Raw genomic sequence first — 72,089 nt, 5'->3', positions numbered from 1 at the left:
GGTCTTTAAGGTCAACTTAATATTTTATTGGTTGAGCGTGATGACTTAAAAACTATGGTTCTTACAAATTTGGTGTGCATTGTCAACATATAGAAAGAACTATATAAGAATTTAAAATATGTTGCATTTGATCTCTGAACTCCCCTTTAAGGTCAATAGATTCCTCTGAAGGTCAAAGTGTTGCACGAATGAGTCTGAAAGGTAGAATGACAGAGAACACAGATTTAAACTATGCAAAGTGGAGGCCGATTGGACTAGAGTAATGATGACAGTACTGAGATTGTAGGGAAAGTGTGAGAAACTGTAATGGATGTAGAGAACAGAAAAGCAGCCTAATACACAGGAAACAGGCAGATGACTGATTGCAAATCTTATTGAACCTATGCATAAGCTTCACTTCATTCTGCTATGTTGGGCCAAATTCCATAACTGAATTCTCTTCAATTCCTTCTCATGATCTGTCCTTATTTAAATGATATACAAAGCTGGCTTGGAAAGGAAGCATCTGGACTTCTTCAAGTTTCTTGAAGATGTTTCACCTCTCATCAGAGAGGCTTCTCGGAAAAATGGATGATGCCAGGACGTACAGTATAGACAAAAGTGCTGGAAAATCCCATACCTTGCACCGAGAACAGCAGCTAAGCCATGAAAACCCATGCCATGAAGCTACCGTGCACAGATTTTTTGCTGATGTTAATGCCAGAGAAAGTTTGGAACTGTGCAGTCATTAAGTCGGCAACACTGTGTGTCTCAGCAGTTTGCAATCCTGCTCTCTGTCATTTTGTGGCTGAGTTTCTATGGTTCCCTAAATGCTTCCACCTATTCAATAATGCCACTTACACTTGATTGTGGACTATCTTGGAGAGAGGAAATTTCAACAACCGACTCATTGCAAAGGTGGCATCTTATTACAGTACCACACTCAAACTTAATGAACCGTTCTTTCACAAATGTTCGTCAAGGCAGACTACAGCACCCATGATTTCCAAAAACAATTTTAAATTTACACTTTTTAAACAACAGGACAGTTTTCTATTTCACCTGTTAAATGGACAATATGAGAGAAAGAGTTTTCTTCTTTACATAGGGTTTCGGTTGGCATGGTCACATTTTAACTTGCATTTGTGTTCATTAACAGTGGTTTTTAAAAGTATTCCCCAGCTCATTCAATGGTTTCCACATCACTGCATGAGCTGAGGAGTTTATAGATCACGGCCACGTAGTAATGATTTTCACCCTGGTCCCTTGAGAATAGAGATTTCTCATTATTCTCTAAATCTTTTAATGATATTATGCGCTGTAATGATGAAATCCTGAAATCCTTTGCAGTTTTGATGTTGAAAAACAGTCCTAAATTGACAACTATTTGCTAAGTATTTGCTCTTTCACAGTGACAAATCCTTCTACATCCTTTTACTTCTGAAAGAATAAGCCATTCCTAGGATGATTTGTTTATCTCTAATCACATTATCAATGAACCTGATTTGTTGCGACATCTTATTTTTCAGCATTTTGTGATTTTTTAGCAACTTTTTAGTGTTTCTTTGCTTTTACTAATTACTACATTCTCAGCAATCTTCTTGGATCGTCAACTTGGGGTTGGTGGGAGCTACAACTTTCCAAGTTGGAAATCCCAAGAGCGGTGTTGATGAAAAAGAAAATTCCCACTGGGAACTCAATAAATTCCAACTTAACTGACTTAATCTGGAATGCACTGTAACATTAGCTGGTATAACGTTAGTTTACAACCAGCTGGTGCTGTTGAGTTGGCTCGTTATCATCAGTCTTAAGGTGGGAGAGTCACATCTTCAATCTGCTGAAAATCAGTAATTTGGGGAATAAATAAGCATGAGTATGCATGTTTCTGTGGGTTAGAGCCCTAACGTCAGTTCAGGAGATGAGGTTTGAGGTTGGGAGGAAGAGGATGAAGTGGAAATAAGGGAGGAGAGAGGGCAGTGATGGAGGAGGAGAAAGACATAATGCGAAAGAGATGATGAAAATACACATGTTCAAATGCTGAATGGTCATATATATAGCTTGAAATATCTATTTGTGATCTTTAAATAAAAAATAACTTATAAGGTGTACTACGAATGTGACGCAAAACCCTTGTTGAACTCCAGGAAAAACCAAGACATGTGCAGAGCAGGGCAAGAGCAGATCAAACTGAAAACACAAAAACACAGAGTCAAGAGAGAAGACTCAACAAACAAACATGACAGAGAGACAAGAGCAAGAGGAACTTAAAGGACCAAAAAGAGCGACCTAACAAACTTATCAACAAAACTAAAGCGAGGGAATGAAGGCATGAACTAACAAAAACTCATAACCACAATCAAACCACTAACAGAAGACTATAAAGCCTGAACATTAATCCCTTCTCAATAACAAACTGCGAATCAACCAAAGCTCAAAACCATGGACCAAAAACCCAGAGAGCATGACGTTATGAAACCTACATAAACCGTGAAGTTTATAATAGGTTTATTGTTTAATGAGTCCAGATATATTCTAAGCAGTGTTAATTTCATTGGCCAGTAGCTTTACTCATAGTTTTCATCAGAAACCTTTTTTGTTCTTACGAAAACAAGATGATTTTTAGACTTGGGCATTTCATATACCCAAGTCATGAGTGTACATAAAGTGCCCTGTACCTCTGATAGTCTTATCTGGAGAAACAGCTTAAGTTCCAGCTGTTCAACTGATAGACTTTGTGTTTTGCATGTTAAAAGTTAAGCTCTATTTTACTCTTTTGCAGCAAACCTCTTTCTCACTTTTTATCCCATTAAAATCTTTGTTCTTTTGTCAGCTTGAACTGTTTCAACAAAGCTTTTGTCCAACCCACTACCCAGCACCCTTTGACTTTAGAGGCTTAACAATTACAAATCATGTTGAAAGTGCCACAAAGAGAAAATTACTGAAGATGAATAAGAGCCTGCTTTAGGATTTTCCTTTAAACTTCACTAAGGCAAGGATAGAGGGATTAATAACAAGGGATGCTAATGTGGCACAGCAGGGAAGCCCCTGCATTGTGGTATGTGACCTCTACTGTGTTTGATTATGGGCCTTTTTTTTTTCTTCAAATCTTTCTCTATAGAATAACCACTGCATTTAAAATAAAAATGAGTTCATGTCACATTCTCACGGCATGTATTTTGATAAAAGTAGGAATGCCAACCATGCAGTAGCGCTGTCCGCTGTGATTGACGGGTGCCGTGAATGTACGCTCGTAAACGTGCACGCTGAGATGCACATCTTTAACCTCTGACATTGTCACGTTCATTTCTCTTTAGATACAACTCCATCCCTGCGCATAAAAAATAAACAAATGTTTGAACAAAATAAATACCATTTGTGACTTTGCTGTCTCCTGAATATAAAGTGAAGTGATTAGCTCTACTTGGGCAAAGCCCCCCAGCCCACCATGCTGTCATTAACATACAGGCCATGTCTCACTGGCTGCCAACCTTTAGGCAGTGATTCCATCTTGTCGTGATACGCAGCAAGGGACTGCAGTAAAACTGCCATACTGCCAGGCTCTGACGGCTACAAAATTGCAGGAAGGCTGTGAAAGGGGAAAAGGAGAACAAAAAAAACCAAAAAAAAAATTACTACCTGCCTGGCACAACGTCAAGAAAAAAGGGTACTGAACTCACAGAGGAGCTACTTCACCTTATTTTCTTCTCTTGGTATTGTTGTTGGGAGTTATTGATGTAACTGACCAGCCTATAAGGACAAGAGAAAAATCTATAGCGAGGAAGAAGATTTTCTTTCCCTTCAAAATGGAGGCATCAGTGAAGGCAGCCAAGTTCCACTCATATGTTGTAGGTCATCCTATTGATTGTAAGTTAACTGTAATTGAACGTGACTGCGATCTGTTGTCAGGAAGAGACATGGCTCTTAGGTGTGCAGCTCACACGTCCCACAAGTAGTAATGCTCCACCGGTTTATGGCCGTCAGGGTTACAAAAATCAGAACCTGCTTCTCGTCAGCCTTTATCATCTCATCTCAGTGGATTTGTCTTTTAACCCCAGTGTCCTTGTTTTCTTTTTTGAGAAGGAAACAATATTTAGCACAAAATGATCACCGGCAACCGCTATCTGAAGTCTGTAAGTCTGCCTGAGGCCAGTCTGTGTTACCTTCATGGAAGCTTTCTTTAGTTTTTTTTAGTTTCAAGATAAGCCTTGATCATCAAGAACACTTTCAACCTGCATTTCTTAAGTACACTAATTATGTGGACACATGTTGCGAGGAAAAATGCCTGGTTCCAAGAAGAAGGGGGCAGGCCTTAGACTTACCACAAAAACGTCTTATCGCAGATAATTTGCATACTTTCGTATTTGTAACATATCATAACCTTCAAAGGACACAGAGCAAATGCAAAACAGAAAAAAATCCGCAATCTTCCATCTTCTGAACCACTTACCCTACTTACGCTTACAGCAAAATTAATGCTGCAGAAAGCAATCATCTTATGTTTGCGTTATGGTCTTTTTAACTTTCATATATGTGGGAAAAAATAATCTTATTATTCTGACTGTACATTTTGCTGCGATCTCTATGCTCAGATGCTAAATCATGCACATGTAGGTAATGTTGTATTTGAGAGTATTTGTCATATGCCATAAATAGAGGGAACCAAGGGGAGCTGAGTGAGTTTTCTCTTGCATTGTCAATGTATAACACTGCAGGCAATTTTACACTTAGTATACTTACTTACTTATATACTTACTGACCTTTCCCATATGGAAAAGAAATAGGAAGAACTTATAAAAGACTTGCATCAGCTTTAGCTTGCTTCATACAGTGAATCATATAAGGCTTATATGATTTACTCAAGAAAGTGGCCACTTTCTCATTACTTTCATATATTGTTTTTGTCATGGTCCTGGGTCGGTGACCCAGTGTTTTCGTTTTTGTATCTTTACTTTTGATTTACGAAGTATGACTGTTTGTTTTGGTTTCTGTCCTAGAATTTCAGCTTCCTAGTTTTGGTAGTACATCCTGAGTTCTTGTTTTTAGGTTTTGTTATTTGGTTTTCCAGTGTTTATTCTGTGCTCCCTCTTCTCTGTGTTCCTTCTGTCTGTCCATGGTGTTATTTTGACTGCTCATGAGTCTGCTTCTGTTTAGTTCCGTGTCTCATCTGGATCGCTCTGTCTGTCGTGTACTTCCTGTTTTACTTTGTAGGTCTGTGCCTTATGTCTGCGCGTTCAGCTTTGTGCTCTCCCTGTCTCGGCAGTGTAATTAGCGTCAGCCGTGTCTCCCAGCTGTTTCCTCTTAGCTCTGTTCACCTCTTGTATTTAGTGTCTGCGTCTTCCCCTGCTCGTTGTCGCGTCGTACCATCAGATTTTGCCTGTGTGTTCTAGTTTGTGTTTTTCCCCGGTTTGATTTCTGTTTTCTGCAGTCAGTGTTCAGTTCATGTTTTGTTTATCGCCAGCAATAAAGCTGTGGTTTTCAGTTGCAATTTGGTCTCCGCGAGTCCTGCTTTTGGATCCTCACCTCCGCCTACCCGCACACAGAGCCCTGACAGTTTTAGGAAGCATCCAAAACATACAAGTTTAATTTATATAATTTTTCAAGGGATCTTATATCTGTTTTCACTCTTGAATGCTTTTCATACAAGTTTCACACAAGACAAATACAAACTTTATAAGATTTATATATATCTTTTCCATATGGGTTTTGTCTTCCTGAGAGAGGGAAACTTATATTAATTATAATTATATTATATTATAATATTTCACATATCTTATATTTATGATTCTGAAATGTTGATTGCTATTTCACAATTATCTCCACTGGCTGAAATGGCAAAGCCAATTTTGACATTTAATATAATCTTGATATATTAGTAATTTGAACTTCCAGTTGCCTCATGTTCAAAATATTGATCTTGACTTTTCCCTCCTGCAAGCTCCACCGTTGACAGTGATGATCAAAATGTTCTCTGAATTGTGCCAAACTTTGATCAAACTCGACTGCCACTGTGCCAAATTACCAGCTGTAGGATAATAGGCCTTGGCCCCATTAAAGGAACTGATAAAAAGGCGGCTTCATTCGGATCCGAATCCCTCTGTCAAAAGTAATTCCTGCTCTCGCGCCATCCCTGAATTTAGAAATAGGATGACTCACAGCCTTCTTTCTGCCAACTAAAATCTGTTCACGTCTGTACAAACACATACGCGCATACAAGGACAGTTTCTTTCCGTCGACTGTCTCCTTGTATGCTTTCTGGAAGACCATAAGAATGAGCCTTGAAGTGGGCAAATAACAGGTTATCTTGTTTTTCTGATTTACCCTCTTTAAAGCAGCCTTTGTCAATCATTTCGAAGTTCACTCACAATTGCAACGTTTGCTGTCATTATCACGAATGATAAAATCACAAATGCAGACTCTGTGCCGTAAGTCAGAGAGAGAAAAAAATAAAAAACGTACAAACACAATCCATGGAAACTGGAGAGCTGGGCAACGCTATAGTGCTGCCTTCTAAAACCAAAACCGATCGTCATGACAAAGTATTTACACAGATTAACAGCTGTTGGAATAACACTTAACGAATTGTCAGTTTGAGTTGCAGTATCTTCATTTCACCTGACTCGCCCATGTCTGTTTCATTGAGGCACACAGAGAGGAGCTGAGGTAAAGCAGAGGAGACACATGCACGTAAACAGAACACAGATGAGAGCACCAAAACAGAAAAAGAACGACTCTCACAGTGAGTAAAAGAAAAAAAACAGGATAAAGTTTGCTCCGGTGACAACGTTGGTTCTTGAGGATTGTTACCAGTGGAACGCTGGCTGTGTTATTGAGACTGTAATTGGTACACTGCAGTTACAATGCAAAAACAAAGCTCAGCACCCTGGTGTTGACTACTTGTTTCACTCATGAGCGCTTAGAGACATGGTCTGCTGTTGAACTGTGCCCTGCGCGGAGAAAACGGGAAGATAATGTTACTCTTATTGCATTTTCTTCATTCTCTTTGGAGTTTGTTTCTCTTTACCATTTCTCCATATTTCCCTAGCTGTACTCTAACGTAATATAAAATTGTGGAGGAGGTTGGAGGCATTTAGTGCATTTATTTCTATGTTCCTTTATTGCAAGTATGCCATAAAGGACTTAACAGAGACTGGAGGGAAAAAAAGCTCACAAAATATAATTCAGCACATCACCAACATTTGTTCATATTAGGTTGGTTTTGTTGCTATGGTAGCTCAAGTCTTCACAATAACACCACGAACATGGATGACATTATTTCAAAATGGGAAAAGTGGCTGTTAGAGAAACACAATCACTCTTCTGTGACATAACAAAATTATTATTTAATATAATTAAGGTAATCTCTTTTGAAATGATAGCTAATTGTGTATAATGTTCATCAAAATGTCCCAGAGCTAAGCTTTGAATGCCTGGTTTAGTCTCCCCAAAAATGTTGAAATATTCAATATGACAAAGAAGCCAAGTAAATGATTTTCTTCAACCCTGGACCCAGAAGAATAATGAATAATGTTGGTTGACATTTGATACACAGAAGACATATTTTAGACAGGGAGCTCAATTTGAAGAGAGATATATTTATGCAAATCTGTTACTCTAAGATAGCCACAAGAAGGAAGAATGAATCAAGATTTTTTTTTTCCAGTGCATTTTATTTTTCTCACTTCCTACAATGGAGCAAAACAGGCTGACTCCATTGCCTGTTCTCTGCCAATGGCCCCGCAAAACATGCAGAGAATGCTGCTGGCAGTAATAACAATCCAAAAAACTCATGGCCATTATATTTAGCATTCATTAAACTATCAAGTGTAGCTTATGTATTGTCACAAACAAATACAACTACAATGCAGTCATTTGTATACGTTAAATATCTCGGTTTAATAAAATGGAATGATGGAGCTAAATGTGGAAACCATGACAGAGTCTGTTGTTTGAAGTTCATTTCTTTAGCACTTTGGCATTCACTTGTTCCCAGGGACACGAAGACAAGTTTTTCATGGCCCATTGGCCTGATCTAATTTGGTGGAAGAGAACGCTCTATGTCTAAATTTGTCACTGCGGCCACAAGGTTGGCACCAGTGGATGGATCACTGAGCAGCGCCCCTGTCTCCCATATCAATTTCAAACCAATCCCTAAAAATACACCCAATTATATAGAGGAGAAGAGAGTGGCTTTTGTTGGTTTCCATATGTTCTGACCTGAAGATGTCCCGTGAATGAGGCTGAAACACACAGGGAAGCACTTGGTTATACTCGAGTTGCTGTGGCATAGTACGTCTCACATTTTGGGTAAGTCACACAAGGATCAAGTATGGGAGTCGTATCGCCCGGGCTTAAACAAGCAGTCAATTATCCTTTAGCCTTTTTTTCCTTCAGGTCCACCACTATTAAAACAAGTAGGAGCCTTGGGCTTCATACAAGAATTCTGTCACATTTCGCTCGCCATGAGACTGCACAAGCTGTGTACTTCAAAAATAAGGACCAATTATGCCAGTACCTCCAAGCACCAATGGATGCCCCATCCTCTCTTCTGTCAACTGACAGCCTTTCAGGGCTGTCAAATCTACCCGCTAATCAGCTAATAACACCAACAATTGGTAATTAGGCTTCCCCAGAGTAAGCAATTAATTATCGGTTCACAACGTGCCTTCCCCCCACTAATAGTTTGGTAAAAAGACAGCCCGCTTGATGTTATGTTTAATAGTCATAAACTTTTATTGCCTCTCAAACACGAAGAGTCAATTACGTAGGCGAGTGAAGATGTTACAGGCCCTGCTGGGGAGAGAGGTTGATTAAGGGTGTTAAAGGCCCTGCAGCTTTAAAGGGACGGATGGAGAGTAAATAAACAGAGACAGATAATTACGGATTGGCAGAAAACAACAAGCTTCATTCTCTCTCTCTCCTTTCTTTCTCTCTCTCTCTATCTCTTTGTCTTTCCTTCTAACGTTTCCCCTTGACTTCACTCTCTGTCGTGTAATCTCTCTTTCTAATGACTGCTTTTTTTCTTTTTTCTTTTTTTTTTTTTAGAAAGGCTCTCTGCTATTATCTTGATTATAGTCTTTTTGTTTCTTCCGTGTGATTGAGAGCTGAAAATCTTGATCTGTTTGGGGCTTACTGGATGATGCTAATGGTCTGGTTAGATCAGATTACAGCAGAATTTCTCTCCTTTACATTTTCATTGACTTCTCATGCACAGAAACTTCATATCGATTCCCAGGATTACATTCAGTCGGAGAAAGTGGCTGTTCAAAATAGATTGCAGGCTATGTACTGATTTGCCTCATCAGGGCACGAACACTCGTGTCAGAATTAATAATGAAACAATCTGATTAATTAGTTACTCAATCAGCAGAAAATTAACTGGCAATTTTCTTGAAATAATAAATTAACCTAACAGTAGGCAGCGCTCTAGAAATGGCAAACAAACACAAGAACTTGAAAACAGGCAGGCCCCCCACTGAACCTCTCCCTTCTTTGTTCTGAGCTCCTCCCTCCAGATGGGCATGTTTTATTAAACGTGATACAAATTAAGACGCATTCAGATGTGGCTTTTTTTCTGAATAAGAGCTTTTCTGGAAAAGTCACACAATCAGTCTCACGAGGCTGGACCTAGCACAGATCGCTCGCTCAACATGGTGCAAGTCTGGCCTGCATACAGTCGCATTAACAGTTTATTGTGCGTACAATTATGACTGAGCATGCTTCTTGTGTTTAATCAGCTCCATTTAAAGTGTGATTAAAACTGTTGTCTGATGCAATTTTCTTATCCCCAGCAGAAACATATCTCTCTTCAAACTTGTATATAAGTGTGTGCACGTGCACACACACACACACACACACACACACACACACACACACACACACACACACACACACACACACACACAGAGAGAGAATCTGCTCTTGACAATGCAAAGGACTAAACATTTAAAAGTGTGCTTACACTTCAGTAAAGTTGATGCTGACAGTGCAAGTCTTTTGCACATATGGCAAAAATTGCATGCATATACGTTGCTGTCTCCAGTTCTGAATAAATGAATAATGATTATATTAATGGATGAATGATTCAATGAGGAACTTTAACATAAACGTGACAAACATCTAGATGACATCACAGATGGATGAGGTCAATAATATTTCATAACCGAGGTCTGAGAAGGGCTTTAGTCTTTGAAAGAGATTCAAACCCAACTCTCCCAGGTAAAAGTGCCCTGTATAATCGATTACACGACCAGGGCTTTTACTAATATATTTCACTCAACCAATATGGTCCCAAATAAGTTTTTTGAGTTTCCAAAGTCTCAAAACCGAGCCTAGATTAAGCGAAAGGTGTTTTTCTCTCTCAGTCCACAAAATGCACAGCATGCTGTAAGGTTGTTTTTTTTGGTTCAGTAATGAATGTTGATTTTCCTTTCTTGTTGTGTCATTTTCATGAGGTGTCAGCATCATAAAACTGGAGAACTGCAGCTTTTCTTTATCACATCAAATGTAATGCCTTTGGTGTTGGACTAGTGTTTGAAAAAGATTGTAAGCCATGACTTTTCAAGAATTTATGAACGTATACACTCCAAACGTTTTGATTATCCTTTAAAAAAGCTGACCACATTTTATTTTGATTTTTTCTTTCTTTTAGTTCATTTGTCCAGCCTAAAACCGAACCGAATACACAATGAGCACTTTTTCATATCCTGAGTTGCTTTTGACAAAACACAAAACACAGACAAAAAAACGCATTGCATATATTATCACATTAAAACACATATTGACGTCATGTTGCTTGTGCTATTTTCAATACTTTCTAAAATTTCTGTGATTTTTCTCTACAACTTTGTGCTGTAGCGTCTCACAGACCAACACATATTTGCAGACGAGCACAGATGGGAAGAAATCTCATCGCCAGATTTTTAGCTAAACCTCTGAACTTCCTCTATTTTCACCATAGGAGAGTACACATTTGTGAGATCATCTGGCTTTCCAAATTGGAAATTTAGCCTTGAAAACCTCTTGTGTATTTATGGGAGCAGTCTTTAGTCTTTAGAGTGTTCTCTGCACAGCAAATTGTACACCTTGACCATTCTCCTTTATCTTTCTCATATTTTAAAGTATTTGATTCATGAAAAGCACCTTTTAAAGTCCCCAGTTTCACTGCAAGCACTGGTCTGAACACTTGAAGCAACTTTATGTTACTGTTGGGGATATATATATATATATATGTTATTGGGTGGTCAAGAAAATTAAAATGAAAATGATTTCTATTGTTCCCATAGAATTTCAGCTGATGTTATTCACAATACTGCCATCGCAGACAATTGCCTGGTTTTAATGTCAAATAATTGCACCCTTTCAAAACAGTGGAGCTGATCTTGGCAGAGGGAAGGCAGTTACAATTTGGGCTTTCAGTGATTATGAAAACAAATTAATTGAGATAAAACATTTTTTTGTGCTGGTTTGAGTTTTACAATGATGTTTTGTGTTATAATTCCAGAGCACCTCTTTCCCTCTTCCACTTCCAACACTCAAAATACATGCCCTACTCGGTTGTCGTATGCTTGGTTCAACTAAATGCAGGGAAAGAATATGTTTGTGTGGAGCATTGTACAGTGCCTAACAAATTTATGTCATGTAGGTTTATGAAACAGCTGCAATAAATTAACAGTATTGGTAATTGCTAAAATTCTCTTGTTATGTTTAAGTAATGGTTAATCCACCAGTATACACAAACTCTTTCATCAAAATGATGTTTTAATGTAATAATAAAATTATTATTACTATCCTTGAATTTTCCAAAAAAAAAAAAAAAAGCAGAAAAAATAGCAAAAGCACAATATTATTTTTTGTTTAGGATCCCAAATTACAGGTATTTGCTTACATTCCGGAAGAGAAAAATTTGGTGGTTGAATGTTGTCCTTGATTAATTTCTGACGTCTAGAGAGTGTGCCAGCTCAAATCTGGGTATAAAAGCATGAACTCATTTTGAGAGTATTTGTGTTTTCTTGTGTTTTATGAAAGATGGTCTTACAAATTTTAATCATGTAGGTACAAAAAAAATTATTGAATAGTAGCTGACAATGACAAGTGATGGTGGAAGCGTTCAAGCCATTCCTTTAGGAAAAGAAGCAACAAAACACCTCAGTAAACATATTCTTTATTATGTCTAGCATCATATTCTATAAATCATATGTTTGCAGTGGCTGTCCTGTGAGCACCATGTATCTCTGTAAAAATAAAGTTTTCATAAACTCAGAAATGCAGGCCTATGTCTTGAGCTTTTTTTAAGTATATCAAAATACATTAGCAAAGAAAAGTCTGCTAAATAATAAGATTTGAGCAGTGTGTGACATGGTCAATATCTACAAAGGTCATACAAAAGAAAGACATATTAAGGTAGAGTGTTGATAAAACAGTAATAATTTCTATATTTTTAGATGCTAATCTGAAAGTGCTGGCTGAATCTAATAATTTTTATTACATTCTTCGCCACATGTTGGCTAAGTTGGTTAACAAGAGGAAACTTACCCGTTATGGTGACAAAGCACTGAAACTCGTTAACTTTTTTAATGCTAGGTGTGTTTCCACGCACAGTAAAAATCATACTTGTTTTAAGAGCAGTGAAATCAGAGCCAGCTGCATCTTGCCTCACACGCTGGTCCCTTGTCAGTTCACCATCAGAGACCAGATGTTTATCCACAATGCACAACAGAAAAAACTGCTGACCTGTCAGCTCGCCCAGCTCAACAGGAGAAGGACACCCACATGAAATTAAGACAGCTGCAGTTTCCCATGAACAACAAACAAGTAGAGCTTTCTGAGACAATAGCTGACTGCAGCCACTAGATGCCAGTAATGTAAAGGATGGATGCAAAGAGGCAAAGAACTTTATGCTTTATGACAGCACTGTCTGCGATGAAAGGATAGATAATGCTTTGCTTTGGCATGTTTTCATTTATGTCTATTTTTTATTTTTAGATATACCCTAATGGAACACCACTGGTTTCTGTGGTCCTTTGTGATAGCTTTTGCACACTCATGTATCTCATTTTACGATTGCATTAAGCAGCAGTTGACAGTTTTCAAACAGATTCTGTGCAGACCACATAAAGAGGAACACCCTGTCACTCCAAAGTGATTGTCTGCTCTTCTACTGGTGTCTGTGTTTAGGCGTAACATCACGACCACCCTGTAACCATGGAGTTAAATTTACATCATTTTCATCCATCATACTGATACAAAAGATTCCTTAAAATAACACAGTACTACTAACTATGAGCTCTTTTCTCTGTACAAACAGGAGAAAGATAACACTAATGTCCTTTCAGGGCAGACGGTGTAGCAAAAACAATAAACAGAACAGAAGACTGAATATAAGAAACATGACACGCATCACAAATCATCATCAATGCAGCAAAAAAGTTGACACGACTTATTAAAAGCCACGGGGACGTTTTACTTCTGTTTGTTTATGTTGATTGCACACAGTACAAAGGATCACTTTTATCTTTTTTTGCTTACCAGGGGTGCTGCGTATTGTGCCGTTAACACAAATTCAGTTTGTCGGTATCACTAAGAAAAAGCTTTTCTGTGCGTGGCAGCAGAATTCAAATCACCTCTATTGCTATTAACAAAATTCAAACAGGCAAGCACTTTTACATTTATCAAAAAGCTGATAATAGATATTATGCCTTTGCAACATATTGACTAATCATTGCAACAACTACACAAAAAGAGATTCCTAAAAGGTAGCGAATGAATAATCAAATATTAGTCTCAAATATAGATGGGTGCAGTTGCAGCTGAGTGACTCCTTTTCCTAAAAACAAAACTGCCATTGGTAGAGATGATTTCATTTGCTTCAAGTTATTACAAAAAAGTCATATAGCAAATGCTCTCAGTCATAAAAGTTTTTGCATTTCATTTCAGCAATTTAGACTGTTGAGATGCTAAGATTAAACTAAGATCCTTTTAACAGTTTGCTGCAGTCAGAGAACAAATTGGCATTAACATGACACACAGTTGTTTAATTAGTTAGGATGTCAGTGCAAGTTCTATATTAAGAAACTGTACCATTGTGTAAGAGGGCCAAATTAGAATTCAGCACCAAACCTGTAAATTACTGGCTATGTTGCTGTGCAGCTGCATTTGTTTGCACTACAGCAAACACGAACAAACAGAAACACCTGAAATTTCTGCGTTTTTCTCACCAGTTCCTCTCGCCACCTGCTCGGGCCTGATGTAGATGAAAGCGTTGGAAAGAGGGATTTGTGGATTGTTGCTACGCTCTTCAGCAACACTTGTCCAAGGCCTTTTTGTGGCTCTCAGCTGTTGTCGGTGAGCTCCTCGTCTTTCCCCCCGTATGAGTAGCAAATTGCTTGTGGTGGCACACCTTTGGCCTCGTCAGCCATCAATACCAAAACTATGGTGATTAGAGTTGGCCTACAACGTAAAAGAAAAAAGTACTTTTAAAAATGTTTGTATGTAACAGAGTACTTGAAAAATTTTAGCTTGAAACTCAACAGGCCAGTTGTGTGCACATACAGACACATGTGCATGTCTGCTTCTGTCTGGGGATAGTTTGTATTTTCTTTCTGTGTACTTTCAGAGCACTTTCCCTCCTGGCAGTCCGCAGGCTTTAAAAACTCTCCTAGAGATTAGTCCTGTGAGTTTCACAAAGCTTTTGTTGCCTTTAGCCTTTTTTTAAGCAATCGCAGAAGGTGTTGTTTGAGCCTTTCTTACATTTTTATAGGGTATTACTTTCAACGTTGCATCGCAGTTTTTCTAATTTGTCATCCCAGTTTCCCATCAGCTGTCGGTCATTCATTTGGGAGAACCGTTTCAGAAGAGCTATGTACATGAGGGAGGAAATGAGCTGAGACGGATGCACCAAAAACACACCCTAGGAGATGGAAGCGAACAAAGCAAAGGCGGGAATCCGAATGAAAGGATGGAGAGGAGAGAGCAAAGGAAAAAAGCGAGAGACTGAGAGAAAGATGGGAGGAAGCAGGTGAGCTATGAGCGTGATGACCTTCTCCCTCGCTGTCAGAATAAAATAAACCTAGCAGCCCTCCAAGCCCCTCTAGCCGGATCAGCCTACCAGTCAATCAAGTGTCCCATTAACATGTCAGAACAAACAAACGAAGAAAAAAAAAAAACTTCACAAAGCCGACCAAGCAAGAGGATGGATGGCTGGATGGATGCCTTGGCATTGAGGAGGACTACCTATATGGCAGCGTAGTGAGAGATTGTGGATCTGTCGTCACTCATTTTTCTCTGTCTCGGTTTACTTTTGCTCTTTCTGTCTGCAAACAACGACACAGCCATGCACCAGCACCCACAAGCCAAGCAGAGGAGAGGTTAGGGGACCATGTCTTTGCACATGCTTGGAGTATACTTTAAGATTTATGAAGAAATGTCTCCTAAAATATCACTGGAATCTTGCCTCTTTAGTCAGCGCGGCATTGAAGTAGGTCACATTTTGTGATCTTATAAGCAGCCCCAAATTATGCTGCAACACTCTTTCCCCGTCTCATCTGCAGTTCACAAGGTGCAGAAGATGGTAGGAGGGAGGGAGCCGGGCTCGGTGACTGAGCTTCTCTGAGCAGGGATGCAGATTGTCTATTTGTTTAGATGTTTGGACTTTTAATCTTGTCAAGTGGGTTATAGAGCACAGCTGTTGGTATACAAAACCAGTAGGGTGGCTGATCTAATACATTGAGCTCTTTTTACCTCCCTGCATGCCCCCCCCCCCCCCCCCCCCCCCCCCCACCACACGTTTTTTTTCTCTGTCTGCTTGTCTGTTTCCACGGCACAGACGGATCTACAGTGGCTCCTGGTGGAGCTCGGAGGTACTGATCAGAAAGCTTGAGGCAGCAAATGTGTGAAATCCTTGACCTAGTTGTTCATCTTGTGTACACCGAGTATCTCTCTCGCTAATCAAATCAATGTTTGGAAAAACCGGTAGACCTTTCTCAAAATGAATTGCGGATGAAGGAGACTAGCGCAGCCACCTCTGTTTGACAGATTAGCTCAGATCCATTGATTCTGCCGAAGAGAACGTAACAGTGGGGCTGGCACTAAACACAGCTGCCTTCATGGATTCTGGCAACTGGGTGAAGGTTACGTCATATGAGAAAAACTTTAATATGCTGTACTGCATAAAAAGAGGGAAAAAAAGAGATTTTCATACGAAAAAAAAGGTTGGGGTTTTTCTTTTTTTTGCTTGTACATGGGTTACGTGAAACAAATATTGTATTCTCAGTTCCATCGCTCGGGCACAGCTGCAGGAGATGTATTGTTCATCTAATAAGCCCACATTGAGGCAGCAGTCATGGTGAGAAATTTCTTGTTCTCACATACAATATTGATTAAGTTAGTATATGGGCAAAATTCAAGCACAGAACATTAGATCCCTTAAAGCTAAAAGCAAGAGAAGCTTTAAGTGGGAGAGAGCAGGTCATCATGTTTCTGTGCATCAGAAGCAGATCAGCCTGTTCGTTTTCTCTTTTTCCCTCTATCACTGTCGACCAGGGGTGGTCTGGGGAATTTTGCACTGCCCGGCAAAAGGTACACAACACACAGTCTGAGAATTATTTCACTGCACAAACACAAGGTCTTTGTTTATGTTGTTCTTGGTGTTTGACCAGGAGCTTTACTCAGCTTTACTTCTCCTGTCACATTTTTTCTTTCCTTCTCGTCTTTCTCCAGCGGTGTTCCACAGAAATACGTCATTCAAATCTTCAATTTGGCTTCTTTAGCTTTAGTTTTTAAATATTGTTTTGGAAATTATGAACATTTGTTTTCTTTGCCAAAGGAAGATTGATGCCATTTGTTTTCAGCCACATTAGAATTCATTTTTACAACTGCAAAATGAGAAGAAGAAAATCATAATAAATAAATTAATAAATGAAGGTACTTACTGGCCACTTTGATAGGTACATTTCTCAAACAGCTCATTAATGCAGTTATCGAGCTGGCCTATCATGTGGCAGCACCACAATAAATTTAGGCATGTAGCCGTGGCCAAGACGACCTGCTGAAACTCAAACCAAGCAGCAAACTTTGAGTGACATTTCAGAAGCTGGCGATCGACTGGTATTTTCTCATGGAACTATCTCGATGGTTTGCAGAGAATGGGCCAAAAATTGAAAAATACCCTGGGTCAAAATCCCTTGTTGATGCCACAAGTCAGAGGAGAATGGCCAGACTGCTTTGAGCTGATAAGAAGGCAACCATAACTCAAATAACAATTTCAGTTACCATTTGAGTCAAATAACCATTTTCGTTACCATAAACCATAAACACAAAACACATCAAACCTTGAAGCAAATGAAACGTGAAAGTATGAATCTATCGTTCGTTGTAGCAGCACTTCATGTTGTTGGTGGTGTAATGGTGTGGGAGATATTTTCTTGATATAGTTCGGGCCCATTAGCACCAACTGAGCATTGGTTAAATGTGCAGCCTACCTAAGTGTTGTTGCTGATATTGTCCATCCCTATATATCCACAGTGTTTCCATCTTCTGCCTCCAGCAGGATAACACGCCATGTCACAAAACAAAAATAAACTCAAGCTGGTTTCTTTAACAAAACAGTGAGTTCACTGTACTCAAATGGCCTCTACAGTCATTAGATCTCAATGTAATAGAGCACCTTTGGGATACAGAGGAAATTCGCATCATGGATGTGCAGCCTGTTAATCTGCAGCAACTTCGTGATTCCATCTTCTCAACATGGACCAAAATCTCTGAGGAATGTTTCAAACATCGCGCCGAATCTGGGACGTGAAATTCAACGTACTTCTGAAGGCAAAAGGTTTGAAATAACCTGCTTTGCCCAGTGAATAAGATCTAGCACACACCCTGACCATGTTTTTGGCATTAAAAACAAAAGTGGTTTATTAATCTTCATTTTTATTTTAGTTGTGTTCTTGTGTTGTGGATGAAAAACCAAGCACACGTATTTCAAGGTCTAGTGGAGCCTCTTTCAAAATCTGCTTAATCTGTGCCAAACACTAAAACATTTAATAAGTGTTTTGTTAATCTTAACATTCCCAATCCTCTGATGAGATTTTAGTTGCCAGATTATACAAGTGTGATGCAAGGCCCCTTGTCACACAGACCTTTAAACAAATGTTTTGTTTTGGTTTTGTTTTTAATGCACGTTTATGTGCATTCAAAAAACCTCTCAGGTGTAAAAGAAATATAAAGAGAAGAAAAAAATCTGCTCAAACTGAATTTATGCCTCAGTTCTTCAAAGGACATGATAACATCAGAGTTTGGAGGATACAGATCTTGAATCCTTTCAAGCTCTTTAGAAGCACAAAGTTTAAATGTAGCATCAACTTTTCCTGGGGCGAGAAACTGGTTACCACATATTGGGGTATACTGTAACAAAGAGTTTGGTTCTTTTCAGTATTTTCTCACATAAAACCAAATTTGAATCATATGACTGGTAAATGGATTACCAGTCTGCTATTGCAGGGCTTAGTCACTGTTGCTTAAAACAACAAGATAAACTGAGCTGTGCAGCCCCGTATCACTCACTGATACCATTGTTGTACAATGTTCAGTTTAGTATGAAAAGTCAAAATAGGAAAAGAAAAACATAGAAAACAGAAGGTAACAAAACCCAAAACATTTAAAACTATTGAATGTTTTATATCTGGTCCCTTCATTTCTTTATATATTTCAAAAACTAAAACATTGAAGTGGAGTGCCAGCTGGTTGGAGGTGGTTGCAGTGACTCGATTTTAACTGAAGGGATTTTCCAAAAAAAAATTCAGATTTCATTTCCTGTTTAGGATTTTCAGCCATTTTTAACATAGTGAAACATACTGTCTGATCAGTTTTGCAGCATTTAAAACCACAGAATTCATCCTACTTCTTCCATCAGCTGTCATTTCATCAATAAACACTAGTCATCTAGCACCATTAGCAGCCGCACATGCCCATGCCATAATATTGCTTCCCCCATGTTTAACAGATAACGTTATATACTTTGAAAGATAAGCTGCCCGTGCTTTTCTCTTTCCATCATTCGTGAGGACATCTCTTGAGCGTAGGCTTTGATAATGATGTCCCTACCTCCTTGAGGATGTTTTATGTTGTAAAAGAGTTTTTCAGAACCGTTTAAAGAATTCTGTGAAAGCTTCTATTAAAAACAAATGGCTGTATTTTCTCAAAGGCTAATTCTGGCATTTGCTAAACACCAGAAATTAAAGCTGAGTCTTCACTTCAATCATATGTTGATTGGCTGATTTAAAAACTGTGGTGGTGTACTGAGGCAAAGAAATTATAAGGACCTAACTGTACATACTTACAGAAAACACACTGGATCTTACCAATATTTGGAAATGTTCTCATCCTGTGTATGAATTTTATGACTTGACCTATTTTGTTAGCACTGTGAGCAGTGGCGGTCCTAGCCTGTTTGGCGCCCTGGGCGAACACTCCCTCTGGCGCCCCCCCCCCCCCCCCCCCCCCCCCCACACACACACACACACACACACACACACACACACATAAAACATATTAAGGATTGTACATTAACATAAAACTGTTGTCGGAACCATACTGAATTTCACCAGAGAAACACACACACACACATGAAGAGAGAGAGAGTATGCATAGTATGCTAACAGCTACCAAACAGACATCATAAATCGTCATACAATGAGAACAGGACAAATCAAAAATTGACAATGACTAATTAATATTAAAATCTGTAACATAATGTATTGTTTGGAGTTTAGTCTGTTACTGTTACTATTTTTACCATTTCTTCTTGGACCAACTGTAATCCACATTATTTCCTTAGGGATTAATAAAGTATTCTGAATCTGATTGTTTCAGGATGACCTGCCATTATCCAATGACACATCTGCTTACCTGTATCTTTTGCTCGTTTCTCCTCCTCTTCTTTTCTCTTTTTTCTAAACTGAGCACCTGATGGTTTTGAACTTTTCTTGTCCATCTTGGTTTTAATTTTGCACTCCAGTATGAAAACAAATCCCCCAACCCGAGGATCACCACAACATAACCTAACCTAACAGACCTACACCTTAGTTCACAGATTCACTTTGTCAAAGGTTTATTTCTGGGATTTCACACAACCCAGGATTCAAAACATGAATACATAATGGGCTTGGATTTACATCATTATGAATGAAATGTACTCTGTTTGGAAGCAGCCGACCCCCTCCCCTTTCAACAGATTGTGTGTGAGACTTTAAATCATCAAACTGTAAATTATAAATTTCAAATTGTTATTGATCCCTTTACCCCTGGTCCTAAAGTGTATATTTATTTTCTTACTCTTCTTATATTTATTGTTTGTTTACTTGCACTGCAGTAACTGGAGCCTCGTCGTCTCGTCTCTCTATATACTGGACTGTATGTAGCGGAGATGACAATAAAGTTTACTTTGACTTCGACAGCGAGCAGGTGCACCGAGGGCTCTCGCACTCACTTTTCGCGTATAGAATTTCGAAAAAACATCGGTACAAATTATAAGTCTGTATCATGATGTCTGGTGTTTTCGTGTTTGTTGGTTGTATTTTGTTTTATTTTGTGAGTTGGTTATTAGATGCTGCTCCAGCCAGCCAGAGAATCCCCCGCCGCCCCGCCCTCTTCTCCCTGTGCGCACCTCGCAAACGGAGGGCGCCCTTAGTCCCAGCAAATGGGCGATAGAAAACCGATCGGTGCCTATCCATTCCCAATATGCGCTGGCAGCATGAGGGGCAGCATGAGTACGAGCATTTTTTTTTTTTTTTTTTTTTGCCGATGCCTGTGATGCCGCCCCCCACCACGATGCCGCCCCGGGCAACTGTCGCCCGTATCAAAAACCGCTACTGACTGTGAGTTTATTAGTAAATCATAATCACTCTGAACCAACAGGCTTGTACCATCTGCATATAACTGGCATACAGTTTACATACTACTATGCAAATTTTCACTAAATAAGCTAACAAGGTCACCTCCAGGTGAATTGGCGAATGTTGCAAGAGAGAAGTCAGCAGGAGAAAGTTTGACTGAAGAAACTAAAACAATAAAGTCCAAAGAGGAATCCAGAAAAGGCACAGCTTTCCAAAGCGTTTCCACTGAAGTAACAATTGGCTAATGGACCACGAGTGTTCTTGTTACACAAGGAAAAAAAGCAAAATAGGTGGAGGACAGGGAGCACTGTTCAATGGTCTGTGCAATTTTATTGCAGTGAAATTTAATGAAATGCAATGAACAAAAAACAAAGAAAGAAAAAAGAAAAAAAATTCAGGTTGTGCACGATCCAATGGGATAGTGCCAAGAGAATTAGACTGTAATTTTCAGCCTGAATGATAAACTAACTTTTTAATTTTTTTATTTAGCAAATATAGTAAAATGCTTTAGAATTTAGCAATCGGTTTTTGCTCTTATTTATCACAAAAAAAGTAAAGCATATTTTCTCCCCTTTATTGACTCATACAGTATATGTGTGTATAACTAACGTTCAAGTCTCTTGAAGGTAAACACAATTCATCCGAGCGTCTTTCAAAGAACAACCACACGGTGATTGTGTCTGTCACTGAGAACAAAAATATACATTAATAAATAAAAACCTGAAATGTAATTTCAGCACACTGAAGATAAAACACCCCTCTGGTCGGCGTTGGGAGGGGTCAAGGCGGTGCAACGCATGGCGGAGAGGCTGATGAAGGGCTCAAGGCTCACTGACAACTTATTTTTGGTGGGTTTATCCGTCAACCCTGTTGATTCCATTAGCCAGGACCTGACAGTGAGTGGCTGTACTCCAAGCTCTATCAGTCTCCCATCAGATGCTAGCGAGAAAGCAGGGGAGAATAAGAGAGATGGAGAAATAGAATGTAAGAGAGGGAGAGGGGTAAATAATGGCTGGCCCTTTTACTGTATGGATCCTCCATAAAACACTGCTGCCTGTGATAACTGTATCAAACATTTGAAACTGATAATATGCACAGACAGTAATGAGATTACTGGCAGTATAATAATCTTGGGAGCAAATTTCACCCATGAATATGATGACACTGACAGAGGAAAAAAAATAAATTGACGAGTATGATGACGACAGCCATTATGCTAGCATTAGAGACCAGAAGTATTATTCTGTCCCTGCTTGAAGTGGGTCAAAGCCCTAATGCCTTCTTTGTGGATGTGACAAAGTGTAAAGCTGCTGCCACTGCCTTGCCTTGTTATACCCCTTTCCCACGCACAGCTACATAAATCTCTTCCTCATTTACCGCTCACGCCATTGAAATTCAATTCCCTTGAAACTGGTTCTAAAAAAGATGCTTCGGGTCCGGCAAGTTATCGGTTTAGGCTATAGGCATTCCGATTTATGCCGTGCTGAATTACATCTGGGGAAATGGGAATGGGGTCAGACTGTTATATTTCATGTTTAAACCAAAGCTCATATTTTTGTCTGAGCTTCTTCACTTTCCTTCTGTCTTTATAAAAGGGACTGAATACTGGAATTTACTCCAAGTCTGAAATTACTTTTTTTTTTTCCCTCTCCCCTCTGCTGCTTCCTTTTGCTGCTCTCAGTCCATCAGCCTTGACTTATTAGTTGAATTTCCCTTCAGAATGTTCCAGGGATGGATCTTTCCAGCATAATGATGATGGAAGTCACACTGAACAGGTCGGTAGTGTCTGTCATGGGTGGGGGGTGGGGGGGGTTTAACTACGAATAAGTCACCAAATGACTGAGAAGAATGAAATATTACTCATTTAGGGGGTAATGAATTTGAACATGATTAAAAGTCTTTCATTTTGTTGAGCTCACACCCAAACAATCCGGGCGGGCAAGAACTGACTCAAAGTAAGAGTTTGACAGAACAATTTGTATGATGCCTGGGAACTCATTAGCTTGAGAAAGCTAATTAAAGCTTTCTGAATGGTTCCTTGACCTGTGAAATCTGCAAGCCAGGCAACCGTGAGAGAAGACAGAACAAAGTAGAAATCTTGATTAAAACTCAATACAAGCTCGCTACAGGAATTGATTGTTTAAGCTCATTCCGTGTCATGTGGGTTAGGCGTTGTGGGGTCTTATTGTAGTTTGAGCCGCCGCTCCTAAAGAGAGGAAGGAGAAAAGAATCATGTTACTCCGTTTCATAATTAAAATATATACTAGCGATACTACCATATAGTTTTTGAAAAAAATAATATCCACTTTTGCGCTTTCAAAAGTAAACTTTCAGCACTCTGCTTTCTTTTCTCTCCAACAGAGTAAAATTATTATTATTTTATTATTCATTACACATCTCAATAGTGAGAGGAAATGACACTGTTACTCACTTGATTTATGGCCATGGTAAATATTTTTTGGGTTTTTGGTCAAATTACTAGGTCCATGTCTTGTTTATTACAGTACTGCGGTAATTTTGTACAATTTGGAAGAACCTACTTTGCCATTTTTTAAATTTAAAATAAATAATTTCGAATAAATGGCAAAGTAGGTCACGCTTTAGGGTGTGGTTACTATACAACTGATAGGTAACATCACTTCCTTTTGCCTTAGTTAAGATAAAAAAAATTAAATAAATAAACCCAGATGATGATGTCCAAAAGTCCTTCAGAATTTTTGGACATTACATCAGTTTTGGACATCATTGTATATAAATGATGGCCACAGCCACAGCATCTATAATGGCCACAGCCATCATTTATATACAGTCTATGCTTTTTAAAGGTTAAGAGCAAACTTAACACATTTTTAATACAGAAAAAAAATATCTAATGGTCATATAAAAAACTGTTTTAAAACACAATTTGTAGAACCAGGACCTGCTTATCGGTGATAGCTGTTTACACAACCCTTTTTCACCCTATAAGGATTTCCTATACACTTTGATGTTGACACAGCGTATGTGCGTGTGTCACTGCACCCACTAATTACAGTGAAGTAATCAATGACCGCAGCTGTTACTGTGGTTAAATTTAACTTGAATCATTACTGCTAATAAAATCCGTATCACCTTTTGTTTAACTGATTTGGGACTGCATTTTCATTGAAAGGAACAAACAAGCAGACGACAACTGTTTCACCAAATATACAATATTTATTACACAGTTTGAAAACTGTCTATAATATGTTATTAGTCCATTAGGTGAACAATTATAATAGCAACAATTAACTTTTCCACCAATTTGTAGAGCATGAAGTTAACTACAGCAAGCAAAGAAATATTAGTAATATTAGTTCAAAACAGTTGTGATCAGCCTATTATACCTTAGTCTATAGGATATAACGCAGGTAGGTTCAGCTTATGGCATCCTTTCTTTTCCAAAATATGCCCTATCAAATGAGGAGCAAAGGCAGCCTGAGGTGTGTAATCTGTTAATGCATCCCTCTGCTCCACTGTTACACTCTGCTGTGATTGAATATATTTTAAAAGCCACCGGGAGGGTCAGTCACTCTGCAAGCTGATGTGTCTTGCGAATTTTACTTTATACAGTTCACTTTAAAGTAAATCCAGAGTGAGGGACAGATTATGTTTTATTCAGAGACCCCCCTGCTCTGAGAGACAGTGCGACGTGAGGATGTAAGAAGGGGCATAAATGTAGCATTAGACCTTTGGGGGTTGTCCCTGCTTTCAATTTCTGCATGGCAATTTGGCTTGACACACAAGACCAAAGAACTGGAAAGGTTATGCTAGAAAAAAATAAAAAAATCTTCTTGACCTTGGCTAAATAAAGGTGGAATGGAGGGACAAAGTAAAGGAAGAATAAGAAAGTATAAAAGGTCTTTTTCCTTTTTTTTAAAGGGTGGATCCCACAGGTGTTTCTCCTGTCTGACCTCGACAAAATGAAAGAAAATGGGCTAAACTCATCTGAGTGCCTGCAGGAAATTCAAGTCAGAGACAGAGAGCAGGAGGGGAAAAGGAGGTTAGCGCCCTCTGTGGAATTAGAGGCAGTGTTCGCCTGACTGAGGGCTTTGGAAGACGCAGACGTTCACACAGGGGATTGTCTAGCAAAAAAAAAAAAAAAGCGGGATCACGATCTGAGATACTATGATGCATAAAGACTTCAGCTTGCGTGCGTGGCATCATTTCAATTTACATAAGCAGTTTCAGAACTTCTGCTGCTGAAATAAAGTGTAAAAGTAAGTTAACGTAAGTCGCTGTTTAACACTCCTGCCAGATATGTTTTCTATTCAGAGCTGAATAAATAACACTTTGATTCAGAAAAATCAACAGCTGTCAAATACTGCGAAGTAAACAGCAGTAACACAGTTTGTCTGTCAGAATTTCGAGCCCATACAATCTGCTGTATACAACACAGAAAAAGCCCCAGAGTTTCGAGCTAGCTTCAAGAGTCGGGTGGGAAGGACTGGATTCAATATGTTAGCCTTTTGTGCACACTCAGCCTTCTTTATTCAATTTTTGCATCCCACCTCCCCCATCTTTTTATATCATATTTATAGTGCTTTTATTCTCTGTCTTTCTCATTTTTGCCACGCGCAAACACACACTCACACACACGTACACACCAAGTGACGACTTCGACATGATCTTTCATTCAGGCCAGCGGCTGAGCTTAATGCGGTCCTGGGCTCCTGAGTTCCTTTCAAATGAGTTTTTCTATTATGCTTCTCTTCTCCAGCCACCGCAGGGCTAGTCCCTCACAGCCATGAAGCTGAGCACGAATACTAAGCTTCGTGTGTGTTTGTGTGTGTGTGTCAAAGAGAATGAAGTTTGCTTCAGGGTTCTCATGCAACTGTAAAACAAATAGTTGATAGGTTCCTTTGTTCCCTGGGACTGCATTTTTACTGTGCTGTGAGGTACGTCTTCTATCTATAGAAACACCCCGACATACTGTAAGGTCTGCAACACCCCCACCCTGAAGAGCCAAGATGAATGCTCCTAGAACTTTGGCACAACTCTAATAGAGTTCCAAATTAAATCACGTTCATTGATCATCCTCCCTCTTTATCTTCTTTCTCTGATTGGGTGTTCTGATCTTCTCCTTGATGCTCTGCTCATTAGTATCCCTGAAACACAGCAACAAATACCCAAATGCTGCTCACACTGCTTCAGTGTCTCCGTGCATTGATTATTGGCCTATATTTACAAATACAGAGCTTCTATATGTCATTAAATTAGTAAAGACTCCTACCAGAAACTCACAGTCATGCATACCTTCACCAGAATGTGTTCTTAAAGAAAAGTTCTCTTGAAAATACAGCAATCGTAGTGGCATCGACCTCTTCTGTTAATATAGCATCCCATTGTCATAATAGATAACTGGACAAGTGAATAAATAGTGAATGATATGCAGACACGTATCTGTGTTTGTTTTCTGATTCTTTCCCGTGGGTGCTTTTTGGGGCACCTTAGCAGATATTTAAAAAATCACACTCTCTAAACACGCAGTAATCTCTATAAGACACGGGGGCACAGCTCTCCAGCATGACAAATATTCTGGATGAGGGCAAATCATTTATACACGAGCAAGCTGCTCCACAAATCTAACCCATAGTATTGAAAAGTGCTGAAATGTGTCATCACAGATAAATTTCAAGACCATAAGCCTATATTTGGCGGGATTCTCTGATCATTATCGTCTTATGATTCCCCCCTCACAGTATTTTATGTTTTTTTAGGCAATCACAGAGAGAGTGTGACACAAACAGAATGACTAAGTAGAAGAACAGTGTGGATACGTGTGTGTATCTATGTGTGTATGTGAGTGCTTGCATTACAGAAGTGCAAAAAGATATGCCAAGTGTGGAATAATGGTTTGGCATGTGTGAAAATGAACACAGTGATTGGGATTAATGACCTTATGGAAGCCTAAAGTGGGCATAATGAGCTGGAAAAGGCATATTCTAGATAAACCCGCTGGAATGGTAATGGAACAAACTGCTGGAGTCAGGGCCCAGCGTTGAGAGATATTGACTGTAGATTTGGACCTGATGGATTTCATTGCTGCGCACCTTAGGCTGATGAAACTCCTTGATACTGCATTAGAATGAACTTTTCTTTTACTGGTCTAAGTGTTACAGTACGTTGAACGGTAACAATCCTAAGTAGTGATTAGTATGTACTGAGGTTGTGTGTATTTGTAGTTGTACAGATAATATTCTAGTTTAAACATCCCCTAAAAATTTACACTCAGCTAAATTAGCTTGCATAAGCAGTTATTTCTTATGGAAAGTGCTAGCATTTAGATTGACAAGGAAATATTTTTTAGTGTAAGTAAAACTGTTATAACTGTTATATAATAATAAAAATACACCAACTGCAGTTCCACTCATGGCCATTTGAGGCTGGCTCCGAAAGCAAATCCCAATAGAAACCCATGTTAAAATGTCACACTTCAGCTTTGTAATAAACATATTTATAGACTGCTACAGAAAAACAAGGTTTTTGTTCTTTAAAGCTAGTCTCAACCTTCATAAGAACTCATTAAGTGGCGTGTCTTGTTTGAAGTGTTGGCTCCTTTTCTATCATTAATGGAACTACATGGCATGCAGGAGTTAAAGTTGGTGAGAACAATTGACACCAACGTTCCAGCACCTTCACTAAATGAGTCTGGTAGGCCCAACCACTGTGAGAGATGGCTGCCCCTCCCTGAGTCTGCTGCTGCAGAGGTTTCTTCCTGTTAAAAGGGAGTTTTTCCTTCCCACTGTCACCAAGTACTCACTCACATGTGCTTGTTGGGGTTTACACTTTAAGATTGTAGCACTATATATATAGAATATAAGCCAGCTTGAGGCCAGTGATTTGGCTATATCTAAAGGAATATATATGAACTCAATTAATACATAATACTTTTGACTACTGTAATGGTGACATGGTGCATGTTACTTATATTCTCAGGCATCCTGAACAGGCCACTTTTATAATACCAGCAAACATTATGGTTTCTAGTGCAATTTGGCACACATTGTTCCTATGTTTTCCAGGGAGAGAAAAAAATCTGAGATATAGAAAGATGTAAGAAAAAGAGAGCAAGAGAGGAAGATGAGAGATTATTTTCAAAAGAAAGGCCTACCCAGCAAAGATCATTTGATAACCTGGAAAACATCCTAATTCATTTTGTATGTATGTATGTATGTATGTATGACTGGGATCTAAAATGTTGGCTCTATGCATAAAGTGTTGATAAAGTTTTTTGCATTATTTAACGGCAGCATAAAAAGCTGGTTTACTACAGTTTAGTGCAGGCTAAACTGGTTAGTTTGCAGTACTGTGGTGTGAGACTGGATTAAGGGTAGCAGGAATCAATTTAAATTTAAAGCGATGATGCTGATTAGATTTACTGGCTGAATTTTACATTTTATAATTGCTTTATACTATCAAGGGGTTGGAAATCAGCCACGATCGCTCACAAAACATCTGCTTGTATCTTCTTGGATTTCCAGTTGGCTAAGTCCACAAAGAACAGGGAATCTCAGAGCAGCAGCCTCACAGGTCAGCTGATCACAGGCGATACGCAAAGTAAAATCTACTGGAGCTAACAATGCAAATTATGATGTGATTTCTTTCCAAGTGATTCTATTCCACATGCTGCACAGCTACACCCAATCTTAGGGTTCCCCCATCTGCCAAATCCCGCTTTAACCCCTGCTGGCAAGTAGCACAGCCTGTTAGTGAAATTGTGTGTACTCTAGGTGCAAGCTTGCTAGCCTTATCTGGTAACTCAGCACTTTGGCCTCTCATCTAAATAATGTCTTCTTTTTTTTTTCACTCTGTCCTGTGAGAGCTCACTTTTTTTTTCGAAGAGGTCGGACCCAGCCTCTTTCTTGTTTTGCTTGTTTGGCATCTTCTGTGGATCCCACAGGTTCTGTTCATCTGTTTCTTGTCAAGGTCGGGAAAGAAAGTGGAACTTTACTATGTTGTAAAAAGTGGTGAGAGAAAAGCTAGAAGGGGGTAAAAGAAAAACTCAGAGCTGGATGCTCCTACCATTCATCTTAAAATCCTGTACTATCCTGAGCCCCTTTTTCAAAGTGCAGATATACTGTAATTATCACATATTCTTAATTGTAAACATGTACCGGTGACTATTATTCATCCAGAAACTGATGCATTTGTAAATGTATTTGTCAAAGAACATTAGTCCTAAATAATGTATCCTGCAGGGTTCTCTATTGAATGCAGAGTTTAAATAATGAAAAAGATTATTTAAAATCACAAATCAAATTATGTAATCTATTATTTAACGGTTCCTGTTTAGCAAGGGGCCTCCAAGTACAGACTAAATGCAATGTACTTTTTAAACTTACTATGAAGCACTGGCAAACAGATTTGATGGATAACATCCGAGAAGTTGACTTCTACAGAAAATCATCCTCAGCAGCTGCCCCTTGGCTTTTTTTCACTGTCATTCACCGAGTCTGGACCTTTCTTAGAGTTGCTGCCGGCTGTTGGGACAGATGTCTCTGGTTGTCACTCGGAATGGGGTTTCAGTGGGGCTTGAGAGAGCTGGAGGTGAAAAGCACCAAGGCCATCAAGTGAAGGGTGTAAAAGTAGCCCACTGGGGGTATCACCTGTTCCAAATGGAATAGTGGAGAGCAAATGAGAAGGGTGGGCTGGAAGGAGAGGGGTGAAATGAAGGGTGAGGAGGATGAAATGAAGCACAGAAAAGAGCGTTTGGTGAACATGTGTCATGCACAGCTGCTGTCTTGGTGCCTGCCGGAAATGCTCGAGGCTCTAAGCCTCCACTGCGGAGACCACAGTGAGAAAGGGGTCAGGGAGGCATGCAGAAAGGGAAGCCAAAGGTTCTGTGTGGGTGAAGAAGATATGGAAGAGAGTGAGGTCATAAAGGTGTAATAAGACTGCAGGGTGATGGAAAAAATATATCATATAAAAGTACTATGTACAGAAAAAAAAAACAAAAGAGAAAGAGTTTTTGTCTTTATATGAGTTGAAATCACACACCTGTCCCAGCAGACTCATAGTCTTTAATAACTTTTGCTCATTCATGTCCGCCAGCAGTATCACTCCATGTGGACCGGGTCTGCAGATTTATGAGGCCAGGTTGGTGAGTGGTACGGGAGATGAGTCAGGGAATGAGCAGAAGATGATTTGGGTAAAGCTTCTGTTGCTCTCCCAAAGGTCCTCCTGATCATCACAGTTCCCCTGTAGAGACTATGAGTCAGCTCAATGCTTCTTTGATCCTGTCACATGCTCATCGTGTCACACAGAGAGGGACGTGGGCACCAGGGTAGAACACACACGCACACACTCGTGCACACGAGTACCCACACAGTTCCTCTGGTAAAATATGATCTTTGCTGACATTTAGGTCTGTTGTCATCACTCTAGTGGTTGTGTCATGTTGGCAAATAACTTCGAATTCGTGTGTGTGTGTGTATGTGTGTGTGTGTGTGTGTGTGTGTGTGTGTGTGTGTGTGTGTGTGTGTGTGTGTGTGTCTGTCTGTCTGTCTGTGCGCGCGCTCATGAGAGTAGGTAGGTGTTTATGCGCCATATGTCTTACTGTGTTGGTAAATGACCCTTGGAGATCTCCGGGGCCTGATTCTGCTCCACAAGAGAAAAAGGCATCCTGTAATTCTTACAGATAGATCTCCTCATTCTTAGTGATGTAACATTTTCAGTATTCTTTGTGAATACAAAGGGTTTTGATACCTAATTGATACCAAATTTTCAAACAAACTTGGAGTAACCCTTAAAGGTTACGCTATGTGACGGTCTGCGGTAATGTATAATGACTTGAAAGAAATATAACAGGGATAACTTCTCAACCTCAGGTTTCCAGCTGTCCGTGTCCATGTCCACAGCCAAGTGGCTTAAGACAAAAAAAGCAGGTATAGCCTTATAATGAGAAGTTGGGCTGCAAGGAGGCTGTATGAAGGCTGAAACTGCTTGAGTAGTGCACCCCATATGAGATTTCCAAGTTGGAGTCTCGAAAGGGCAGAAACTTTATCATCAGCTGATGTGGGCTGAACCAGGCTTGCTTGCTGAGCTGAAGCCTACTTGAAGTTGTGCTATACTCAATTGTTATAAGCAAATTTCCTTTGGACAGAAGTGTAGCAGAAAATGAATAAACTCTTGAGGGCCATCCACACAGAAAGCAATTTGCAGTGATGTGGCAACTGGAGTCCACAGAAAGTCAATGACATGTGACGACTTCAAGCAATGACAGGTGAAGCGAGCGTGTCCCGAGTTGAACTTTTCTCAGCCTCGAGGCGAGTGACTGGAATGACTCCCAATGAGATTGAACAATACTACTGATTGGATGATGACAGGGTAGTAAATAAATTAGAGAACTGCCTTGTGTGGACACTCCTTCAGTACTATGTTCCTGTCAAATCCAGTGTCTGCATTTATTCTGCATTAAAGGCATCACATTTACATTCAATTATTTTCAGATTAAAGGTTGAAAATATTCTCAGGTTTACTCTTAATTTTTGGAATAGGTTCTTTGAGTTGTCCAATACATGCAGTAAAATCAAGATTTGCTTGAAATGCTGTCTCTTAAAATCTAGTATAAAACAAATGGGTGAAGAAGAGCAATTATTCAAAACATTCACCTCACATAGCCAAGTCTGTAAAACTGCCAAAGCTTAAAAAAAAGACAGAAAAATAGCTTAAGAACAGAAAATACCTTCACAGGGTTTATCTTTTTCATTTTATGAGAGAAATACTGATAGAAATTTCTTTCTGAAAATGGATTGCACATCCAAAACTAAGTAATGCTAAGTAAGTATGCTGGTCAGCCCTGATCTTCTATCAGTGTCCTTCTCCCAGGTGTTATAGAATCCATGTCAACACACATTGTTCTTTCTTTGCTTCTTTTCTTCAGTACCTCACCTCACCAGGTCCTTGATGCCAACCCACAGACAAGTGAAACTGAGCAGTTTGGAACATGAGGGTATTCTGTGTGTACGTGTGTGTGTGTATGCCTGGATGTGTATGTTTGTGTGTGTGTGTGTGTGTGTGTGTGTTGACCCACTTTCACACAGGGAGAGAGAGCGAGAGAGGTAGAGCTGTGAAAGTTCTTCCCCCTTCCTTCCTTTGCTCTACCTCCGCTAACTCTCCCTCCCTGCCCCGGCATCCAAGGGATGCAGCGGTGACTATGGCAACACTGCAGTAGTGAGCAGATCAGACTCCTTACTCTCACGCCGGTTTTTTTTCTTCCTTTCCTTTCTGTCTTCTTACACTTTTTTTTCCTCACTCCTGTTTGTCAGCTCAAGGCTGTGTCACGGGTGTGCATCTAGATGTTGTCTTTATAATTACAAAGATCCCTATCTTCTGATTTATTTAGTGTGCCTGCACTGGGACTTTGCTCAGCAGTAAGCCTCTAATTTAACCTAATTTGCATTAGGCTTTTTATTTCCTACATATTTTTTTTTCCAGTGCGGTGGATATTCGAAAGGCTGACGTAAATACGACATAAAGTTCAACTTCAACACGTACAAATTGTTATAGGAGACAAAACTCTGAGGTTGCATCCCACTTCACTCACAGTGTGAGAAAGAATGTGGGTTGATTGCCACTACAAAAGGTTTTTTCGGGGGGGGGAATCATCAGGATGCTGTCCTGAACAACCTGTTGTCGCAGAGGGATGATGTCGTGCTGCTGACTCTTGCTCGGCCCACTTGTGATTCCTAGATAACACCGCATCTGAGACTATTCTCTCCTGTGTTTCTTGTGTGTGCGCGTGTGTGTGTTGTGTGTGAGTGTGTTTGTGTGCCTACCATCTCATTGGCACAGCAAAGCCACCCCTGCCCAGCAGTTTGAAGCTGAGGACTCCTGGCAAAGACAGAAGGGCTTTTGGGACCTGCAGCCGTATGAATTTTTCATTCACTTGCCTCTGCCAACTCTCGCCCCTCTTTCTCTCCCTTTATCTCGGTCTCACTAGGCTGCTCCCTCTCTCACTGACAAGTATTGTCTCTTGCTCAGTCTCCAATAGCACACCTGGTACCTGCGCAAGCGGAGAGAGTAAACACAAAAGCAACCCCCACGCTACCCCAACAGCCCTGATGAAACACTCCCTCAAACGCACCGTGTAGCCTGCAGATGGAGTAAATGGCTCCTAGACCACGGTGCTTGGTATTCTACATTCCCATGTTTTGTTTTTTTTAAATCTCCCTCCTCCTTCTCAGGGTCCCTGAGGCTGGGTATGTAGAGAGAGGGCAGATGAATGGAAAGAAATCCATTCTGCAGGGCAGTGTTAGCAAAAACAAGGGAAAAAATATACGAGAATGTGAATGAATTCACACTGGAATTGCACACACTGGCACTGAAGGCACTACAGAAAAGAGTAAGCACTGCATCGGCAAACGCACAACCTATCCTAGCTGGTAGCCGCAAATCTTCTCCCTCTGCGTAGCACTTTGTGTAGTCATTGGAGGGGTGCTGGCAAATATTTAAAACCGAGATGACATCCACTGTGCGATTAAGTCCTTTCTGCGCTAAGCTGCCCTGACGAGATGGCAGATGAAAGAGTAAACAAGGATTTTTTTTCCACTTTTTGTCATCTTCCTTATGCGTCACTTCTGCATCCGTGCACACACAACAGACAAAAACAATGACTGCGCGAGACAACCTGACATGTCCTTTTCATGGGCCAGAAAATAGAGCTGTCAAGTGGCGGTGGCACAGACAAGCCACTGAATCTGGATGGATTCCTCAAGCAAAATTGACTTTCCGAAAGCAGTTGAACCCACAGGCCATGACATTTTAGATCTCAGCTCCAGAGACATTTAAGATCTCAGTGGGTGACATGTTACCTTTGCCCATTGTCTGTGCTTGAATCTATATGGCTTGGCAGGTCCCGGAGATACAGGTAATGCCCAACATGCAACGATCCTGTGTTATGTTAGTGTGGAACATGTGTGAGATGGGCACTTCTGTGGAGCTCTGCACGGTGCTCGTCTTTGCGTGAGTCTTGGGAGAAAGCGGTTGCCTTCACATGCTCAGTACATTCTTTGAAAAGTTAGGAGATTCCCTTGATCAATTATTGATCAAAGCCATTTACAAAGCACTGCCAAAAGTCACGAGTGTGTATTGTGATTCACGGTGTTCATGTGTATGGAAGTGTGTTTCTGACTATGTGGCACTGAAAGAGAAAACAGAGGGGCATGGAGAGAGGGAAAGGATGAAGCAACAAAGGTATAAATAAGGAAAATAGGGACGGAGAGCACATGTGCATGTGGCTTCACAGCGAAAATGAGATGTGTTTTACCTGTTTCGTGATATGCTCTGTGGGGAGAGGGATTCCAAAGGCTCTTTTGGAAAAATGACACAGAATTTGTCACATGCTCTACGGTGTACAAGTAAGATATATTACATTCAAATCAGAACACGTTCCTATATCCCAGTAAATCACAATGGATGCTGTCAGACTGTCACACAGGATTTGTTCTATTATTAAGTGACTAGGGAGCAGCTCCAAGTCCTGTAAATCATGCTGCAGAGAAAATCTGAAATTATACCCTTTTAAATGCAGGTGGTACGAGTCAAATTTGTAGGAGATGTTACTTTCAATCAAGATGACTTGCTGGTTTAAAAGTTGCAGGATGCCACAGGTTGGACTTGGTATGCATGAGAACAAAACACCAGGCAGGAGGAACCTTATGAAAGAAGATACATGATTTCATCTAAATAATGAATCAGTCTCACTCATTGTCACATTTATTTTTTATTTAGGCATCAGTGCATTTTGTCCCAGGCCTCAGACTGCTGGTACCGTAGCTCTGCTTTTGAATGAAATTACTGTTTATTGGATTTGAATACTTGGCATTATTGGAACTGAGTATGCTTCTCATTGCAGCCAAGCCTGCTGTCTGTGTTTTTCTTGTTTGTTTTTTTACATTTTTATCTTGTCATAATAATTAAAAGGCAGGAATTAAAAAAAATGTGTGTAGCCTTAATGCATTTAATCATTTTTTTCAGTGCTGTTTGGAGTACACTTCCTGATCAGCCTACAAGACTCAGTAAAACAGCAGCATGACAGTGGATGAGCATTGACTGTGACATGGTGCAGATTACAAAACTGTTCTGTCTTTTCATTAATAAAGACTTATACAATGTCAGCCTTTCATTTTCCATTATTTTACCACTTTCTGTTACATTTATATTGGAGTAATTAATGTAGCTTGCTAAGAAAAAAGTTTTCTTTTTTAAAGTACTACCTTAAAAGTTACAGTGTGTAAAGTCTCACAGCTAGATTGCTGTCAGCTGAGTCCTGTTTTCTTACTCTTCCCAGTTCAAATGCATTATCTACTATGGTGGTTGCTGAAGGAAAACATGTCTTAATCAGCTAAGAGAGAGCAAAAACACGGCATATTTAAACTACTGTTTGTGCAAAAAAAAAAAAAAAACACCTTCAGTTGATCCAAAATGCTATTATGACATAACTGATAGGGACTATCTCTCATACTGTCTCCTCTTCACTGGCCAAAATCCATCTCATTACATATAGGTCTTGAATTTTCAGACTGCGTCTTATCTTATAGACCTTACAGAACCATATCACCCCAATACAGGATTGTAATTATTTTAATAATTCTATTTATTTCAAAGTAGAATGAGAAGCTGAGCCTTCAGCATGCATGACCACCTTCAGTGGAATCGGCCCTTGTAATGTAACTGTAATGTATTCATTAGAAGATTACGTTGGACTATAACCAGTAAATGTTTTTGTTATTAAAAGAGTTTCATCATTTCAGTCTGGGGTTGAAAAATATAGTTCAGCGTTTGTTTGTGTTTTAAACTTAAAGTACTTGAAAAGAAAACCTTCAGACTTGGCAACTTAGCCAAGCCCACATCTGCCCTATTAACCAATAACTGATCACAGCAGAAAAGAGCATTGCTCTGGCTCATCCAGTCTGGCACCAGCTTAAGCTAATCTACCCTTACAGTTGTCAGGCCTGAGGAGGAATCACAGCAGAGTTTAGTTAATAGCAACATACCTACATGTTAGCCACAAGTAGATTAAATGTTAACTGTTTAACCATAAACCTTGTTTTGCTGGTATAGCATTATCTAATAAAATCAGAAATGCCCTATTGTTGTCTATCAAAGTTATATAGTCTGCTGTATTTCACTACAGGGAACTTTATATACTTTTGAAAACTACTTTTTTGGCATTTTGTTATTTTTTTCATGGTGACTGCTCACTGTCAGGGTTGTGTGCTCCAGAAAACAGCATCCCTCCTTCTGACTATCCTAGAGGACCTGGCCAGACACACACTGCCCAAGAGACAGGCTGCCATAAAATTAAAAATGCAACCTCAGAGAATAATCTGCATGCGCTGGTTGCGAAATACAGTGTCTATATAGACATGTTAACTAAAAGACTAGGTTACAATGGCTGCAGAAATTTCTATGCTAACATATGCAACTCTGTAACTGCAAATCTTGCTGCAAAAACAAATGCAACGTGCTGGCTTTTGTTATTTGTCCTGTTAATTTTTTTAAGCATTCTTGTTTTATATGCTTTGTATCTTTTTTTCAGTCTGCAATTGCACATTTTTTGCTCTGACCAGTATTATACTACAGCATAATGGCAGTATGGTGTGTATGCATATAGATTGGAATACTTAAAAATAGTACACTATCTATTTTCATTGTAGAGACACATGTCAGTCTGCGCCATCATGTGCTCTTAGTATGGCTGTCAAGAAATTAAAACTGTAATTGTGATTGATCTCATCACGTTGTGCAGAAATTTATCGCGCAATTGCAATTATTCAGGGAATAATCACTGCTGTCACACTGCTACATTGATGGCTCCTGTATGGTGTGCTGGACACTGTGTGTACTTACTTTGCTTTCACTGTTTAGCTGTTTTGCTACATCCATAAAATAATAGGCACATACCTCTTCATGCTGTCTCTCCTTTATTTTCATGAGTGTCAAAGCACGTAATTGCAGTTCCCACTGTCTGTAATGGGCTGTAACCCAAACTAACTACTGTATGATGTTTTGCCCTCTCTGCCCTAATGATGACTGTGGCTCTTGCAGGCAACTCATAAGCTGAGTCATTGACTTTTATCCAAAGTATGTCACACATACCTACCAGTACAAAGTGGCCACCCATTGGCAGCACCAGCAGCCATAACTTACATTATTAAATCAAATCATAACATACAAAGTATATAACATAATGTCATCTTTATTTCAGTGATGATTTTTTTTGCATATTCCATTCAATAACTGACAATTAGGATTAATGTAACTAATTATATGTCATTACATGGTTAAGATTTCTAGCACTTCCAGATTTTGCTTATCTGATGCTTTAGAAAAATAGTAACATAGAAATGTTGCATTGATTGTTTTTCAGTGAACACTATTGAGGTTTGTAACATATTACCAGGGCTGCAGTTGAATAGTTTTGCTTAGGGGCGTACGTCTCTGAAAGAGGTGATACGTTAAGAAGGCATACTAAAAGCTGACTGAATTCTCTGAATACTAAGCAAAGCTTCAGTGCTTACTTTATTATCTCCTTTAGCATAGCACATAGTGAAATATCCTTTATGTCACTTAGTCACTTGTTTTTCTTTTTTGAAGCAATTTGTAACATGAGTTTATAAAATTCTTCTATAAATTAAAAGAAAAATCTGGTATGTGAAAATGTTCAAAGTTTAAATGTGTCAAATTGAGTTAAGACTCAAATGCAGGACTCACAAACAGATGTGCATAAATTCAAACCAGCCTTTTGTTTGTTGAAATGGTCCAACAAAGTATATCAAAGCCCAAAACATAAAGCAAACAGTGGGATCTAAATTCTTCAACAAAGAGAAAAATGAGGCAAGGTGGGCAAATAGACTTCTGACAAAGAACAAATGGAAACTGGAAATATACACACAAAAACACAGAGGGCAATCAGGGGAAGGGAAACAGTCGGGGAACAAGAACCAGTTGAAACTAATCAAGACAAATGACACAACCCAGGATACAAAAGGAACAAAAACTCAGACAGAGTATAGAGGCACACGATGCACACCAAAGCAAAGAAAACCCTGAAAGCTATAAATCAAGGGCTCCAAATGTCAGAACTCACAGACTATAACCAAAATAGAGAACACTTAATAATAAACCAGAATTCAGTCAAAAATACAAAACTCTGAGTCTAAAACCCTGGACCGTTTTACAGGTCATCTATATTCTTTTCTCTGAAATAACATTTTATTCTCAACCTTCAGAAACTGCATGGTAGGAACAATTCAATCATTCATTTTCCCTACAAACAACCATCCATGTTACCATTCATACTGTTTTCTAGTTAAAACATGCTAAAATCTATTAACACGTTAAGTCTAGTGTAAGTGTACTTGAAGTTTATAGCATACTGGTTATCTTTTCCTCTCTTTATAAAGTCACCTTCACCTTTTTCCTTGACCTCAAAGCATTTGAGGCTAATTAGGAAAAGACATACGAGGTAGTTTTTGTGAGTATGCAACAAACCAGGTCTAATGATTTTCATATACTTGCCTTCCTTCTATATTTTGCGGCCCTTTTTAAATGTTATATTGCACTGCTGCCACAGACTGGACTAGAGTTTGAATCAGGACACTGCATATACATTTTCTAATAAATAACTCTTGATGCCCCCTTTTTTAATAACTTTAAATAACAGACAACTAGATTTGGTTTTGGCTGTGCAGACATTGCTTGCTGAGTGGTTAGCTTTCATCCTTTTTATAGAATTGGACAACAATATTACATGATATAAGAATATTTCCAGAACTTTCCTTTGGAGAGACACCACTGCTTTTTTCCACTTAGACAACCTTCCGTTCCTTCATGCACTAACTCGACTAGACGCTGGAACCCTTCCACAGGGATCTTGGCCCATGCTGATTTGATAGCATCGCACCAATATTCCGTGGCCACATTAATGCATCTGATGGCACATTATGCTGCAGGAAGCATCCATCTGAAAAATGCATAGATGGTGATGATTAACAGCTGAACTTGGTCAGCAGTAAACTCTGTAAAGTTCAAGTGATGCTCAGTTTGATCTAAGTGATATGATTGGTTGTGTTCAATAACTGGCCCTTGTATTATTTTTTTTAAAGTCACAGATGAAGAATCTACAGTGTAACCCATTTGCTTGTGCGTGTTCCATGACATTCTTTGGTACACTGCTGCATAAAGTGAGTTTACATTTATGAACACATCTTACCACTCTTTCTTTCATCTATGATGCATTTCTGTCCCAGGGATTGCCTCCGCTGTCGTGATGTGGGTTTTTTTTGTTTGGTTGGTTGGTTTTTTTCTTCTTTTTGCTTCTGTCCCCAGAAAACTCGGTAATGCGTAAATATCCCGTTGTGATGGCTGATTGTCAGATAGTGGAACCATCGCTTCTGTAATGATCATACCATATTCAAATCTCAAGTCTTGCCCATTCCAATATTTAGCCGAACAGCAATGGAGCCTCTCAACTCTGTCTGCTTGCCTTATGTCTTATTTACACATCAGGCAGTATGGGAAGACAAGCTGTTTGCATAATAGTGAGGTATGAATGGAGGGAGTCTTTTCTTCCTCTCTTTTTTTGAGAGAGGTATTTGCAAGTTGATAGAAGAGAAACACCAGACAGTTCCACTGGAGGTATTTTATTGATGATTGGATTTTGACAGCAGCAAATAATAACAACAACAATAAAAATTCAGCTATATTCTACATCATTATGTGGCACTCAGCTATGATTTTAATACCCTGAACAACATCTCAGTTTCTTGACGCCAAAGGTTTGTATTTATTTATTTTTTTCAAGTAGCATAAAAGTTAACATAGTTTTTATCAAACACGTATTTTCACCCTTTTCAATGTCACCAGTTGAGTTAAAGCCCTCTTTCGTGCAAAGGTTTCTAAAGTGATTTTCCTGAGGTAGTACCCAATCTCCTCCCTAATGTCCTCTGTAGCCTTCAGTTAACCATCTGCTGGGAAGGGAGCACATGGCAGAAGATGTGTTAATGAATGCACACTTATATAATCCAGACCTGTGGTGGAGGGAAAGACAGAGTGCACGAGTGGCAGGCCAGATCCACATCACTTGACACTCCACCAAGTATAAAAGAGAACAATAATAAGGTTTCTTTGTGCCACCAGTGCCTCCAAGTGGTCCAAGAAGGCAATTTTTCCCTTCTTCCTTCTTTCCCCTTTCAAACGTGACATGACAGCTGCTGTTTTCCCTTTTCTCTTTCTATAAAGAAAAACCCAAAAGACATAGGAGCTGATGTATCGCACGCGACAAGGTAATATACGGATGGTATTGCTTTTTAGATGACCACTGTTAAATGGGCAGCATGCTGACACAGTAAACCACAATGCAACGACGACTGTTACCGATTGGTCCTTAGCCCTCCCTCTTTCCACCTCCTGCTAAAATGCCATACCTAGCCCTTGCCCTGGCCAACCATCATACCCCTTATGAATCAAAGACAATGGAGTAGAAGAGAGAGATGAGGGCTTGCAAGCAATTGGCTCTGCCTCCCCATTTTTTTCTTTCCTCTCTCTTGCAGTGTGTACATTTCCTACTTCTCTGCATCGAGCTGTCTAGCTGGGTTGGATGATGAATCCTGAGGCGAGTTTTAAAGCACCAGCAGAATACAAACTGCCCAGGTTACGCTTTGTTCACACAGGTTAATATACACACCAGGGCAGCATATATGGGAGTGCTTGCCCACCCTTTCCTCTGCCCTTTCACCCATCTGCTCATGTATCACTCTTTATCTGTGTTGCTTTCAGTTTTGTTGGACTAAGTTGGCTTATTGACACGAGCAATCATCAGAAACAACACTGCTGATGCAGTAGGCAAACAAAGCCAGCAAAACAACTGCTACTGAATATTCACATTGTATTGTTGTTGTCAAGTTTGAGTATTCTCAGTCTATTTTTTATTCATTCTTCTACTTACCAAGCATGACTTTAAATCGATATTGCAGCATTTTAAAACAATACTTGGATTCAGTGGTATCAGTGGAAAGATCTATACCACTCTGCTATCTGTCCACTTTATGCTACAGTCACACTAAGGAAGGCAGTGCTTGAAGACTGCGGCACGACCAAAATCATTACAACCATGAACTTGCGATCTCATTGCCTTTGAAATGGATGCTTCAGAACTTCATCAAAGCTACTTTGTTGTGTCAGGATGGCAATGAAAAAAAATTATTTCCAAACTGCCAATTAGTCTGAGAGTGATATGGGTGTCTGAGTAACCAAGCTGTGTTGTTGGCTATAAACAGCAACATGGCAACATGGCAAATGCGACTGGTTGAGTTAACAGTGGTTACATCCACCTTTTATAGGTGTGTTTGCCAAAAAGCGGGCGAACTTTATTCTTGTTGTTAGCTGATTCATTGATTCACCACTAAACCAGGACAGAAAGTAAGGACTGAAACACCACTAGCATAAAACAGCAAGTGAAGTAAATTGTGCTAAACTGCCACATAGACATTTCTAGCTAGCTTATAACTATTATCTGTGGAGCTAGCAGTTTGGGTTAAAAGATCACAGGCCTTTTACACAGTGAAGAATTTTTATTTTTGTTAGCTATTCAAGTCATTTACAGAAATGATGCAAGAAACATTTAAAATGGGAAATCTTAAATGTGTCTTGCACATTTTCTAAGCACCGCTGCATTACCATTTCATGGGATATTAGTGCCTCTGAAAACAAGAATTTAATACTGAGATGTGTTGGGCTGAGCAATGCTTGTGCAAACAGTGTAGATTTACAGTGATTAATCTGCCTGAGAAGAGATTAAATATTAGATTGTAGAACTATTTGCATTGTGTATGAGAGGCTAATAGAGATACAAGTGCAATCTCAACCTATAAAAGAGCATTTTACACATTCTGTTTTGGAGATGGCACTTTTCTTCCTTTTGTTGGGAAATCCCCTTTCTGTGAGCTAACATATATCATTAACACACTGGCACAAATGTTGATAATATAATACATTTCTAAAGTTACTGTGTTCTTTTCTCTCTGCCAATAAATAACCACTTTAATAATCTGGGAACAAGGCAAGCAGACACACTGTGACCTAGACTATGGTCTGCTTCACTGGACCTGAACACAACCATTTTAGCTGTTGAGCCAGCAGGCCAAATCAAGTGGTCTTTATTAAAGTCGCTTTGATGGATTCACCTCTGGCCTCCCCTGCTGTGATCTATCGCCTGTCCAGCTCTTGGAGGTCGTAATAAACTTGTTTAGCAAGAGGGTCACTGCATGCAAGCAGGGTGTGAGTGTGTGTATGTGCACGTGGGGGGGCGGGAGTAGTTTCCTGCTTGTACAGTCTGTTTTGTGGATCAGGTGGATCATATATCATATGTGGATCATATACAGCCTTTCATCCATGGCTGCTGGCCCCGGATCCACTAGTAATGATGTGTCTAGTTTCTCCACAGGTTATAGTGTTGTAGCATTATATATTTATACACACACTTTTAAGATATCAGGCACAGTGCCAGTGTAGTAGATTTTCTTAATAGAGTAGTAAATCAGGTGGCTGCCATCTTTCAAGTTTGTCTTCACATGCTTGTTTGTTAGATTTAGGCACCAAAACTATTTTGTTAGTATCTGTTCTTAATTGAGGTTAAATTAGGCCATTTTAAAATGTTAAACATGTTTATGTTTTTAATCTTACATGGGGGACATGGGTCATTCCAAAGATGAGGAGCGCACGGTACATCCATTCACATGGCTGGAAGAAAATGGTTAAAGCCTTTTTAAAGCATAATATAGATAGTTATAAGAGCTTGCATAAACAACTTGTGGGGTGATTTTTAGGAAATTTCCTGATTTTGGATATACTGTAGACTGTATTACCAAAAGTACTTGCTCAACTGCCTTCAAATATATATGAACTTGAGTGACACTGGATTCTTAACCCGGAGGGTTTAATATACTGCTGCCCCACCCTTTGCATCTATAATAACTGCAGCTCTACTAGGCAGGCTTTTCACAAGTTTTAGGAGTGTTAATGGGAATTTTTGACCATTCTTCCAAAAACAAATTTGTGAGGTCACACACTGATGTTGGACAAAAAGGCCTGACTTATGGTGTCTGCTTTAATTCATCCCAAAGGTGTTCTGTCAGGTTGAGGTCAGGACTCTGTGCAGGACAATCAAGTTCTTCCACACCAAACTCCATCATCCATGTCTTTATGGTATTTGCTTTGTGCACTGGTGTGCAGTCATGTTGTAACAGGAAGGGCCATCCCTGAACTGTTCCCACAAAGATGGGAACATGAAATTGTCCAAAGTGTCTTGGTATGATGAAGTGTTAAGAGTTCCTTTCACTAGAACTAAAGGAGTTGGCTGAGTCCAACTCCTGTAAAAAACAAAAACAAAAAACCTCCACCAAACTTTACACTTGGCAGTCAGACAACCACCAAACCCAGACTTAACCAGTGTCAGCGTGCTTTACACCTCTGCGTCCATCATGGTATTGTGCTTCGTGATGTAAGGCACTGCAGCTGCTCGGCCATGGAAACCCATTCCATGAATCTCTCCACGTGCTATTCTTGAGCTCTAGCACTTGACTGTGCATAAAGTTGGTGACCTCTGAGCACCAAGCACCTCTGCATCCGCTAACCCCGCTCTGTGATTTTATTTGGAAAAATACTTCATACCTGAGTTGCTGTCGTTTCCAATCACCAACAGTGTATTGTGGAATATTTAGTCATGAGGAAATTTAATGACTGGACTTGTTGCACATCCTATGATGGTACCACACAGGAATTAGCTGAGCTCCTGAGAGGGACACATTCTTTCAAAATTGGAACACCTGAATTTAATGACTTGAATGGGTGAGTGACTATTTATATAGTCTATTTTTGTCATACATTTTTGTAATAAATAGATGGCAACCATTTGACCCGGTAATGTGTGTCCACTACTTCAATGTTCCACTGACATTGTTTCCATGTTATTTAAACACATTATACAGTAAAAGAAAGCTTGTTTCTGTGACATAAGATTAAATAAATCACACTTGGGAATTGCATTAACCAAATAGGATGGGATGATTAAGTGTTTCCTCTGTTTGTCCTGCAGTGAATTAGCAGACATTGTAGATTGCCAGTTATCATCCACATGTGTCATCTGCCAGTTAACAGTGGCTGCTGTCTCCATCCATTCAGTTTTTAATGAGCGCTGCAGGGCTTAGCGTTATTGGACTGTTCAACTTTTATGTAGCAAGATGGAGACGAGAGCTTTGCACTGTGGGTTGTAGGCACCAAAGAACTGTGTAAAATTGTATATGTTTTTACTATTTGGGCAAAGTCCAAATTTAATTTACAGCTTTGTTTATAGATGTTATTTCAAATGTTTCATTTTTCAAAGCAAATCACAGCGGTGAAAGAGTATGATGTACATTTATCAGCTAAATCTCTCACAAATAAACGTTATGAAATATGGTTGTTGAAAGAAGCAGGCAAAGCCTGAAGATACCGCAGAGGGCAGAGGCTGATATTATTGCTGTTCTTTATGGCGTTGTTTTATGAACAATGGTAAAACTTTGAAGAATAGGTTATCTTTTGCTCTGCGCACATTACAGATATCACAAACACCAAATCCAAGTTGACAAAGCAGTCAGTGTGAAATGAAATACAGAAGCATTCAAGACATTTTTTTGGGGGGGGTTCTTGGTTTCTCTGATCTCCTTTTTATTATCTATCTATCTATCTATCTATCTATCTATCTATCTATCTATCTATCTATCTATCTATCTCGTGTTGTAATAAGATAATCATGTTGCAAGTTAAATATTGCGTCATGTATGGTATCATAGGAAACAGCAATATTTACATTGTAATGACAGGCTGAGAGATACTCATATCAAACAGTGATAACAGGAGACAAGAGACTAAGTAATATAAAGACCAGTTTATATTAGTCATCCAAGTTATCGTTATAGATTCCACAGTGCTTCTTAACCAAGTGTAACACATTTTATAAATGTCATTTACAACTTTACAATAGCCGTGCAGATAATGTTCATAGATTGATTGATTTACACACCACTTATTAATCAATTAGTAAATAAGATTCATTAGTATTCTATTGTTAAGCAGCAAAAAAAAGTACAAAATAAACAAAAATGAATTTATCCTTTATTAATGATGGCTGTTATAAAGTGTCACCAAATTATCTTACATCAAATACACAACAAAAGTTTTCATTGCTTCATCTTTTAGCCACAGCAGATCATCTACCTCCATCTCACCCTATGTCTAGCACACCAACGCTCTGCACATCCTCCTTTTCTGCGCCCATGAACATCCTCTGTGGTCTTCCTGTTTTCCTCCCGCCTTGCAGCTCCCTCTTCCACATCCTTGTTTGATATATCCACCGTCCCTCCTCCTCTGTCCAAACTATTTCAGCCTCGCCTCTTTTAACTTTATCTCTAAACTGCTCAACCTGAGCTGTCTCTCTGATGTACTCACTTTCTATCCATCCTTAAAAGTAAGTTTTGTTATAACATTCCTAAAGTTTCATCATTTATTAGGGGTTGCGTAACTGGTTTTTAAACTGCATAAAGTGATGTGTTATTTCTTTTTCTTTTTTTTTCTTTTGTCTGTAGCCAAGCTCATATTCTGTCTCCTTCCTCTCACAGCTGAACAATCCTTATTAAAATATAGCCCGAGTACCTTTGTGAATAGTTCCGGTTCGTGGATTTCCTCACTCAGGAATTCACAGTCATTTGCGGTGAGTCTGAATATATGTCCCCAGGCGATTGCTAAAGCACCCCTCCAAAATGTCCACAAGCTGAAATCACTGAAAGCCTTCTTTGAGTGTCTTCCCAAAAATATACATTTTCTTGGATATTGTTCATTTCTGTTTAACAGTGATGACATTCACTTCACAATCTGGTGGCAAGTACATGCCAGCATCATCAGAAATTAGCTGGGCGAACCATCATGGTTGTCATGGTAGCGATCACATTTGGACCCTTCCAGTAGTACCACTTAATACTATTGTAGCGAACCACGCTGGAGGAGGCAGGGTAATATATGCCGTTCAGGTTGGACGGACCGCAAGCGTCAAACCACCATCCTGCAGAAGAGGAAGTGTGGCAAAAAGTTCAAGGTAAAAGTCAGAATTAATTGAATTCAAGCTCATGAAATGTAACACCCAAATGTACAGCTGTAAGTCAGCAGTAACTTTATACTGGCGCAGAAGGGAAATGAAATGCACTTCAGGACGTTTACAAGGGAGTGGATATCGGGTTTTTTTTTTCTTTACAAGACGGGTTATGAGGAGAGACCGACTGAGATGATGTGGGTTGAGCGACAGCAGGTGACTGATGCAACGTTACCTCCTGACGCGAGCTGCGCACACTTGCAGGTGCAGCGGTCATTGTCTCTGTCCTTGGTGCTGAACTGGCTTCCAGCGTGGGAGAGGCTGCTGGTTCGTCCAGCTGTGCCGCTGAAGCCCTCGGCATGAAGGCTAGAGAGGAAAAAAAAATGAGTATAGAAATTCAGCAAAAAAGCTCAGCTGCAGGCGCTCCTATTCATTATTTAAAGCCATGTTGGGCAACTTGTTGGCAGCTGCAAATGACAGTGAGTGGATACTGCCCCCAAACTGGCTGAAGCTCAGTATCTCTAAAGTAATCCAATCGTGTTCTGCTAAACTGAACACGGCACAGTTGTGTTTACTAACCCGGCTTGTCTGTATTTCAATAATACCACAGGATAGCAACAGGATGAGGTTGACGCATTGGCTTCTTACTGTTCACTTTTCCTTTGTCGGACTTTGATTCTTCACAGCTTCTGGCAATATCTGACTTTACAATTTGGTTTTAGTAAACCGCTTCCTAAAGAGGGCACAATCCGATGTTCCTCTCTTTCACCGTTCCTTCTTCTTATTAAGAAACTCTGTAAGAGGGGGTGTATTTTTGGATGAAAGCCTGTCGAGCTCATCATTAAATTCAAATAAAATTTGTCAGTTTATTATTTTACAAAGATAAAAAAAGAAACAGATGAATAGAAATATGTAAAGTTATATACCACAATATAATATCATAGCCTTTTTATCATATGTACAGTACACCTTACCCGCCCTCCAGGATTCCTATTGTTACCCCATTGTTGTCTCAACATCACTATAAAAAGTAACCTAAAGAAGTTCTCATTATTTTTCTTCCATGCTGTGCTTTGTGAAGCAGCTGCGCCTGTAAGAAATCTCTATCCAACTTAAATTGATTCGCTCAATTATTTTCATACAGCAGCCCAGCAATTGGGTGTGTGTGTGCGATTCTGCGTCTGATTTCGCATCCGTGTGTGAGAGTGTGTGTGTGTGCGCGCACATCAGGACTGCTTTAAAGAGAGTAGACAAGGTCAGTCTCGCTGTTTGGCCTCTCCTCTGCCCTGTCATTTTGTCTAGTTAGTGCCACACTCTCCCCTGAGTTATGTGACCCCCCTCTCCTCCTCCCCTGTAGCCTGGGGCACGCTGTCTGTGAGGACTAAGTGAAGAATCCTCCTCTTGAATTTGTAAGTTCACCACAGGGCAGGACAACACATCGTGAGACGAAGGGGGGGGGGGGGGGGGGAGAGAGAGAGAGATAATGGTGCTGGTGCTGGGGGGCAGGAAAAAAGCTAGAACAGCACAGAGTGCATTAACAGAATTTCAATTAAATTTAATTACTTTTTTTTTGTTCCCCAACAATACTCATCTTAAACTTTATATTGTGAGGTAAAGTGGTGCAACAATACAGAGAGAACCCAACTGATCTGAGAGCAGAACCAGGTTAAGCCATCTGTCACGACCAGTCAAGAGATGTGGGGAAAGGTTCAGTCATGCATGAGGGATGGGTTTTTTCATGCTAATTCAGTGATGTGATGCAAATTAGGACCAATCAAATTAGTCAGAATGGCAACAGCAAGCTTGCAGAATATCCTACTGGAAAGAGTGGCCGACAGAAGGTGTCAGCTCCTCCAGCACCCCCGAAAAACATTTGCATTAGCCATGACTTCCAGATGTGTTTTATTTTTTCTCTTTTCCCTCAGCTATTATACCAATACCACAGACCACAGGCTAACCCTTTTCAAGGTGACTGTCTTTTATATTGTTATTGTATGGCTTAATGACAGAGATACTGTTACGCTAAAAGAATGTCGACTACTTTCCCTGCTATAAGTGCAGCTATTCTTGGCTTCCTCGAAGGGAAAGGTGGTCTGTCATATCGATGATTAATGTATGAATCTTGTTACTGAGTTTTAGGTGAAGACCTTGATGCTGCTCTGGGGAGTGCACCGAATGCACCGAGGATGAGAACTGCTCTGGCTGACGAGCTGCATAGCACCACAGTTCCGGCTGGGGAGTTATAATAAAAAAAACAACCCAGCTTCTTCGGGGTGCTAGCTGAATCTGATGCACATTGAACTGGTTAGACAGAATGTGGTTATATGCACTCAGGTGCTTCAACTCACACAGTGTAGCCTACAGCTAAATGTTGAAAGGCTGTGTTTCATCACGCTAATTATGGGGATGAAACTCAGGCAAATGCAATTTTGCTGCCCTATTAGGCATCTTGGAAGCATACCTCCACATGTGATTATGATTTGTCATCTCTCAGAGCATCAATCTCCATAAACGTTCCCCAAACAAGGGCAAATTCCTGTGAATTTCTATCTAATCTAACCTCACTGCGTCGCTTTATATTACATTTCTGTCTGTTTTAGAAGCTACATGGCTTCGGCATTCCCACACCCCCCCCCCCCCCCCCCCCCCCCCCCCCCCACACACACACACACACACACATAATCTTGTTAGTGATTGCTGGGTTACCAAAGGGCTTTGTGTGAGTTGTCAGTTTCTGGCTGCGAGCAGGTATTGCTTAGTGTTCCTGTTATACTCTAGTGGATGTGGCTCCCTTTGGGGATTTTCAGGGGGAAACAGCAGATGCATTGATGGGAAAAGAAAAATAGAGGCAAACTAAAAGTGCCCGCTTGCCCTCCACTTAGCTCATCATTTTGAATGACATTCTTTTAAAACAAAAACAGTCCAATTGCCGCCTCCACTTCAGTGGTCGCAGATTAAAAAAACCCCAGAAAAATGAAAACATAGAGACGAATTTTAACCGTTGATAACGGCTTCTAATCCGAGAGTCCCGCGCCCGCATCAAAGGTGACAGCTGAAGAGGTGTCACTGTACTGCCATTATAGCGTTCACAACAGACAGCTCTTAATATAGCACTTACACTGACTTCTGAAATAAAACACCTTCATTAAGATCCTATTCATGTCATGTTTCTGAGAAAGTGGGAAAAAGAAATAATTAAATTTTCGATCAGAGTGTGGGTGTTTTAAGTGGGCATGTTGTCAAGTTTTGCCCAATCATGTACTAATTACCAAGTCATTCAATAAGACAAGAAAAGCATTGCTGCAAGCTAGAGCGACACAAGTTACAGTTCATGCTTTATGGTTACCTGTAGTTTTTGTCCTCTCCGTCTATGTAGAAGTGGTCATAAAGCGAATAGGCTTCATTCCCCTCTCTGTCTCTTAGCTGGACATGCAGACTGTAATCCTGGGAGCTGGTCAGCTTGTGGATGATATCATTCCCCAGCCAGTGTTCCCCAGACGGCTCTCCAAAACCCTGGATTAGACACAAAGAAAAAGACACAATAGAAAAAAGAAAATATCCTAACAAGGGGGGATGCTTTTATCAGCAGCCTGCCAAGTATGTTCAGAGTTAATATGAAAATGGACCTCAATTTAAGAAGTGAAACATATCATTCTGATGGGCTAAGACTGAATAAAGGAAGTGAAATACTCAACTCCCAAAGCTAAAGACCGGTCAGCTGACATGTTAATTTACTTCAAAATCCCAAAGCACAAAATCTCCACAAGCAAATGTAAAATACAAATTAAAATAACAGTTGGCTTTGTGAGTTTGTAGGCTGTTTGTTTGAACTTTAGACCTGGACAATAACAATATTTTTATTATTATTGATAAACAGCAATAAATTATACAGAACCTTCACAAACACACTCCACTGCCTAAAATATAACACTGGTTGGTAGTTCGAGCCCTGGCTGCTTCCCAGTCTACATGCCACATGATACTTGATACTAAACCCTGACTTTCTCCTGATATGTTCATTATGGGAGTGTGTCGATATAGATAAAAAGAACTAAGGCACAGGTGAGCGTGTGTGTGTCTGTGTGTGTGAATGAGACAGGTATAAAGTGCTTTAAGTGCTCAAGTACAGTTGGAAAGCGATATATAAGAATCAGCCCTGCTCTCTATAGCATTAACAATTTAGCATTAGCTAACTGCACTTCATTTCCCAGCACTGTACAATGTAGAAGTTATGCAACAGTTAGCAATGGCAAAAAGTGAATAATAGCTGGAATTCATAAATAATGCAGACTGATATCAGCTACCTCACACTGAGATCTCTGTGCATTTATAGGCTTAGCAGCCATTTCTCCTCTCATTATTTTACTGGTGTAATGTGAGAGACCCAGCCGGTCAGGCACGAAGAACAAGAAAACCATCATACAAAAAGTCAAATAATGATGTCTGTGCCCATAAACGAAGTTAAAATAAACAGATTTAGGCTTGATCATAAAGTAAGACAGCACATTAACCGCTTAAAAAAAAAAATACAAACAAACTCGGTCTACACTGACCCAAACTGATGTAAACAGACATAAATCAAGAAAACAGTCCAGAAAACTGACTCAGCTTAAACACACAGTGGGAAAAAATCCTAACAAATAAATAGTTAGCTTAATAGCCACTGACATAACTACTGACATAATCATTGTTAAAGCTGAAGAGAAGCACCTACCACAACCAGAAACAGCTGCAGGTCTTCTCTGCATGGCCACTAACGTGCAGCTAAGAGTCAGTCAAAGCAAACAAATAGAGTTTCTAGAGGACCCTGTGTCCCTTAAAACCACCAAATATCTGTTTGTGCTGGAACTCACTATCCTTAGCAGAGTTTCCTGAAAAATTAAAACAGAGGAAACTCACAGCGTACTCATTAAAGTCCTTTGGCATGGGCTAGAAGACCTGTGAGGATACAGAGGTGCACTGTAAGAGCTTCATAGGCAGTCTAACACGGCCAGTCAGTCCAGTGAAGATTCGGGTAGTACTACCAAAATCAAGTGACCTCCAGAAACATCAAGGCGACATTGCTCATTACAAACGTTACTTTTAAATCTGATGGTTACAGTAATTTTAGTATTCACTGTACTGTATAAACTATAGTCAGTTATTTCACTTTTCTAAATAACAATTGCCTTTTCCTTAAATCCTCAGTGGCACAATTAAGCCCTGTATCCTGTGGAAGTCCAGATGGGTCGTTGGTTGGCTGGAACCCTCAAGGAAAGCAAAGAAGAGGATGCCCCAAGCAGATATGGAGGCAATCTTTCATGGATAAACTGAAAGCTGCCGACCCAATCGCCAAAATAACTTTCAGAGAGCACAGAATGTGATGTGGAGGCAAACTGTCCAAGTCCTATATTCCATAAGGAGTAAAGAGGATTAAACAAAAAGTAAGGAAATAGTGAGCGATAGTGCTAAGAAGAAATAATACAAATAATAGTCTGTAACTGAGCACAAACTGCTAAATATGGGGGAATGAAATGGCTTGCAGAAAAGCCCAGTTTTGTCAGATACCATCTGTGTGTCACCATGAGAAAACACCGGGCGTGGGTCTGTCGTGTTACATCTGCCATGCGATTCTGAGCCATCTCCTGTTGGGCTTCAGCCCAAAATGGGAGCACTTCAGAAGTGAGGCATTTGGTCTGCACGGGTAATTTCTTTTTTATTCACCACTGTTCAATGTTCAATGCAGTTCCTGTGTCTGACTTGCTGCCCCCCTCATGTGCTCTTTGCAAAAAAAAACCACACACACACACACACACACAAAAAAAAAAAAAAGCTATTCTGGGATGCTCCTAGCATCGGGTGGAACACCAAGGACTGTTTCGAGGAGGTGAAAACAGGTCGGTGCGACTCGGCCAGGTCCATTGAATTCCCAGGGTCAGCACTCGGCACATCCCGTCCTTTCATGACCCATCGGTCTCGCTTTTGTGGTGCTACATAACTGACTGGGTTATGCTACACGACTGGCTTTAAAAAAAAAAAAATATCCCCACAGCATTAGTGAAAATGTTTGTGGGGGTTTGTTCTCAGCATGTAAAAATGTTTGATTTACACAAAGGAGTAGCATAACAGCATAATAGCATTTTTGACAGTGCTGATACGTCTCTCCTTGTTTATGTCTTAAATATAAGTCACCTTGTTTCCCTGTCAAACTTGCTTTTTGCTGTGTTTTTTTTTTTTTTTTCAAATAAAGAGCTGTGGAATATTTATTATCTTTCCAGCAGGTCTGGGTGCACAATTTGATGAACTCTGAGACAACCTCTTTGAGAATACTATGTGTGGACCAGGGCAAGTGAAGCATTATGGTTCATACGTTATCTGGCATCTACAGGGGCCCCTGTCCTCCCACGCCACAGCTGGAGCCAAATATTTATCATCCACTTGTAAAAATATTGTCCTTCAAAGAGTTTTTAAGGCTTTTTTTTGTTCCACTCTTTCTCCCTCTCTCTCTGTTTGCAGTCACACTCCGCTATGCATTTAATTTCCAAACCGAGCAGTGACAATTGATTTCTTGGCATAGGTGAAAGACAAATTGCTCCTCCATTCAGTCAAAAATCCCAAATTTGTTTTGTCTGTAAAAGGTTTGCAAGCACTGGCTTTTTTTGTTGTGCAACACTTTGTAAATGGATTCAGAAAAAAAGAGCATTATTTAAATTCCAAGCAAAATGAAAGCCAAAGGTGCTAAAACATGCTCGATTCCCAGCCAAAGCGCTGGAGCAACTTCACAGTCTCTCAAGCGCAATTGTATTGTATCCAGTTTGTTTTAGGGTGGTCTTTGCATTTGGAAATTCGGTTTCTTTCATCAACGCACTTATATCCCTGCACAGGAAGGCTTTGGGGAATCTGAGGATGGATGCAAATAATAGTGCTGCGTGACATGTGAGTGTGTGTGTGTGTGTTTGTGCATTTTTGTTTATGTGGATGTGTGGGAGTATGGCTGGGACAGGGAGTGAGAGCAGGTGCAATAACATGGGGGGCTGTGGAGAACATAAGGGCGGCCAAATACAACAAGCGCGGGTCACCCGGGATCACAGGCGAGCTGCTTTCCCTCACCTCTCTGTGTCAAAGCACCCGTGGAAAGTTATTGAAACCTCCTGTCCAGTCCTGCAGTACTGATACCATAAGACCTGAGCTTAAAAGTGGCCCTGCCATCTGGCTGGGGAACCCACCGTTTTGTAATCCCTCCACCCACGATGGAAGTCGACGGAGCCGTTTCTTCTATGCTGAATCACCGTCCAGCCCCCGCCTCTGGTCTTCATATCACAAAACACCTGCAAATAGAAAACAGCTAAAACAAGCTATTATTCCCTAGGGGTGAGTGTCTACAAGAAGTACATTTGAAGTGCTGTGCAAAAGCTGTTCCATAGTCTTTAAAGAAGACCTGTTATAGTTATAAATGGTAGTTCTTTAAGAGGTAGTTCTTGGTAGTCCAAGAACCACCACATTAAGTCCCCTTCAAGTTTGTGCGTGCATCAATACGTTCTCATCCAACTAAAGAAACATCAGAGCAACTGCAGCTGATACAGAACAGAGCATTTGCCACAGTGATTGTTCTCTATTCAGAAGAGGCAAAGCATTCATTTGGAATCCTGCTTCAAGCCACCTGGTGAATGCCGATCCTGTATTCCCCACCAGCTGCTGTGAGGGCTCCCTGGCTTTTTATCAGCTAACTGCTTGGCTTTGTTAACCAGCTTGTCACTGATTGTTGGTTGGCATTAAGTTGATGCAGAGCAGATCCATTGGAGATGTTTTTTTCAAATGGCAGTAAGACTGAATGAAAAGAAAGAAGTCTGATGCTGTAAATTCGAAACAATCAACTAAAAGAGTCTAAAATGCAGGTAGTCCTGCAGCAGATTTACTTTGCAAAGAAGTATTTAATTTAATGACATACAAAAGTATTTATTTTATATTCAAAAATGAAAAAAAGTTCTAAAACATCTTAATAGTCTATGAAGTATCAGTACTATATTGATACAAATGATGAACATATGTCAGACATTGAGTATTCCCCATGTTTCCCATTTTAAACCATCTGAGACTGACGTCTAATCTTTCCTGAGTCTATGTATCCTTAAAGAGGGATTAATCTGAAAATGTCACTTCTTAAGGAACCAAAGCTGTCTACACTAAGTGAAGAATTGACATGAAGAAATAAAACAAACCACAGCCTCTCTGTTATTTAAAGCATGCCTCGGAAACCTCGGGAATACAGGGGAACTCTGCGTCTAAGGTTGTCACAATGATACGACCCAGGTGGGAAAGAAAAAACTTCACCTCACCATGTTCTCTTATCCCTTGTGTAGCAGCCGAGGAGGAGGCTTCTGCGTTTCTGGTTACACAGTCTGCTTTCTTTCTTGCTTGGCCGCAGGTTTTTCCATGGATGTTTGGACAAACTAATACGAATTCATTTTACTTGTTTGTCTCGTGACAGATCTTGAAATCTAAACTTGTCCAGGGACTTACTTTAGATATCTGAGGTATTTAATTAGACCTCTTCCAGCCTCCTTCAGGTGTGCTAAATGAATTTCTCCCATGGGTGGTAAGATTAGATACTTCAGTGATTCATTTTAATTGAACGCTTGTACTCATTATACCTCAAAGCAGTGTTGGACTAGTGTTCTTTGGCACTATGTTTGAATATCTATAAAATGTTGTCTCCTCAAATTATAAATATTGTCAGTGACAGCTGTGTTTCAGAAACAATCTTGCACTCTGGAATGTGGATACAACCAATAGTTGCTTGAATGTCTTCAACCAATGAAACCTCACTGATCTGTCATGAAGCATCCTCTACAGATTTTCAATTCAATTCAGTTTTATTTATATAGCACCAAATTACAACAAGAGTGGCCACAATGTGCTGTATATCATAAAAACTCAGAAAGCCTCAGCAATCAGGGAACTCTCTTTGAGCAAGCACTTGGTGACCGTGGGAAGAAAAAAACTCCCTTTTAACAGGAAGAAAGCTCCAAAAGAACCAGGCTCAGGGAGGGGCAGATCAGTTGAGGGAGAACCGGTCACGGCATATGAGCATCCACAATGCAGGTTAATTTTTTTTAGTAAGAAATTAAAGTGTTCAGAAGGTTCCGAGAATTTCATTTACCCTGAAATACACAGCAGACCAGCAGTGTTGTGTGATTATCCTCTGGCACATTAGGCCAATGTTCTGACCTTAAAGGCATCACACCGAATACAAAAACAGGGTCTTGAAATAGAATTCTCAATTTAAGTCATTTCCCAAATGTGGTTGTTACTCTGATTTAGACCAGATTCATATTTAATACTCCAAATAGACTTGTTATTGGCCAAGAAAGGCATGCCAGGGCCAAATCCATTATAATAAAGCGCTGGAAGCTCAAGGGTCATTAGGATTTTCAAGAAAAAAATAATAATGACTTTATGGTCAATGTGATAAAGGGACTTTCTACGAATGGAGTTCTCAAAAATATACAGAAAAGAGACACAAAAAAGGAAGAAAAGAAGAAAAAAACAGACCCTTAACTATGTAGTTTTGTAATCATTATCATCATTCACAGAGCCTGATGGATGGCCCGCTAAATCTGCCTCATATATCCAGTTTATGCATTAAACACGTATTCTTCTATTCCTTTTGTCTGTAGTCCGGTAGAGAAAGCTGGCTTTCGGCTTTGAAAATAGGGCAATTTGTATGTGCCCCACTTTTATGCAGCCACCCAGCTTGCCAGCCACATTGCAACTTGAATTAGATGGCGTAGATTGAAAGCGGCAATGATTTCACGAGTACTAACTTGTATCAGTGGAAATGTACACTGGCCCCAGTTGGCAGGAAACACATGGCACCAGTGCCTAACACCTGGCTGCCTTGCCCACAGGAAATAAAGAGGAAGAACAGGGGGTGGGGGAGGGGGGCGGAGGCAGTAGGAGTTGGTGCCAACAGCTAACTAGACTGAAAATAATGAATAACACAACACTGCTTCAGCCTGTCTTTTTTGCCCTGTAAGGCTTTGAGAGTTAAGATCCCCAGAATGCTAGATGTGACTCAGAATACGAATAGCCTGCTGGTGGATGTCATGGTTGACTTACCAAGGGCTAGTTACTTGAGATCAGTAGAGGTACCTCTTAGGCTTTTCTGACTTTGCATTCTGCAGTGCACTCTCACTCACCATAAAGCCTGCAGGGCATAATGCTCCTGTTGCTTATTATTTTAGCTCTCTGTAACACAGCATGACATCTCCATCACCTCTGCACCAAATCCCTAGAATATTACCATGACATCAGACTAGTTTTGTTTTTTTCTCCCTGTATTTATTGTGGCTCAAAATAATTACTCTGAGTTGGGGAAAAAAAACGGTAAAATTAATCCAAGTTAAAATAACTCTAGTGTTAAACTGTGTGAGACACACAGACCAAAAGAAAGTTTCATGTCAGAGTCGGTTAGGTGATATTTGCAAGAAAAGGCCAGTGGCCTTTAAAGTCTTACTACCTTGACAGTCTGTGTGGAGTTGTGGAGGCGTATGCTATATATTCCACTTTCTTTCACTCCAGATCGCAGGATCTCTGCACAGTCCCTGAAACTAAGCGGCTCCTCCTTGGGCATATTGGAGATTTCTGAAGAAACATGCAAACATGTGTTTACAGATGGCAACCTTACGGGTTTTGCACACAAATCCCAACCCCATATGTGAGTTCTCTCGCAGCTTTACACTCTGCTTTAAGCCTTTTGTGTCTGCAGTGTAAGCATGTACATGTATAGCATGTCTCAGATGTTAATTACAAGCTGCCTTTGGCTATATATGTTTAGAAATTGATATTTATAGTGCCATTTGCACAGTAAACTCACTAAGCCTTACCATTGCAGTGATTGGCCACAGCGAGCAGCTGTTGCACAGTATCTGTGAGCATGGCCTGCTGTCTCTGTAGTAAGGTGCTGTTAAGAGAAGAGCTGCCCAGTTCGCGCTGAAGCTGACTGACTAGTTGGCTCTGCCTCTCGAGAAGCCCTTGAAGCTGCTGCTTCTCGCTCTGCAGACCTTTTAGCTCCCTCCCATACCGACCCTCCAAGGCTAAGAGCCTTTGTTCGAGAAAACTGTCAAAGCAAAGAAAGAGAAAGTTAATTTTTCTACTTTATAGAGCATTCTTGAAAAGAGAAAAAAAAATACAAAAATAAATCTGAAGCAGCACTAACACCATTGTTAAATGCATATTGGATTGTTTGGAGGCTGAAGATTAAAAGCGTGGGTGGGGGGGGGGGGGGGGGGGTGCAGAATCCATCCATTCAGCATTTACCTTTCACAGTGGAGACTGCACAAACTTGCACATTTATACAAGGATGACTAATAGACATCAGCTCCACAGTCTCATTGGGCTAACATCATATAAACACCTGTACCACAGCAGCACTCACAGATGGCCCTGCATGCTAAGCTGCTCGATCATAGCAATGAGGTAACAACCTGATTGCGTGTGTGTGTGTGTGCGCGCGCGCACGCGCCACACAAGTGGCACACCCCCACGTCCAAATGAGCGCCATAAATCCCTGCAGCTTGATCTTTATGGCTTTGACTAATGAGTCTGCAGCAGTTATTTATTGAAACAATCCAGCCACCTAGATTGAACAAGCTACTTCTGAGCTCCGTGAACACGCAGATGGATCTTCAATCTCCCACTTTAGGCAGCAGCTCAGTATGTGGCCGGGAAAGAAAGCTGGATCAATCGAAACCACTTTTTTTTTCTTTTCACTCACTTCCATTTTATTTTTTTGCTTTGTGGGAAAACACTCGATAAGAAATTATTCTCCATTATGGGCGCTTTGCTTCAATCACAGTGCAAAGCACGGCATAAAGGCAGCACAGCAATGTTTCAATGATTGTGTAAGTTGACGGAACATTTCTTGTGCGACCTGGGCAATTATACTGTTCTGGTTATGATATTCTGCTATTTACTATTATTATTCTAAAATATACACTGGTATTAGTCTTGCTGCAGTGTGCTGTACTTCCTGCCAATACTAGTTCACATGTAATGCCTATGAAAACAAACATGTCTCTCTGCCCCTTCTTAGCTTGGCAGCAGTTCAAAAACTGGCCCCATGCCCTTAAGGCTCAGCAGCAGTAGCCTCCTCCATCCAGTGGAGCCCTTATTTCCCTTTCATTCCACAGCTGCCTCTCCGCAAATCTGCTATTACATTTCTAATTTCATGCACCCTGTCATGGAGTTTACCCTTGTCAAGATGGATTCATTTATCTACACGTCCGATCCGCGTCACTGTCTTGAAAGATGAGGGCCGAAGGGCAGAACGGGGGGTCGAGCGGGGCCAGATGTGTAACAGGTGCTAGAACGCTGGAGGACTGTGTTCTCTGTTGGTCACACTTGGTAGAGATGGATGGAATGATAAACAAGCGGATAGAAAGAAAGAAAGAAAACTGGCTCCCTTTCAATCCACCCAGAGCCCAGCCCTTAACCTCCTGGCCTTTACTTGACCCTGTGTTCCTAGAGAGAAGAAAGGGAAACCCCTCCTAACTGCACTGCCCATTCACTAGCAAACACACACAAACACACACGCTTATACAATGCGCATTATGTCTAATTGCCCTCTAGTTCACAATTGATGAGCTCATTCAACATATTTCTTTGCAGTTGCAGTATGGGAAGGGCCAGTTTATGCATGTGCATATACAGTGCATTAATCTCTGCGTGAAGTGGCCTTTTCCTGAGAAAGCATTCTTTTTCAAAGGAGTATTTGCTTTTTTATGTTTCATCTTATTTCATTAGCAAAGGAAAAACTGATGAGGAAAATAGCACGAACCAAGTCTTACAGACAGATTTTTAAAAAATCAAAGAAAAACACATTATCGTACGTACAGTTCTAGGGAGGGTTTTACTGATGAAGCATTTTCAAGTGCTCTAAAATGTGCTCAAATGTCTTTTGAGAAGTGTGTGTGTGTATGTGTTCTCACCTGTTTTTATCACTGAGGCGAGAGATCTCTTGAGTCTGCAGAAGTATATGTTTCTCCAGCCGGTTAGTGAAGAGTGAGTACTCGAGTAGCTGAATCTCCAGGCGGCTTGTCTGGTTTAACACCTATAGATTGATAAAAAACAATAAGCAAGAAAAAACAACCTATCACACATTAAAGAAGATTGAATGAGAACGGTGAGAGATGTGGAGTGGAAAAATAAAGGGCGCTCGCCCTTCATAAAAAGGACCCTTGGGGATAAACTGTCCATCACAAAGCTCGTGAAATTGCCTTCTTTGATCTTATAATCAAAACTTAAGCAAGGATGATCTCATGTGCACCTGTGACATGTTTTGAAGTCACGGTTAAAACAAAAACTTGAGCAAAGCTGCTCGGATTATTTGCACAGGTTGCAAATTTTATATCAGCTTTGATAAGAGAGAAAGAAAGCAACGGGACCAAAAACAGCCTGGTCTGTAATAACAAAATCTGTGGCATGATTGAAGACACATCTGTGTTGTGCTACCAAGCTTTGTGTTTTAATTGGCTTGTTGTCAGACGCAAAGCTCGACTCACTGTGTCAATCAAGAGCCTGCAGGACCAAATACCAGCTGTTTTAAAGCATTTCCCGCCACCTTTGGGCATGGCTTCTCAGCAGGTTACATCTGATTTACATTTAATTAGCTGTTCACCGAGCGTTTCCCAAGTGACATCATTTGTTTTTGTACGGGTGTGGCCCCCACAGTTTTTCATTTGGACTGGCTGCAAATAGGTTTGCTCTGGTCTTTGCTTATAGGCTTACCTGGGTCTCAACATCTGTCAGTTTACGAGTCTGCTCTGCTGATTGGCTGAGGAGGTTGGTTCCCATCTCGAGCATGGCAGCTGTCTGGGTGTGTACCGCAGTTCTCTTTATTTCCTCCACCCCGGAGCGCACATTCTCGTTGATGAAGTTCTCCAGCTGTGGGGAGAACAGGCTGATAATTTTCTCATTCTGTGTTGGTAATAATCAGATTTTATCCATGCACTGCATATGAAGGATGGAGGTGGCCACCATGAAGTCACCCATTAGTTTGAGGAAATTGTGAAGCCTCAGTATTAGCATTTTGATTTTATGGAGTTAGAACCACCACATTTAGACCAGAGGGAGTTGAGTGCTAAGTTGTGAGCAAAGTGATTGGAAATGGCAGAGGTGAAGACTCTCAGACAGTAGTCGACTACCAGCTACAGCTGCCTTTGTTGGCAGCTGTGGCCAGTAAATAGCATAGGAAGCTGTGTGTACGGCACATCGGTCAATCAAAGTAGTCACAAAACTTAATGTAGGCCTTGCAAAAATCCAATCCATGCAGTTGTGAACAATAATCCTCAGATCACTAGTAGCCTGAAAAGGCTCCTGAATAACAAGAAGAAAGACTTTAAACGTGGGGACGGGAAGGAACTGAGGAGAGTTCAGAGGGACCTAAGAGTGAAGCTGAGGAAATGCAAGGATTCCTACAGGAGGAAGCTGGAGGTTAAAGTTGAGCAGAATGAGAAGAATGAAAAACAAATCACTGGTTTTAAGGTGACAGACAGACAACCAGTGAGCAACCTGGAGAGGGCAAATGAGGTAAACCTTTTTACCTCATTTGCAGGTTTAGTTCACAGCCCTCCACACACACTCACTACCTTTACTGATTTTTTTTCCCTTTCTCCTCTTCTTCCCCTTCCTCCCCCTACTTAACTAAGACTCCTGGCCTCCTCCTGGTGCTTTGCCTTGTGTCTGTGATCCTGACGCCATTTATGACGCCATTTTGAAGAAGGAGTAGATAGCAAACATCCTGTCTGGTTCCTGCACCAGAGAAGTCAACACTATCAGAGCTTAAAGACTATCAAGCAGTTGCCCTCATATTATATGCAAGAGAAGTACTGGAGAGACTGGTTTTGGTCCTACTGAAAATGCATGGGATAACTTCTCTTGGCCTTCCACAGTTACATACAGAACAAATCTAGATACAATCATCCACATACTGCAGAGGGTGTCACGTTCCTGGGTCTGTTGACCCAGCGTTTTGAGTTTTAGTTTATTTTGATGTTTATGGTTTATTTCTACTTTATTAGGTTATCTAAGCTCATTTGTTTATTAGATTCCATTGTGTATCCAACCCCTGTTAAGTCTCCCTTGTCCTTCACGTGTTTCATGTCTGTGTTTCTTATGTTGTCATGTTTGCGTTTCATTATGCTTCCCATTTTATTTTGAAAGAGGTCCTGTGTTCCTGCATTTTGTGTACTCTTCCCCTGTGACGTTATGTTCATGTTGTGTCTACTGTGCCTTTCTGTCCCATGTTTCAGGTCCCTATGTTCTGTCTCCCTAGTCTGTTAAGTTTACATGTCTTGAGTCAGTCAGTGTGTTTCCTGTTTTACTTTCTCAGTCTTTGTCCTATGTTAATGTTTCTAGTTTTGCTTCCCCTGTCTCGTCCTGCCTAATTACTCCCAGCTGTGCTCTCCTCCTGTGGCTCATTCCCCCTCGTTATCCCACAGTGTATTTAAGCCCCATGTTTCTCTTTGTCAGTGTTGCGTCCTCCAACATAGCTGTGTGATTCTCTCTGTGTTTCCATGTATGATTTAGTATTAGTTTTCCCAGTTTAGTTTTATTCTTTGTTTCCCTTCCACGCCAGCAATAAAGCTGTGTTTTTGAGTTTACTTTTTGTCTCTGCGAGTTTGCATTTGGGTCCTACTCTTGCCTGCACACAGCCGTAATGTGACAGAAGGACGCAACCAGACAATGGACCCAGCAGCTCATAATCCCTCCGCTGAGCTCTGGGAGGACATGATCTATGCGGTGGAGTTTCTATGCCAGGAATGGTTTGCGCTGCCATTTGAAGAATACCGGGAGGAGTTAGCCATCCGTCTGCAGAGGATGGTTTCTGGACTTCCCTGGCTATTTGGCGCGCTAAACCCTCTTATCCAGGACTTCCTCGTTTCCACCGTACACGTCCGCCCGGATCTGCCTCTCCACCATGAAGACCCGGAGGAGGTTCAGCCCGGTCCGCTGGAAGGTTCGCGGGCTGGCACGTCTCCTCCTCCTTCCCGGAGGAAACGGCGTTCACGCCGCCAGCGATCCCGAGCAGCGGAGCAGTTTTCTTCCATTGCTGGAGGGCCCGAGGAGCCCGTCCAGCCTCATGCCACGTCGGCTGGGGGTTCTAGTGAGCCCGTCCAGCACCATGCCACGTCAGCTGGGGGGCCCGAGGAGCCCGTCCAGCACCATGCCACGTTGGCTGGGGGGCCCGAGGAGCCCGTCCAGCACCATGCCACGTCAGCTGGGGGGCCCGAGGAGCCCGTCCAGCACCATGCCACGTCAGCTGGAGGGCCCGAGGAGCCCGTCCAGCCTCATGCCACGTTGGCTAGAGGGCCCGTGGAGCCTGTCCAGCCTCATGCCACGTCAGCTGGGGGTTCTGGTGAGCCTGTCCAGCCACCTTCTGCTTCTCCACCTGGGGCTTCAAAGCCGTCACTGGCAGCACCACCACCTGCGCCACCACCTGCGGCTTTCATGCCCCAGCCTGCAGCGCGACCTCCTGGGCCACCACCTGCGGCTGCCACGCCTCAGCCAGAGGACGACGCCTCGCCTGGTCCTGCCACGCCTCAGCCAGAGGTCTCCGCACCTGCTGGCCCTGCCACGCCTCAGCCAGAGGTCTCCGCACCTGCTGGCCCTGCCACGCCTCAGCCAGAGGTCTCCGCACCTGCTGGCCCTGCCACGCCTCAGCCAGAGGTCTCCGCACCTGCTGGCCCTGCCATGCCAGCTGGAGGTTCAGCCGAGCCCATCCAGCATTCCACAACGTCTGCTGCAGCGCCACCACCTGGTCCACCACCTGCGGCTCCCACGCCGTCGCCTGCAGCGCCACCACCTGCGGCTCCCACGCCGTCGCCTGCAGCGCCCCCACCTGGTCCACCACCTGCGGCTCCCACGCCGTCGCCTGCAGCGCCCCCACCTGGTCCACCACCTGCGGCTCCCACGCCGTCGCCTGCAGCGCCCCCACCTGGTCCACCACCTGCGGCTCCCACGCCGTCGCCTGCAGCGCCACCACCTGCGGCTCCCACGCCGTCGCCTGCAGCGCCCCCACCTGGTCCACCACCTGCGGCTCCCACGCCGTCGCCTGCAGCGCCCCCACCTGGTCCACCACCTGCGGCTCCCACGCCGTCGCCTGCAGCGCCCCCACCTGGTCCACCACCTGCGGCTCCCACGCCGTCGCCTGCAGCGCCACCACCTGCTCCATCACCTGCGGCTCCCACGCCGTCGCCTGCAGCGCCACCACCTGCTCCATCACCTGCGGCTCCCACGCCGTCGCCTGCAGCGCCACCACCTGCTCCATCGCCTGCCACGACCCAGCCAGTGGTCGACGCCACGCCTCCGCTCGTCTCGCCGGCCACGACCCAGCCAGAGGTCGACGCCACGCCTCCGCTCGTCTCGCCTGCCACGACCCAGCCAGAGGTCGACGCCACGCCTCCGCTCGTCTCGCCTGCCACGACCCAGCCAGAGGTCGACGCCACGCCTCCGCTCGTCTCGCCTGCCACGACCCAGCCAGAGGTCGACGCCACGCCTCCGCTCGTCTCGCCTGCCACGACCCAGCCAGAGGTCGACGCCACGCCTCCGCTCGTCTCGCCTGCCACGACCCAGCCAGAGGTCGACGCCACGCCTCCGCTCGTCTCGCCTGCCAAGCCACGTCCTCGTCCGGCATGTCTGTTTCCAGGGCCTGTCAAAACAGCCTATCCACGGAAATCCACCAAACCACCCAAGGGGTCACGTCCACATCCACACTACCGTCGACCACCTGCCAAGCCGCCCGAGGGCCTTCGTGCAGGACCACGCCGCCATCGACCGCCAGCCAAGCCGCCCGACAGGTCTCGTCCATGCCCACGTCGCCGCCGGCCGCCTGCCAAGCCGCCCGACAGGTCTCGTCCATGCCCACGTCGCCGCCGGCCGCCTGCCAAGCCGCCCGACAGGTCTCGTCCATGCCCACGTCACCGCCGGCCGCCTGCCAAGCCGCCCGACAGGTCTCGTCCATGCCCACGTCGCCGCCGGCCGCCTGCCAAGCCGCCCGACAGGTCTCGTCCATGCCCACGTCGCCGCTGCCCGCCTGCCAAGCCACCCGAGTGTGGCCACCCATACCTGCTTCGCCGCGGCCACCTTCCACATGGTCGGCCCCCTGAACCAATGAACCATGAACTGCTATGCTGTAGACCTCCAGGACGGCCCCCTGATCTGCCTGACTTTGGACTCTTGTGCCATCGGCCTCCAGGTCGGCCACCTGAACTACTTCGCCATGAACTCTTTTTCTGCCGAGACCATGGTCGCCCTCCTGAAACAGGGTCTCGGACTCTTGTGCCCTTGTATTTGGTCTTAGTGGTTCAGATTCTTTGTTTTTTGCGGTTTTGTTTCCGGCCCTCCGTCCTGGACCCCCGCCACCCGCCCTGGGTGGGTTGTTTTGCTTTTGTTTCATGTTTATTTTCTTGTTCTTTTTTTCGTGGTTTGGGGCGTCTGGAATCCGCCCTTGAAGGGGGGGCTCTGACCCAGCGTTTTGAGTTTTAGTTTATTTTGATGTTTATGGTTTATTTCTACTTTATTAGGTTATCTAAGCTCATTTGTTTATTAGATTCCATTGTGTATCCAACCCCTGTTAAGTCTCCCTTGTCCTTCACGTGTTTCATGTCTGTGTTTCTTATGTTGTCATGTTTGCGTTTCATTATGCTTCCCATTTTATTTTGAAAGAGGTCCTGTGTTCCTGCATTTTGTGTACTCTTCCCCTGTGACGTTATGTTCATGTTGTGTCTACTGTGCCTTTCTGTCCCATGTTTCAGGTCCCTATGTTCTGTCTCCCTAGTCTGTTAAGTTTACATGTCTTGAGTCAGTCAGTGTGTTTCCTGTTTTACTTTCTCAGTCTTTGTCCTATGTTAATGTTTCTAGTTTTGCTTCCCCTGTCTCGTCCTGCCTAATTACTCCCAGCTGTGCTCTCCTCCTGTGGCTCATTCCCCCTCGTTATCCCACAGTGTATTTAAGCCCCATGTTTCTCTTTGTCAGTGTTGCGTCCTCCAACATAGCTGTGTGATTCTCTCTGTGTTTCCATGTATGATTTAGTATTAGTTTTCCCAGTTTAGTTTTATTCTTTGTTTCCCTTCCACGCCAGCAATAAAGCTGTGTTTTTGAGTTTACTTTTTGTCTCTGCGAGTTTGCATTTGGGTCCTACTCTTGCCTGCACACAGCCGTATTGTGACAGAGGGTTTAATCCCATCTAAATAGTAATAAGGATCACATCCCTTGATTTCTCAAGTGCATTTCATACTATTCATCCACTGCTACTGATGGAGAGGCTCCAGGAAATATCAATGAACATGCCTACCATCTCATGGCTTACTGACTACCTGACAGGCAGGACACAGTAACAGAGATTGGGCTCCGTCTGATTTGGTGGTGTGCAGCACTGGTGCCTCACAGGGTGCTGTCTCCATTCCTGTTCATCTTGTAAACCTCAGACTTTCAGTACAACTCTAAGTCATTAATTGATGAGCAGGAGGAGGAGTGCAGGACACTAGTGGATGACTTTGTGGAGAGATTTGGAAGAAATCTTTCACTTCTTTGTGTTATTAAGAGTAGAGAGATAATGATCGACCACATAAGGAAATAGATAGCTGCACGGCCCTGGGGCAGGATCTGTGTTCAGATGAGCACTGTATTTACTGCCAGGCTGTAAAAGGTTATTTTAGTGGCTAAAGTTGAGCATTTTAACACAAAAGTCTATGAGGGCTTACTGATTTACTTGAAGATGGCCTCGAATGGCCACTAGGGGAACTGCAGTTTTTTGACAATTCATTTTTCAGCCCCAAGGGATTGCTGCTTGATTTTAGCAGGCAATGTGCTTTATGTATTCACTAGGACATTGATGCAGTATGAAAGACTGAACCTTGAAGTCGTGTGCCCTTTTTTTTTTACCTCAATCTTTTCAGACACTGTGATGGAGTCACAGAATTTAGTATCCCCGGGGCATTTGCAGTGTATTTCCACTCATCTATCCATCCATCTACAGGTTTACCTCAGGCCAATCACCTAACATTCATAAAATGATGGAATATATAGGCATTTCAGTGGGTATGCAGAAAGAGAAGCGAAAGCATATACTGGGAGTTTGACATCAAGATATTCATGAGCAGGACTTCAGGGATAGTCACCTAAACTCTGTAATCAATCACAAGCACTGAGAAAGAAGCATTGGCTAAAACCCATCATATGTTACACCGGGAGTAAAAATAGGATGACATCCATCTTGTTCCAATAAATAGATTTTCTTATTAATGTGGTCTGTTTGAGAAAACGGCATCGGGAAGTCCAATTTCACTTTTTCTACTGTGAATGATACAGTTTTGTTTGACGTTTAACGGGCAATGGCCTGTGCCTTTTGCAATAAAGCAGAGTAGAATATCGAACTTGAGAACATTAATATTTATGATTTTTCTGGGGAGAAAAGATCAGACTGTACTCATTAAACCACACAAGTGGAAAATTAAGTCTCTAAGGAGAAAGCACTCAAAATTATCCAGCTAATGAGTGGCTATCCACAAAAATCGAAGGGAATTCAAACCAGACAATTGTTTGTTTGGTGGTTTATTTGTTTGCTTGTTTGTTTCTTCGCCTAAAATTTTTTGTGGAGGAATGGGGTCATTATAATTCATTTTCTTTTTATTAAGTTTAAAAAATACTAATTCAAGTGGGATAATAGAGATGAATCTGCACTCAAACTGTTTGCTTGCTAGTAATCTTTCTCTTTGTCTCTTGAACTTTCCCATTCTTTTAAAGTGTCTCCCTTCAATCTTTCTCTGTAAATCCTTCCCTCATATTTTACTACTTTAGGACAACTGAGACAGCAGGGGGGAAAAAGAAAGAAGGAAAATCCCTTCATAATGAAGGTTATGAAGAGATTACCAAGCGGATTAAAGCAGACTCCAAAGAAGAACCAAAGATCCCTGCATCATAATCAGCCTTATGCATTCAGGGCTGCTATCGGCCTGCCTGTCCAAAGTGTTCCTATTACATCCTTTCTTCCAGAGCTCAATTCAGAAGTCTTGATGTACTCCATCCCCCTTCTGCCAAATGCATTAATTGCTGCTGTGTCGCTCGCTGCACTATGCAGCCAGATAAATTGCTTTTGGGATGTAACATAATTCTGTTTTATTGTGTATACGAAGGAGAGAAGGGATCGGTGCTGAGAAAATCATAGGACTTCCCTGATATCTTAATTACTGAGCAAATGGACGCATTTGTTCTTGGTTACAATTGCAGAAGGGAGGGGAAACATGTCTGCACGTTGTTTTGGCAAATGATGATGATAGACGGAGGCACAACAGGATGGGTACGACTGTGAGAATGGAAATAGTGATTTGACGAGCATATCAGTGCAAAAGCAGAAATCTAGAAATCTATTTTCAACCTAAAAAGGTAAACAGAAACTTCTGTGTGAAACGTTTGTGACTTCCTCTTTAATCATGCAGATTTTTTTCTGCCACCACCTCTATGCAATGGAAGAGACAGAGAGTCTGTTTAAGCTGTGCAGTGTAGAAAAACTCTAGATGCATTTCACACTGTGACCTGTTTTCACAGCAGCAACATCTGTTAAAAGATTTGCCCCTGGTTGACACCGTGTTCTGTAGGTTGAACAGGGTAACAACAAAGAATAGAAATCAATGTGGCTGCTGATTTTGTTTTTCACCTGGGGTTGGCAGTGAGTTATTTCACCACTTTGCCAGGAAAAAGCAGACACATCCAACAGAGGAATCCAGACTTTTTGATTTTTCATCATGTTATTCACATCTCAGTAGTTAATAGATGGACTGGCAGCAATGTTGAACAGCATTAGTTCAACTGTGGTCCCAGCAGCTCTGTTTATCTCCAGCTGCGGGACATCTCCGAGCCACTTTGCAACCCACCTCTACCTCAGCTCCACCCTTCATCCTGTGTTTGGCTTAACCTGTGGTGTATCTGTTGTCACTGATATCTGCATTATTATCTGCTGCAGGGTGATGCTCATCTCTCCATCTTATGCTCGTATGTATGTTTTTCTAATGATGGGTCTGGTACCCAGAACAAAAGCATGCTACCAGATGTTAGCTAATGCAATATTTATTTAGGGATAAGTATATTTTTAGAAAGTCCAAAAATGCATCCCAGTAACTTCGGAGATACCCTGAATTTTCCTTTAACACCATGACAACACTAACCTTTGTAGTTTTGACTGCAATGTCTGGATCTATTACTGGATAAATCGGACAGCTGGGGTCCTGACATTACAATTTAGCTCAAAGCACCAACACAGCCAGTAGCATGAGGGCAGAATTTTATTCTTGTCTCAGTGTCACTTTATTTATTGCTGTGAAGACTGCCAAGACACCCACAGACTGTGGTAAAGAAAAAGAAAAACTAAACTAAACAAAACTGCAGCATAAGTGAAAGTGTGTCTTTGTAATTGAGATGAGCACTTAAGATTTAATAATTCAGCAGTCAGAATCAGACCACTTAAGAAGGAAAAATGTGTGTAAGTCTATGAAAGTTAATGGAGCCCAATTGAATGATGTAAGTAATGTGGTAGAAATACTTTGGTTTAATGAAATATTGAGCAGCCAAAATATCAGGTCACCAGTGGTCAGCTAGCTACCTTGATCTGTGCAATATTTCTGCATTAGTATAATAACCACAGCCTCTGAAACACACTAACAAAAGCAGCCAAGCCCTCAGGGCAGCATAGGGCAAAAGGGACAAGATGGGGGGGGAGGGGGGGGTGATGTTGGGGGTTGTTCCAAAAGAAAGCAAACACCAGTTTCTTCTTGGAAACACCAGAAGGAATCTGGAGCGTTAATACAGTCCTGTTGGACTTCACTCAGAGTTTACTCTGTGGAACATGGTGGATTAGTGTGTGTGTGTGCTCCTAAATCTGTATGCGTGGGTGTGTGTTTTCTTTCATAGGGTTTTGGTAGAAAGCTCACAGTAAGGGTCGTAGCATCCCAGGGGAGCTTTGAGGGAGATCGTAGGTTTCACAGAAACACCGACACACACTCATACATGTGCCTGAAGCTCTTCCAGATCCATACCACCACGTTCCTCCAAAACCTTCAGCATGCAGATAGGCTTAATGAGCCTCAGAAGGTGCTGAAAAAGCTTTGCCATCTGGGGTCAAAGTTCAGCGTACCCTTGTGCAATTGAAAAGAAAGGTCTCTCTAGGGTAATGCTGTGTTTTTGTTGAAATCCCAGCTACAGTTTGATCATTTATGCATCAGTTTAGTCTGCTGGGGGTTACTTGTTGAAATGTTGGATCTTTTAGTTTCATTCCAGACGTTATGTGGAGGATGTTGGCAACGGAGCGCGATGTGTGTCAGCAGAGGCTTTTCTGTACATGTTGTGGGATTGTTTTACTGCTTCTTGTTTATAGCTGCTTATATCACATCTCTGGTGGAGAAAGTGGAAAGTTAGAGGCCAAGATGAGTCCAAGATGAGAGCAGCATGTGAAGACTTAAATTCTACAGTTCAGCTCGAGCTTTGTAAACTGTAGGCAGGAGTAATATACGATACGCGTGAGGACAAAGTGTTTTTGTGCCTTTTTCCATCTTTCAAACACACACATATACGTTTATAATATGACCCCACGAGATGGTTCCTATGGAAGGCGTGACTCCAGTTCATAGATGGAGTATCAGACAGCACGAATACACAGGGGGATATCAGTGTGTGCTTTCATGTGTGTGTTTCTATTCCATTTCAGGTGAACGTGAGCAGGATGGGAGAAGGTTTTGAGATCTCATGATCGATGAGACACATTCATCACATCAGAGGTGCGGATAGAAATGACAAAGTTGGATGGAAAAGAATTGTCAGGAAGGAAAGGAAAGAATTAAAAATGAGTATATATGGTGGGAAGGGTGAAGTGACAGGAGCGGAGGAAACATTTTGGCATTCACAAAACCGCATTTTCAAATCCTCAGATATGTGTTTGCACTCAGTCGGCCAGTCTAAACACCCAACACAAATTCTTATAATCAAACTGAGGATTAACGCATACCATAAATATACTGGCGGAGATGGAGACGAGAATAGACAGATGGGTGGAGAGGGGTGACCTGTCAGTCACTCACTCAGTCAGTCTGTCCAAAACAATGGCCCAACACTGATTCCCTGCCCAGATGACCTTAGGAATGGAAACTCCACTGTGAAGCCATTTTACATTACATCATTTCATTTTACTCAGTCATAATCTGAGTCAACCGGAGCTACAAAGGCTAACAATCCAATGAGGACAAATGCCAAAATGTGTCCAACACCATCTCACTGAGAAAAGATGATACTGTTTTTATGTACATTGGGTTTGGTACAGAGAGCGTTCGAGTTGACTTTGGCTCATAATTCCACTAAAACATGAGTCAAGAGTAGAAGTTTTGTATACTTGTTGCCCGCGGGGGCGAAAACACTCATTTAGAAGGTTTAACCATGTGAGACATATTTGGCATGATATTATAAAACTTTTTTTTATCCATTCTTCTTCCACTTGCATGCAACAGGGAGTTCTGACATCCCAGTGGTCTTAAATTCAGACACACACTCATACACTAGGTATTGTCATGGAGCCAGATATCCATACAGCAAGCATCCAGGAAATCCCAGCTAAGCAGTGAACTTATCAATAATGAGGGCCTGTCAACAGATGTTATCGGATGGAGCACTCTGTGGACATCCAGTGCTTCTACAGCATTTTGTTTGAAGATCTGCGAGCTGAAAGCGACATTACAAAAAAAGACAAGAAGAACACGGTGTGGCAGGAGGAAGTGGTCGGCTTAGTCAACAGTTCAGAAACCTTACCTTCTGCAGCCACTGAGTGTTATTCTCCATGGCACTCTCCAGACTCTGCAGCTTCCTCTCTTGCCAGGAAGGCCTCTCCTTTTGGGCCTTGCTCTGCTTGGTTTGGCTTGTATCGGGCTCAGCCTCAGGTGGGGAGTCCCTCTGCAGGATATTTGTGACCTGGAAGTCCTTTAAGGGATGGCAGTGTTCCACCTCAGGGAGGATGAAAGTGTAGCTGCAGGGGCCGTGCTGCACACGGTGCTGCTGGCGCTCTGAGGCAATCGCGATGGCCAGCACATAGGCCAGGTAGGTGAAGGTCAGGGCCAGCAGGCGGCCCATGTCAGGGTCAAGAGAGGTAAAGTGATGGGAGAAGAGAGACGGAAGAAGGTTCCACCACACCTGGGAGAACTGGCAAGGGAGTGAGATCAATTTCTCCTTTTGCCCTTTCTATATTTTTCTGTCCCTGAATGCTCTGCCTCTGTCTTCTTCCTGTATTCTCAGTCCAACTCCTGCTGCTCCAGCCTCTGTTTTATCACTTTCACTTGTCCTCTTTTGGCTGATCCTCCACTTTGCTGCTGCATCCAGAAGTCTTTCTCCAGTCCAGTTCGTAGTCCAGCTGTTCTTTGTGAGGGGTGGATACAAAAACACACACACACACAGGAAAAAAGGCAATTGTTTCCTATTGTAACTCCAACACCCGGCCAGCCAGCACATGCAGCTCAGCCCAGGAAGCCAACAGCAGACTTCCCTCCCACCGTTTATCTCTCTTTTGAAAAGTTGCTTTCCTCACTGCCGTCTACTCAAGCTCCTGGAGTCCATACATTGGTCTGGATGAGAGAGGGGAGAGGAGTGAAGAGAGGCCTGCTTCAGGATGTTGGCTGAAGCGGTAAAGCTCTTAAAGCAGCAAAGAGAGAGAGAGAGAGAGGGAGAGCCGTGTACCTCACCACACACACCTCTTGAGCACATAATCAGTCAACCACCCTTCCCTCTTTTACTTTCTCCCTCCCTCTTGCGCTACTCCTGTTTGCAGGGGGGGTTAGAAGAGGAAGCTGCAAAAATTACACACAGCTCACCACAAGAGCCAAAAAACTAGGAACTCTCTTTGAAAACGTTTTGCTCCTTCCCATTCTCTCTTTCCTTCTCTCCACTTCCTGTGTCTTTTTAATTTAAAACCATTTTACTGGCATGTCAATTATTATTTGGTAAAGAACGTGTTTACCTGAAACTATACAAAAAGCTGACTATGTCAAATTCTCATCTTTTGATTAGGAATC

At 41.5% G+C, this 72,089-nt stretch overlaps 1 protein-coding gene across 1 annotated transcript; it reads right to left on the bottom strand.

Moving 5' to 3' along the window:
• Positions 1 to 44,813: 44,813 nt before the first annotated feature.
• On the bottom strand, positions 44,814 to 71,624 carry angpt2b (angiopoietin 2b). Its single transcript, XM_065471147.1, has 9 exons — positions 70,837 to 71,624; positions 59,776 to 59,931; positions 58,977 to 59,098; positions 56,874 to 57,106; positions 56,507 to 56,631; positions 53,214 to 53,315; positions 49,355 to 49,521; positions 46,244 to 46,374; positions 44,814 to 45,981 (listed from the first exon to the last, which is right to left on the bottom strand). Exons 1-9 carry the CDS (start codon positions 71,152 to 71,154, stop codon positions 45,821 to 45,823), a joined length of 1,515 nt encoding a protein of 504 aa, XP_065327219.1. The 5' UTR covers positions 71,155 to 71,624; the 3' UTR covers positions 44,814 to 45,820.
• Positions 71,625 to 72,089: the final 465 nt, after the last annotated feature.

This window comes from Pelmatolapia mariae, linkage group LG22, assembly GCF_036321145.2.
Source record: "Pelmatolapia mariae isolate MD_Pm_ZW linkage group LG22, Pm_UMD_F_2, whole genome shotgun sequence".
In the NCBI taxonomy this organism is placed as follows: domain Eukaryota; kingdom Metazoa; phylum Chordata; class Actinopteri; order Cichliformes; family Cichlidae; genus Pelmatolapia; species Pelmatolapia mariae.
Note: the sequence above shows the minus strand (reverse complement) of the source record. Positions and strands in the feature narration are given on the sequence as shown.

Coding starts and splice junctions, on each gene's coding strand:
- angpt2b (XM_065471147.1), bottom strand. CDS start 71,154: ATGGGCCGCCTGCTGGCCCTGACCTTCACCTACCTGGCCTATGTGCTG. Junction 46,375..49,354: donor GGAGAGGACAAAAACTACAG/GTAACCATAAAG, acceptor TTTCCTCTCTAG/CCTTCATGCCGAGGGCTTCA. Junction 45,982..46,243: donor TGCGCAGCTCGCGTCAGGAG/GTAACGTTGCAT, acceptor CCTCTTCTGCAG/GATGGTGGTTTGACGCTTGC.